The sequence below is a fragment of the Juglans microcarpa x Juglans regia genome, chromosome 8S (genome assembly GCF_004785595.1).
Source record: "Juglans microcarpa x Juglans regia isolate MS1-56 chromosome 8S, Jm3101_v1.0, whole genome shotgun sequence".
Lineage (NCBI taxonomy): Eukaryota > Viridiplantae > Streptophyta > Magnoliopsida > Fagales > Juglandaceae > Juglans > Juglans microcarpa x Juglans regia.
The window spans coordinates 10,430,698-10,502,786 of record NC_054609.1 but is presented as its reverse complement, the minus strand read 5'-3'; the positions used below and the strand labels follow the sequence as shown (position 1 = coordinate 10,502,786).

Genomic DNA, 72,089 nt, shown 5'->3' with positions numbered 1-72,089 from the left:
GAAAATATTGAATAAAAATATTATAAGATTAAAATATTGTTAGAATATAATATTTTAATATAATTTTTGTTTTGAAATTTTAAAAAGTTGTATTATTTTTTGTATTTTATTTAGAAGTTTAAAAAAATTGTAATGATTTGGTAATAATTAGATAAAAAAAATTAAAAATTTGAAATTAAAAAATATTTATGTTTGAATGATGTTTAGAAGACAATTATAAAAAATTTTGAGATGAGATGAGATAAAATCATATCTTTTTTTAAACAAGCCTTAGATGGTATTTATAAGAAATAAAAGTTCTAAGAAGAAATGAGATAAAAACTGCTACTTATGTTTGGTGGACAAAATAGCTACATTTAGCATGTTTTTAACTCTATTTTTTCTTCTATATAATCAGTAAATATTTTTTTTATCAATACTTTAATTGTACTTAAGAGTTTTTTTTATCAATACTTTAATTGTACTTAAGAGTTAAAAAAATTCAATAGTAAAGTTTTGGAATACAGGTTTGGCTCATGTTGTGAAGTTGAATATATATTGTGACGCCCTCAACCTCCACTTGGGATGGAAGGAGAGTTGGAGCGTTGGGACATGTAACATAAGGGTATATACTCCCGTTCATGATAGTTAATATGCAATGCATCCTATAAATGCATCTAACAGTATGCAATAACCGCAACTGAAAATGGGTGACTAAGAAGTACTTATGCCAGAATAAACTAAAACATCTCATTGTCATTCATAATCATCATAAATTCAAATTATGAGGTAGCATAATCTTAGTACAATTATTCTTGATAATACGTCTCCATGGCTAAATCAACTGCTTCATGCGTTCTAATGCTTCAGCTCCTCTTCAATCAATCGAATTCATTGGTCCATCTGGTCCATCCTTGTCGGGTCCCGACACTACTTTTAACTTTTATCATTTCGAGTGAAATAATAGTGGGTTAATAGGGAGTGAGATTTACTTGAAATCTTAGTAAGTTAGATACCAACGTACACAAAGATAAATTATGCATGATGAATGAAATGCGTGCGATGCAGAAAAATCAATATATGTCCCCCATCTAAATTCCTTAACATTTTTTAGAAAAATTGGGATACATTTTCTTATAGAGAACATTTTTCACTTTAACTGCTAAAAACATAACATTTCATCATTTATAGCAAGTCACATTTAATCATATCTTTTATTTATTTATTTATTATTATTATTTTTTTTTAAAGAGTCGAGATTCACCTGTCCACGAGTGACCCCTCCCCAGTTTAATAAAACCTCACTTTTGGCGGAGGAATACCTTATGTACAACTGAACTTTCCAAACAAATAAATAGTAAATTCGAAATCGCAAAAACCAAGGCCCTCAACTATATTTCTTAGACTTACGCAAATAAGGTAAGCCGCTACGATCAGTCCGAATAATACCCTTAAGCAACATTGGAATGTTTCCTTGTGACAACCATTCTTCTTTACATCCACTAATGCCCATTTTAGCCAAAAAATCTGTTGTCATATTTCCTTCCCTGAACACATGTTGGAACTAGAAATTAAGACTTGATAAAATCCCAAGAATTTCATCCCAAAAGTCCTCTAGATACCATAAGCTACACTTCCCATCTTTCAACCAATTGACCACCAATAAAGAATCAAGTTCCAAAATAATATTATCAACACCCAACTCCCGGCATTTACATAATCCTAGTAATAACGCCCGAAGCTTTGCATTTGTATTGGTTCTCCTGCCCAGTCAAGCAACAAATGCAAACTTCACATCGCCATATTCATCTCGCAATATTCCACCGGCTCCCAGCTCAACTGGATTGTTTAAACAACTTCCTTCAATATTTAATTTGACCCAACTAGGATCTGGTTTATGCCAAGAGACTGCGATAACTCTTTCCTTGCTACGTAACTTAAACGGCAATTGCAGCAACTTAAGCACTTCCACATCCCGTCGTCCCAAGTGAGAGCCATCCTTTAGTCTTAATCCAACCCAGTTAATCCAGAATTTGATAGACCTCCACAGCATGCCAACTGAATCCTTTCTTCCCTCCATTCTGGACGAACACCTCCAACACCCATAACCTCCACGTGACAATACTCGGAATTAACCCAAGTAAATTCCCCACCTGTGACGTTTTCTTTGTGCGTCTGAACCAAGCCTCAACCGTTGCTTTCCATGACTTGTTAACTATGTATGGTACCCCAAGAGCATGAGAGCAAATTTTTCAAATAGCCGTAGCCATCTCTCCCCCATATAGAACATGATTCAAGTCCTCCAACGCCCCCTGTCGACAACACTCACACACCATCAGAATTTCAATATTCCTTATACGTTCATCTATAGTGAGACTCTTGGACAAAGCTTTCCACATTAGTACTGAAATCTTTTTTGGTAAGGCCACATGCCAAATCCATTCTGACCACTATGAATTCGGAACCACCTCACGAACAAGGCTCCACGTATTTTTTGTTGTAAAACACCTATCCGATGTGCCCATCCAAACCAGTTTATCATTACCAACTCTTGTGCCAGGAACCGTTGAAACAATTAATTCATGTTTCTCTTGTCCTACCAAGTGCCGTAAAGTATCCACATCCCATCGAGTTCCCTCCATACAATCTTTCACTAGTAAATTTGGATCTGCCACAGCCCTCTGTTAATCATATAATGGCCTAGAATCAATCCATTTGTCTCACCAAAAGAAAATGTTGCCTTCTTTGACCAACCATTTAGAATTCTTCAACACAAACGGCACTTCACGCACCACCATCTTCCAAAAGTAGGTGCCCCTCGATTGAGAAACTAAAGAAATATGTTGCCCTTTCACATATTTGGCCTTAACATATCCTGTCCACAATGACTCTGAATTAATTAGATTCCATGCAAACCTCAAGTGCAACGACTTTTGTACATCATGTAAATTCCTCAATCCAAGGCCCCTCTCATCAACTGGTATGCAAATATTCTCCCATCTCACCCATTTCCTTTTCGGTTTACCATCAACTGAGCCCTAGAAAAAGGAACTAAACAGTCTATGTAGCGTTGCAATAATCATGTTCGGCACCTTAGTGACAGCCAACAAATGTACTAGTATACTAGATAGAACATTTCTCAACAAAATTAGCCGAGCTACCGAAGAAAGAAATTTCACTTTCCAACCTTCTATCCTCTACCGTATCCGTTGCACCAACTCCTCAAAATAAATTTCTTTCATCCGTCCTGTTATAATTGGCACCCCAAGGTACTTTGTCGGAAATTTTCCTTCCGAAAATCTCGTTATAGCCAACAATTCACGTTGCCTACAAACCGAAATTTTATTTGAGAAGAAAATTGATGACTTTGATTCATTCACCTTTTGTCCCGACCCCAAGGCATATAATCCAAGCATAGCTTTAATTTCTTGAACCGATTGTTTACTCCCATTTGCAAATATCACCGTATCATCTGCATAGAGTAAATGGGAAATAAAAGGCCCATTTCGTGGGTTTGTAAACCCACCAATCTTACCCCCAGCAAATCCTTTTTTCAGGAGCTGAGAAAAAACTTCCTCCACAAGAATGAATAAGTATGGAGAAAGATGATCCCCTTGACGTAGCCCTTTCCACTCTTAAAATATCCTTTAGCCGTCCCATTCATAACTATTGAGTACCATGGCGTAGTAACACACTGGAAAATCAATTGACAAACTTGAGTCGAAAAACCAAAAGCACTTAACACATGGAATAAGAACTTCCAATCAATCGTATCATAAGTCTTAGCAATATCAACTTTCATCAATATATTCCCCCCACGAACTGGCTTATTTAAATCATGCACCAACTCTTGAGTTAGACTTACGTTCTCAAAAATACTACACCCAGGAAGGAACGCATCTTGCTCCAAAGAAATAATATGACCCAACATTGGAGATAAGTGAGCCATTAATATTTTAGAACATATTTTGTACACCACCGAACAAAGGCTAATAGGCCTAAATTTTTCAAAGGAGGAAGGGTTTGAAACTTTTGGCACAAGAACAATAAATGAAGAAGTATAGAACCTGGGCAATAGAGACCCACGAAAAAAAATAAAAAACCGCCTCCCTCACGTCCAACTTCACCATCTCCTAGCAATGTTGATAAAAATCCATTCCAAACCCATCTAGCCTCGGACTACTATCTACCGGAATTGAAAATAAAGCACTCTTTATTTCTTCCTCTGAAGGAACTTTACATAAATTTTGATTTTGATTTTCCATCACCTCTGATTGAATAAGACCCGATAACTCAGGCAAGGCATTGCCCGGACGCTCTTTGAGGAACTCATCAAAATATAACACTGTAGCATCATGGATAGCTTCAGGAGAGTCCAACACATGCCCATCACTCAATTGCATCTCCCTCACCACATTAGCCTTTCAGACCTTCAAAGAGTTAAAAAACCCAGCATGCACTTCGCCTTGCTCCATCCACCCAGGTGGACTTTACTTGCTGTGCCAAACGTAACTCCTCCCTTTTCAACCAAGAAGAAAGCTCAAGTTATGATGCCAGTAAATCTGCTTCCGCCTCTTCCGAAAATCCTGTTTGCAACCGGGGCCTCTCCTTCTTCCACCTTGGCCTCCAAATGTTTTATATGAACACCAGTCCACCCAAAGACTTCCTTATTCCAGCTCCTAAGCACGACCTTAAGTCGTTTTAATTTGCTAGCAAGACGCCAAAGCCCCTTGCATTCTCTTGCCAAGAACTAGAAACTCATCTCCAAAAGTCATCATGAAGAGTCCACATTTGTTGGAATTTAAAAGATGAAGGGCCATATCTTTCACACGAATTTGACATGTCTAGCAACATAGGAGCATGATCCGACGTCCTATGGGGCAAATATTTCAACGACAACGATGGAAAAAGCTCCAAGCATCTAACATTGTAGAGTGCACGATCAAGCCTAGCCCAGCTTCTTGCCCTCCCCCCTGACTATTACACCAAGAGAAATTATTACCACTAAATGGTACCTCAATCAAACCCCCCTCATCAATAAATGTACATAATTCCTCCATAGCACCAGGCAGTCGTGGATGACCCCCCCCCCCGTCTCTCCCCATAATTTCAAATGAAAGTCACCAATTACAATACGTGGAAACGACAAAGAAGCAAACGTAAGAAGCTTTGCCCATAAAGTTTGATGATCCAAATATAAACATTTTGCATAAACCACCGAAACCACCATTGAAGAGTTTATTAGCAATGTAATCTGTTGACTAGATGCCTCCAGTATATTGATTTGATATTCCTCATTCCAGAACACCCAAACCTTGCCTAACTGAGCCGCATTTGAATAACATTCCTGAAACCGCAACATATTTTTCCAACGAGCTAAATGTCCCTCCTCCTGAAAAGGTTCTGCAACCACTAATACTTTTGGTTTATACATCTTCAGTAACGACCAAAGTCATTTTTTCGAGGTACCTAGCCCCCGAACATTGCAATATAGCAATTTACTAATCATAAATCCAACCTTGAGGGCCTGCTTGGACCCCTGGATGAACTACGCAAAACATGACTGCTAACCGCACCCTTCATCACCACTTTCGAATCCGATAAACCATCCCGATCCTTCCCTAAGTGAGGCAACCCCACCTCTCCATCGGACTTTGAGTCCACCAAATCCATAGATTCTTTAAACACAACCATCTGAAAACACTCCTCCACAAATTCACCCTCTTTATTCCGCAATACCTCACAATCCCCCGCCTGCCCCTGTTCTGCACCACACAATTCTAAAGCCACACCTGCTTCCTGCAGAACTGGTGGAATAGACACGGCATCCTCTTTCTCATACAACCCACTTGACTCCCCTCTCAACAAACACCCATCTGCAGTTGAAGGATTAGAAGTCAATAAAGTAGTAATCCCAAGCTCGTCCGTATTATCAACATTCTCCATATGACCTGATGCCATCATCCCCCCTCTATAAAAGAAGGTAACTCAGTCACCGAAGCCCTCTCACCCTTAACACTCAAAATTAAATGCTGCTTCTCAAGACCATCTCCCTCTTGACCCACAGGCTCCTTCTCAGAGTTGTCTTGACCAGTCGTAATTTTTGGAACCCAATCCTACTTAACCACATCATTTTTCTTCCCCTCCTTTACCACTTTTTTAGATGCCTTGCATGTAGACAGATTATGCCCTTGCACCTTACATTTAGAACAAAAGCAGGTAACGTCTCGTAAATTACCTCTTGTAAAAAACACGTGGGATTCTTTGAAGTGCCGATCCAAAAAGATTTTATAGGAACCTAAGATATATTCATCAAAACACAAAGTCTGGCCCCGTTCGTTCTCCTGGCGCAACGAGTAGCATTGTCTCTACGCAGGAATACACCAATCGGAGCCGAAATATTCTTCAAGAAATCCTCATGATAGAAATTAGGCGGCAGACTAGATAATGTAATCCATACTGGCACCAAGGCTGGTTTCGAATCCTCTTTAAAATCGATCGTCCACTGGAATGGCCTGTAACCAATACCCTCAATCTCACAACTCTCCCTAGACAACGCTTCTATAAAGTCCTCCTTATTAGAAAATCTCACAAAGACATGCCTAGCTTTCCTAATAGCAGACACGACTGGTTGATGCCCCAGCCCCCAACGACCGTGAATGAATGTTCGAATCTTATCCAATGATTGTCTTTGACGTAGAAACTTCAATACAATAGTAAACCTAAATGGAACCGCCGAACGTTCCAGTTCTTCCTTAGAGAACTGAACAAAAACTTCACCATCAACAATTCTCAGTTGACGAAACAGAACGCACACCTCAGGAAGGGCCTGAGGGGATTTTGAAACCAGATCTGCAAATGTCTGAGACCCCGCCGCAGACGTCCAAGGGCTCTGACGACCCTCGAAGGCAGCCATACACATAGCCATTCAAAAAACCCTAGCAGAGAAATTTTTTTTCCTATGCCACGTCGACACACACTTCTCTAATGGTGATATCTAAGTCACATTTAATCATATCGTTAACATCATAACGTATGGTATCGTCAGAGTTCTCCATATGCACTGTGAGTACCTGCTGGTGATCGTAGTACAACTCATGTTGAAACTACGTTGTCTGCAGACTTGTTCTCAATGCATTGGTAACATAATATAACATCATCTTAACATCATAACATGTACACCCACCAGCCTTAGGTGTCATAACATTTGACTTCGCTCTGACGTTCTTTAAAAAGAACTCATTCAAAACCCGTTAACTGTTATTCGTCAACCCAGGAGTTACCACTCTATTTTTACTCACTCTAGAGTGGATAGAGGAGTTCTATTAGAATAATTCCTCATCTGAGCCTTAAGGGTCGTGACAAAAACAATTTTCATGCTGTGCTTGAAAAATTAGTTTATGACATGTGTATATGTAGCAAGATTTCATGTGAAAATAACATATATATGCTATATGCTAAAATTGTAAAAATTGTAAAAATTTCACATGTCATGACCACTTGCATACATGATGTTTCATGCTCAAAATGACAATTATAATATGAATGTGGCATTTATCAATAAATCATAAATAACTTATCAAGGTGTAAGTTAGAGGCCGTATGCGTTAATCGTAGCGGTTGTAATCAAAATTATGTTGAGTTAGGGTCTTAACTACTCAAGGAAGATGCTCATAATTAAAAGGTTTAAAAAATGGGTATACAAAAGTACCCCTAAACTTTTGAAAATTACTACCAAGGCCCTAATTTCTCACTATTTACAAATGAACTCCAAATTCCACAAAAATTCACAAACTTCATATATTCTATGCTCTAAAATAATCTATGCCCTTAGAATTCCAAAAACCAAAGTGGAACTAGTCCAAATACACTCAACCTGCGGCATGCACTCTAATTGATGCCTAAGTGTACTTTTAACTATTGACTCTTATGAATGCATGCATATTCAATTTCTTTAACTGCAAATAATTACTATAACCCTTAATGACATGTTAAAAGCTTAATCTTAGGTGAATAAGTTCATCCCAACACTTAATCATGGCTAAAAACTTTAATTTTCATTAATCGTCAATTAATCAAACATGATGCTTCTAGCCTAAATCAGAAAGGCATGCTTCAAAATTCATCCAAATCATGTATTTTCATTCTTATCACAATCAAAAGATTTTTCTAAATGCATTTTATTCCAGCCTAGGTGACAAAATTAAGACTTCATGCCTTAATCACAAACTTAATCAAAACCCATGAATGCTTTGATGATCAATTCAAAATAGAATTAAAACATATCATGGCATGCTTCCAATCTCAAAATCAAACATTCAATGATCATTCTAAGACATTAATAAATCATATCAAAATATGCTAAGACATGCCACAATTAAAATTCCCACTTAAAACAATTTAAACCTTAATCCAACCTTAATGGACTCGGTTTTGATTTAAGTATGGTACCATTTTCTAAACTCAACCAAAAATCACTTCAACACTTAAAAGCAAAATATAACATGCAAACTAAGCTCTAGGGCAAGAAAACTTACAATTTTCGTGGCCCTCTAAAACTCCAAACACAAGAACACTCAAGAACTCCCAGGAACACTCAAGAACACACCTTTCGAATTCACTCTAGAATTTCTAAAGGAAAAAGGCTCTCAATGCTCAAGAGGAGGCTTGGATAAGTGGCGTGAAGGAAATGTGGAAGTGAGAAAGGTATTTATAGGAGGCTATGGGAGAAGGGATGTTGGCCTTGGTCCATGGTGATTGGGTGAAGTGGGCGGTGGAGAAGGAGGTTTGAATTCCAGCTTGGTTGCAACACCTTGTGTAGGTGAATAGTGATCCAAATCAAATGGTTTTCTTCACTTTTAGGTGTTACCATGCAAGAAGAGGGTGCAGGAGCTGCCATGGTGCATCATTAAAAGGAAAAAAATGAAAATAGTTTATGACAGCAAGCATAGTAGTCTTCGGGTTCAAGGTTGAGATTCTGGACAGTTTTGATCATTTCTTGACTCACCCTCTTGTCCTCTCTTCATGGATGATTTATGCGGGTCATGAGTCACTTTTGGAAGGCTTTTTCCAGGTGGTGGAAGGTGGGGAATTGGCTGCCAAGTGATGATGAAGTAGCAACTCAAAGGAAAGAGGTGAATGGAAGGGTGTTGTTGAGTGGTGGTGGTTTGATGCCATCGGTTTTGTGTTATTTTTTGTGGAAAAAAAAATTTAGTCAATTTTCCATAATGAATCTGAGGATCTCTAGGGATTGGATGGTGATGGAGGTGGTGTAAGGGTGTGGGTCATTTGAGAGTAGAAAATAAAACCAAATTGGAAGGCATTTGGTTTCCGTCCAACTAGTATTTAGGTGTAGTTGGTTTTTGGGTTTTTGGTTTGGTTCTTGGAACCAATTTCGTCCATCACTAAGTCTGCATTGAAATGGGTACTTTGAGGTGCTAAAAGACAATAATGACCATGAGAAAAAGGCACAAAAAGCTTGGGCTAGGGGCTATTCAGTCCAATGCACATAGTACACGTGTGACGATTAGTGTGGGTTTAGAATTTTGACATGTCATTACCCTTAATGACATGTGTGGAGATTTATTTAGGGTTCTGATATGATCTAAGAATGATGCAACTGAATAATAAAACAAGTAAACTTCATATCAAAATGGCTAAAAAGATTAAAAAGAAAATTAAGTTCAAAACATGGTTTAAAGTTCACTAATCATGGGTAAGTTGATTAATGTTCTTAACTCATGTTAGAAGTTTAATTATGGACAATTGGGAGTCCTAATGGGTGTGGCGTACTACTTGGGCTTAAGGGAAACCAATGGTATGGTGTATGTGGGCTTTAAATAGAAGTGTGAAAATGTAAGACAAGGCTTTGAGCCTTGTTGGGCTTAAAAAGGTCATGAGTGGGAGTTGCATGGTTTATGGGCTTTCGGTGTGGGTTGATGGAAGACCTTGGTTCCAAATTTTAAGAGGTCCACAAAGATGGGGCTTGAAAGGCTTGCCTTATCATAATGGGCCATGGGTCAAAGCTAACGCCAAGTTAGGCCCAAAAGGCCTTATGCCTTCCTCACACTTGGGCCAAATCTTTCTAAGGATATCCCATAAAGACTGCTGCGTTTGGATGTTAAACTGAGTTGAGTTGAGATGATAAAATATTGTTAGAATATTATTTTTTAATATTATTATTATTTTGGGATTTGAAAAAGTTAAATTGTTTATTATATTTTGTGTCGGGATTTGAAAAAGTTGTAATGATGAGTTGAAATGAGTTGAGATGAGTTTAGGTTCCAAACGTTTAAACTCTTATAAGGCTTAGTTCAAGTCTTCTAAGTCTTAGCCCATAACATTTTAAGGGTTTAAGAGCCTTAAGGTTGCGTTTGGATGTTAAACTGAGTTGAGTTAAGTTGAGTTGAGTTGAGATGATAAAATATTGTTAGAATATTATTTTTTAATATTATTGTTATTTTAGAATTTAAAAAAGTTGAATTGTTTATTATATTTTATGTTGGGATTTGAAAAAGTTATAATGATGAGTTGAGGTGGGTTTAGCTTTCAAACGAAGCCACATGTAGCACTAATGGGCTTGCTAACTAAACCACCCATACTTAACCCTTAAGCTTAACCACTAATGACGCTAAGCGCCATAGTTTAATGAGTAAAACAAATCTAACTAACCCCCTAAAGGGTAAAAATAAAATAAAATAATTATAATAATAAATATTATGCTAAAAAAAATATGAAGCTAAAAAATATAATATAGTATTACAAGTTCATTCTAAGGGAGATTAAGGGTTAATCCTAATAAATAATTAGGCAGAGTGTTACATATATTGTTTTGAAGTATAATTACTACATATGAGGGAGATTGGCATCATTCTTTGGGCTAGATTCTGAAGATGCAATAGGATGGACCATGAGGATGATGCATTGTTAGATGGTGCAGGACCTGATCTCAATGCATATGACATTCATGATATTTTTAGTGATTTAGAGACTCACTAAAACGGAAACAAATGGGTTAGTCCTATACTCCAATATAGGAAATTATTCCCAATGTACTAGAAAGGAGTACAATCACATGTAAGATTAGAGAAATGATGAACTTACCACTAAATAACAATTTGTATACAACTATATAATAAAATATTATTTTTTTAAATATTATTTTGATTTTTACTTTTGATTTGATGTGTTTAAATTTAATAAAAAATATTATTATATTTAAAATTATCTATAAATTGTGAATGGATTGTTAGCCTATACTACACCTAAGATTATTGATAAATCTATATGTACTACTGAAGGTATTATGGATATCACTCCGACAAACTACCGAGAATATCTACCGAATGTGTAAATTTTTTTTTCAAACCTTTTTTAAACCATTTAAAAAAAATTACTCGTTAAAAAATACTTTCTTAATCATTAAAAAAATATAATCCATACACTATTTCGATAGATATTTCTTGGTGGGAATATCATTTACCCATGGATATTGTTCAAAAGATTGCCAAGACTTTTATCATTATTATGATTGCTGATGAGGTACTCGAGATCACAAATATTAAGGGCCCAAAGTTTCAATCATTGAAGTGTTATCATAATGTAAATTAGGGATCATTCAGGTTGTTATTTATCTAATATTTTGTAATAGACTTTTTAAAAATGAGTAATGATATACACATAACACATTGCATAATACATTACACAATAATATTATAAAATAAGAATATTTTTATAAAATGATGTTACTTTTATAAGATGTTTTACAAAAGTACCTCTCATTAAAATATAGTTGTATAAAGTGTTATAAAAAATGTTGTATATAAATTATTTTCCTTTCAAATGATGTAAACAGCTGGAACTAGAGATTCTGGAGGGAGAACCCAAGCTACCAAAAAATTTGTTCACAGCTGGATAAACTAGAGTTTGTTTGGGAACATAATTGTTCTCAAATGTTATCATATATTCTCATATATTTCATTTCACTACTCAAACACAAAAACACTTTTCAATTTTGAATTTTTAACATTTTTATATAATCATTACCTAATTATTATAATTTTTCCAAATGCCCAAATAAAACACAAACCCCTATACAACTTTCCCAAACTTTCAAACAAAAATTATATTAAAAAATTATATTCAAACAATTTTTTAATTTTATAATATTTTTATTCAACTTTTTCTCTCATTTTCTAAAATTCAATCAAATATCTTAATTCAAAATATTTCAATCCTATTCACAAACTATTTCACTATTATTCACATATATTATAAAAGAGAGATGCTATACTCACCGTTGGGGGCTCTCGCTGGGAGCTCCTGTTGGTAATTTTTTATTCTTTTTTAGTTTTTTTTTTACTTCATGATTAAGTAAGTATTTTTTAATAATATTGTAAATTTTTTTATTTTTTAAAAAATATTTAAAGATGTTAAAAAATTCATATAAAACAAAAGTAAAACAATAAAAAAACATAAAATGTATTGGCGGGAGCTCCCAGCAGTGGGTGTAGACCCACCCATTATAAAATATTCTTAATTCAGTATGCTTGGCAAGTGTGATGAAATACAAAATTCTCATCTCATCTCATCTTATCATTACAATTTTTTCAAATTTCTATATAATATAATAAACAATTCAACTTTTTTAAATCTGAATTCAATTTTTTCAAATATCAAAACAATAATAATATTTTAAACTTTCATCGAAAATAAAAAATTCTCATCTCACTATCGAAACCTTTTTGGGTGAGTGTAGCTTGAGAGATCTCACCAACAAGACCATTTGGCCTTTTTTTTTGCGCTTTTTTTTAATCTACTTTTTAATTCTCTTAAACATTTTAAAAAAATTCACGTCATTAAAAAATACTTCAGTAAAAAAAAATATATAAAAATAAATAAAATAAAATGCTATTCGGTAAAAATCCTCGTGTTGCATCATTTTCCTTCACAGTAATACATGAGAACTTCGAACAAAAAAATAATCTGGCACTACCATCAATTCCGAGAAGAAAATTTGACCCAGAACTGAATTGTATTTTCAAATCTTAAAAGACGCCGATGGTTGCTCTATTCAAATCACTTGCTTTGAAAATGTTTCTGTTTCTTTTGGGGCCAATCCTGTTTTGCATGCAACCATATCTGAAACAATCTAGTACCGACATAAGGTATCACACATCTTTTCTTCCTGTTGAGTAATCGATCACTGCAGTTTTCCCTGGAAAGAGCTTCAGAAGTGTTGCAAATTGCTTGCTTTTCAAAGTGATTAATGCTGTCCTCCTTGGTAAACAAAGCAATGAAGAAGCCTTCTCCATCCTCAGCAGGGTCAGTTCGCAGTAAATGTTGTGCTGCATGACAAAAGAAATAAGGCGGTAATGGGAGATATTGGCGGTGTTGATTCTCCAAGTTCTAAAAATTGTTTTCTGGAAAATTCAGAGGGACTCTACATTAAAACTCATATAACTCTGGATTGGTATGAATTTGTAACAAATACAAGTTTTTCATTATCAAATTTCATGATTTCTATTGGTGTAAATCCAAATATCTCATTTTTTAATTTAAGTCAACAAATTGTGCGTTTGACAGAGTAGCACTTACAGCCTTGAAAAACTGGGAGACCACGGCGTTGCCACTGGGGGAAGGGAGTTGCTAGTTGAAAGCCATAGGAGGCAGCAAGGGGGAGAACAGATTCGATGACATCTTCATTTTCAATTTGGTGAATGGAACATGTGCTGTACACCACTCTTTCAGCTGCTGGAACTATTATCAGACCATATATTACCCTTAAAATAAATTCCAAGTGCTGTACAGTAAAACAACAACATTTTTATGGAGTATTATCCTCCAGGAAACAGGGAGAGAGAAGAAAAAGAAACCAACTGAATAGGCCGATATAGTCCGATGTTTTAAAATCCACGTTTCAATGGAAATTTGTCCCAAATAGGACTCTCCAATTATGTAAAAGTTCCACAAATCACAACAAAGATCAAGGTTTGGCGTTAACGTTTGTGATTGAACAATTTCTTAAAATAACAATGGACTGTCCAATACTTTCACATGGGAAAATAAATATATGAACCAACTACCAAACTTTGGGGAAAATTATAGCAAGGATGAATAGTCAGTAAACCATCCTAGCACAGAAACAAACTTACAAGATAATGCATGAGCAAGTGCTTTTTTCTGGAAAGCCGCAAGCTTGTTCAATCTTTCAGTGTCCTTAACATCAGCTGCAAAATCTATGAAAATTGAACACTGAAGGAGATACGATAAAAGGACAGAGTAGCTGTAACACCTCATTCCATTAAGGATAAAATGCAACATTGTTCAGGCCGTAGTGCAAATAACAGAAGTCTTGTATACCAAAAGCCTAAGCAGCCTTTATTGATAAACTTTAACATCGTACAATATTATTAAACTTAGTCTACAGTCTAAAAACGTCATACTATACATATACCCCTTATTGTTGTACAATCACAAACTAAAAACATTTTCAAGGTAAAGACTCCAATTCTATATTTGAAGGCTTGTAAACTTGTCCTCAACAGAATCTGGTTATATACTCACTAAAGAGGTACATCATACAATAAAAAGATAAAAACATTACAAAAATCATTTATCCTTGTAAAGCATTGACAAAAAAACAGTTTCCACTTAAATCAAGAGTTACTTGGCTCACAATGAAGGATCTTAATCAAAAAGATTTTTATTTATTGACCATCATCTGTCGGCGCAATTCCATTGAATTTCTAAAAACCACATATGGGGTTTGGCTGAATTCAAGAGAGGATATTGGGAATAATATATATGGTTGAGCACTTTTTTTTTTTTTTTATAAGTAAAATAAGTATTATTAACAAGAATGGACAACAACTGCCAGTTACAAAAAAGTATGCCCTATTTACGAAGGCACGTTAGAAACTAAGAAATCATGAAATTTCATGCCATTAAAGTCCACAGCAATGGCCCAAGTACAAAGAGTCCTAAAAAAGAAAACTTTTAGCTCTGCCATCGATTTCTCGTTGTCTTCAAACGTCCTCTCATTTCGCTCCTGCCACAAGCACCACATGATACAAATAGGAATCATCTTCCAAATCGCTTTGATCTGGTGCACACCTCGGATAGATGTCCAACATGCCAATATATCCACCACGGATTCCGGCATAACCCATGCTAGATCCATCCTTTTAAACACCTCATTCCAGAGCGTCTTGGCTACCTCACAATGTAAAAGTAAATGGTTCACCAACTCACCCCCTCCTTTACACATACAACACCAATCTGCAATGATTATCCTCCTCTTTCTCAAATTATCTGTAGTAAGAATCTTGCCTAATGCCGCTATCCACACAAAGAAAGAACCTTTGGGAGGGGCCTTGTGTTGCCAGAGCCGTCTCCAGGGAAACTGTGCCTCTGACACTTGTGCAAGGATCTTATAAAAGGAACGAACAGTGAAAACCCGTTTCCCTGCAGGGATCCGCCACAGACCATCTTCATGCTGGATATTTGGACGATAAGAATACAGAAAACTATAAAACTCTGCAAAAGTCTCCATCTCCCAATCCTATGCCGCCCGGTTGAAATTGATATTCCAGTGAAAACCCCTTCCTGAGATTCCCATAACCTCCGCCATTGTAGCATCTTTGGCACTTGCTAACAGGAATAGACTAGGAAACAACTCTTGGAGAGCACTGTTACCACACCAAGCATCCTTCCAAAATCTGATCCTGACACCTGTACCCACCTGAAATCGAGTGTGTCGATGAAATACCTCCCACCCTTTTCTAATGTGCTTCCATAGCCCCCTACCATGGGCCCCTCTCACTTCCCTAGTACACCAACCCTCCCCTAAACCACCATATTTATTTTCGATTATAATTCTCCATAGCGCTTCTGGTTCCTTGATATATCGCCATAGCCACTTACCAAGTAACGCTCGATTAAACAACCGCAAATTTCTAATGCCCAAACCGCCACTAGAAATAGGACGGCACACCTTCTCCCATTTGACAAGATGAAATTTAAATTCTTCTCCTAATCCACCCCACAGAAAATCTCTTTGTAACTTCTCGAGACGACCCGCCACACTTGCCGGAATAGGGAATAAGGATAAGAAGTAGGTGGGTAGATTAGAAAGTGTACTTTTAATCAGAGTAATCCGACCCCCTTTCGACAAGTACATTATCTTCCACCCTGCCAGTTTCCTTTCTATTTTTTCAATTATTGTGTCCCAAATCGAGCGTGCCCTCAAGGCTATACCCAAAGGTAATCCCAGGTACGTCATAGGAAAAGAAGCTATCTTACAACCCAACGTGTCCGCCAACTCCCTAATATTCTGCACCTCTCTAGTCGGCACCAACTCGGATTTATCATAGTTCACTTTTAGACCTGACACTGCTTCAAAACACAGTAGACATGCCTTCACAACCTGCAATTGGTCCCGATCAGCTTCACACATAATCAGCGTATCATCTACGAACAGCAAGTGAGAGATAGTAGTAATACCCCAGTTTGGAGAACCAATTTGGAAGCCACTAACAAAATCATTAGCCACCAAATCCGAGATCATCCTGCTTAGTGCCTCCATCACAATAACAAAAAGTAAAGGAGATAACGGATCCCCTTGCCTCAAGCCACGAGAACTCTGAAAGAAACCCTCAGGGCTGCCATTAATCAACACAGAGAACCGTACCGTAGAGATACACCATCTAATCCAAGACCTCCACCTTTCACCAAAACCACACCTACCCAATAGATATAGGAGGAAGTCCCAATTTACATGGTCATACGCATTTTCCATATCCAGTTTACAGATAATTCCTGGGTTTCTAGTCTTCAATCTGCTATCCAAACATTCATTGGCAATTAGAACCGCATCGAGGATCTGTCTTCCCTTAACAAAAGCATTTTGAGGCTTAGTCACAATCTTTCCCAAAACCTCACTTAAGCGATTGGCAAGCACTTTTGAGATAATCTTGTATACTCCATTCACTAAGCTGATAGGCTGAAAATCTGTGATCTCAATAGCCCCGGCCTTTTTAGGTATTAAGGCAAGGAAAGTGGAGTTAAGGCTTTTCTCAAATTTTCCAAACGAGAACAACTCCTGAAACACCTTCAAAAGATCTTCTTTAATCACCTCCCAGCATTCTTGGAAAAAGCCCATAGAGAAACCATCAGGTCCGGGAGCCTTGTCTTTTACCATCTTCCTTACTACATTAAATACCTCTTCCTCGTCAAAAGCCCTCTCCATCCTGGCAACATCCCCTGGTTCAAGAATGTTAAACACCAACCCATCAAGAGTGGGCCTCCACCCCTCCTGCTCAGTAAGGATCTTCTCAAAAAAATCAACCACATGATCTTTGATAACCTCTTCTTCTCTACACTCCACCCCCTCAATTTTCAACACCTCAATGTTATTGTTTCTTCTATGAGAATTTGCAATGCTATGGAAAAACTTCGTACTCCGATCCCCTTCCTTTAACCACAATGCTCTTGACTTTTGTCGCCAAGACATTTCCTCCTGCAAGATTATCCTTTCAAGATATGGTTGAGCACTTTAAACAGATATACTCCTCTACCAACCCCCAATAGCTTGGATGATCTACAAACAATTACGCCATATGTGTTAAGGGTTGGCGATATCAAGGATCCCGACTCCATTCCGTCATAATAGTGGAGTCACTCTAAGATATGAAAAAAAACCCAATAAACAGTGGTGCATTCAAGTGAGTCAATCACCATGGACCATACAAGACAGTTGCCTCTGCCTTCTACACTTTTGTACCATTGCCTAGTCATCCATTCATTAAGCAAAAACATTTAAAAACATGTGATTGACCCCACATCATCCATAGCCCACACATCATCTTTCTTTCTTTTCTTTCTTTTCGTTTTCATAAAATATTCATAACATAGCATATGCATATCATAAACATAGTAGAAACATGTGACTAAAAAATTTGAATGGACAATTTTTAAGGTAAAAAATAAAGTTTATGCATAGGCTCATAGCATTTGAATAATCTTTCATAACATTTTCTTTTGTTATGTGAAGAAAAATACACCGTTCACATATCATATAAGGTATGTAAAAAGGGACTTTCGAAGAAAGGCTAATAGCATATGTTCAACTTAAAACCATTTTTGATAAAATTATTTCATTTAGAAGTAGAAAAACTAAAGGGAATGATCATATCTACAATCTACTTGCCTAACTCCTTATCATCAAGAACTCAGTCAGCTTCGCTTAATAACCCAGTAGTCATATTTGTAAATAACGAATCTATGAGGTTATTTTCTACCATATAGCCTTCCTGAATACCTTGACACTACTCCCAATACGAAGGACGGATTTGACTTGGTCTCTTTTAAATTCTCAAAAGTTGCTTGTTATACTTTAAGACAACTACATCATTGAGTGATCATCCTAAGCATGCACTCTAACTTATTTCTCATGTATGATTTAGTGTAAGTCAGTGTTATGATACACTTTATTTGGAAATCTATCCTTGATCATTTTTTTCAAGTAAAAAATTATATTAGAAAGCACCAAAGGTGTAACCCTAGTAAACATGATGTATATACAATAAGAGATATCTACCTAGGAGAAAACAATACAAGAATATCATGAAATTTAAACCCATTGAAGTCCAAGTCCTTACTTGAACTTAGCCTTTGTACAATCATTAGGTCTTTATAAGATGATTTTTAAGTCATTAGTTTCAGCTTTGAAGTTCGCTGAGACATTGTTTATTGACAGCTTTTGAACTTAGTTTATTGGATTTTGAGGTCACTAATTTGAGGCCCCTTTCTGACTTTTCCTAGATTTTTAGGGCAGTTGATAGTCCTAACAAATCTCATCTTGGACTAATGAGGCCTCAATTTTATTCATATGGCATAGATGTACTTACTGAAAAGTGAGGAAGGCGTAAGTGAAGATTACTTGGATGTAATTCCTATATGTCTTATGAATGTTGGGGTTTTGAACCATTGGAAAGGCAAATCAACATAGGTCTAATCTATGGTCACATATTAGACAACACTAACAACCACCTACCTTGGTTATTGCAGTGCTGTAGAAAATACTTTTTTTTTTTTTTTTTTTTTACAAGTGATGTTGAAAATAACAGCCAACTCAACATAGGAGTTCTAAGATGCATGTAACATGGTTGCATTTGCAATGTGCAGAGAACTAGTAAACCCTTTGCTTTCTACAAAATCCCAGATTTGTTTTAAATGATTAATATGCATGCAACTCTTCAAAACGTTGCTTAAACATTAATGCATCATAAAATCAAGGAATTTTATCCAAGCCATGCTCTATTCGAAGGAGAAATCAGTCCAATCTGGTTGGTGGCAGATTTTTAAAAGGCTCTCTTAAACCATTCTTCTTCATTCGTTTTCTTTTCTAAACATTAACTCAACAATAACTGTCCAGGTACTAGGAGTGATCTTGCAGTAGAAACCTTCCAAGTGCTACCAATTCCCGAAGTTTAGCCTTTAGGTGCGCAGACTGATCAAATTTTATACCAAGCTTGCATGAAATTCGACCAAAGGACAACTCCGCATTAGATATGATACTATGCATGAATAGAAAACCAAAAAGATCATGCTGAATGCTGTATCAGACCCGAGTATCATGAAAGCAAACTTGTAGTTATGAAAAATTGTTGTCTCATCCATCATGTTGGCAAGGGTTGCTGTCAGCAACCCCAAACTGCCTCAAACAGTCTTTGAATCATGATTTTTGCATATTAGATGCGTCATGATACAAGAACATGCGTATATACACAGACACATCCATGGAATTCAAGTCAAATTTTTGTCACATGGTGCTGCCCCTTACAGCGCCATGAAGATCAGGAAAAAAAAGTTCATTAATGAAAAACTGCATACCCAAGAATCACCAGTGAATGATCAAACTTGCATGCTTTAGTTCTATAAAGTTTGAACCCTAAGGACAGCACATCACGAGATCAAATGCTCGAGGAAAGAATCTGCCCTTGCAACCGAGAAAAAGCCATAGTTTATTCCTCATAAAATGGTCTTGGTAACTGTTAAGGGACTGCTGCCAGCAACCCCAAACTTCCCTAGAACCAAAATTTCTTAACATGGTATGCATGATCATGACAAAAAAGCATTGACACACAAAGAGACGCGTGATAAACCCTTAGCAGAGCATGTAGTATACAAGAATTCATGCCATAAGCATGTTACAGAGAAGGGGGTGCTGACAGCAAGCCAAGACAGCTCTGAGAACTATATTTTCTCCACGGTTAAACACGTCCCACGCACAAGAGTGCACTCATATGACGTCACGGATATGTTGAAGACACACCCATAACTGAAAGCATGATTTAGCTTTAGAAAATCATGACAAAAGCTAAGCTATGCATAGTCCACTTGCTGTCAGCACTGGACAGAATTACATCCACCTCAATAAAGGGCTCCCAAAGCCTAATAACAATCAGATTCCTTGCAGGAGATTCCAGCAAGGTAACCCTCAAAGGAAATTGTCCTACGGGACAGATTTACAAACAAAGAATCCACCTTAGAACCTCCTACCAGCATGTATTTCCCAGTTTGAGAAGATAAAAGTTAGACTGAAATTGACATGGTGTATAGGTAGGTGATTGTTGACAAGACTGATTCTTTGCTTAATGCTAGAGGTATGTAACTGTGATCATACCCTTCTTGTTAATTTTGTAAACAAAAATGCTCGTTTTGCAAAGTTATACTAAATGTACATGTTTCAACAATATAGGATGTATAGATTGTGAATTGCTAGCCAATGTCACACGTACCCTATTTTTATAAACATGATGAATGAAATAAAATAGATTGTAAGCTTTTGCTTGCAATGTTATATATATAGTATCACCATATATTAAATGAATGAAAGATAAGGAAGGAAAGGAATATTGAAAAAAACAAGAAAAAGGAAATGGAAAAGGAAAGGAAAGAAAGGATAAAATGAGGGACAGATATAAGGTAAATGTTTTTAAAAAATGGGCCATGACAATGAAGATTTACGGTACCATAGGTAAAAGAGCAGATGTCAACATTGGGAATGGCTCATTGGTGGTACACCTAGGGATGCCTATCCCTAAGGAAGACTACATTCTCCCCAATAGTCCCGGAAAGAGCCGAGCTCACAAGGATTGGGAACCTTTACACTCGGGGGTAATAGTGCGTAGCCATCGACTGAAGGAAAAACGTATATGCATAAACGTAACTGAAAGTTGATTGAGAATCTCTTTATAACTGAAAAGTATCTTATTATATTGTTGACTGTATGATATAGTTGCTCACTGAGTATTTGTTTTTATGTGTTAACTGCCCAAGATGATGACCAATGTGAGGATGGAGCTGCTGAACAGGACATAGCTCAGGGAGAAGAGGCATAGGCTACGTTATTTATAATTTATGTTTTTTATTATAAATATGTGACTTTTTTTTTCATAGAACAAGACTGAACAATTTTTAATAAGTTCTACCTGAGTCTATTTTATTTAATAAAGTTGGAGTTTTTATTTTATTTTATGGGACTTTTTAATAAGTTCTACCTGAGAAGATAGATAACCACGCTTAGAAAGATTCTCATGATGGATAACTTAAAGAAGAGACATGTTCTCGTGATTGAGTGGTGTTACACGTGTAAGAGAAATGGAGAGAGTCCATTGATCATCACCTTCTTCAATGTGATATTGCAAGTGCACTGTGGAGTGGCTTCTTCAGGTGGGTCATACCAGGAAGAATTGAGGAGCTCTTTTATTCTTGGAGAAGACCAGGTGGCAGCTCACAAATTGCAGCAATATGAAAGATGGCCCCTATTTGCCTCATCTGATGCACCGATAAAAAAAAAATTGCCTCATCTGACGTAATTAGAATGAGAGAAATAATAGAACCTTCAAAGATAATGAGTGGACGATGGATGAGCACAAGAACTTCGTTATCAACATTCTTTGCCTTTGGACCGTATCTACATACTTTAATGGCCTAAACTTGCAAGAATTCTTAGTGTCTTTTTCACAGTCTAGATAGACACCTGGTGCCAATCAAAAAGGTCTCTCTTGTACTTGTCAATAAAGATCCATTACTTGTTTATATATATCTATATATACTAGGCAGGGCCTATGTGCAAGGCACCTATTCCCTGTTGAAAATGCTACTGCATTTTTATATGGTAATTATGAATTTTAAGATGCATATCAATTAAAACAAGTATGATAAATGTAAAGATAATTATAAATTTATGCAACACATTTTACAAATGAATATAATTATACTCGAAAAAAATGAAGGAAACATAAAATGTAAAATTATTGAACACATAACAAATCAAATATTTAGAACTCATTATATTGAAATCATAATAGGACATGCATTGCTCCACTCCTTATAAGACCAATTAGACATGTATATAATAATATTATTATTATTATTATTATTGTTTTCTTATAAATGAAAGAAATAAAATAATAAACTACATGGATATATTTGTTATTGGAATGACAAAATGTAAAAATAGACTATTAATTTGGAACTTAAAAAAGTATAATTTTTTTTTCAAATGAAAAAAATATTAGTTTAAAAATAATAAACTGAAAAAATAAAATAATATTATTTTTAATTATTTAAGAAAACTAAATGGATATGACAGTGAATATGATAAATTAAAGACCAATTATAAACTGATACATAAATTGGAACCTAAAAATAATAATTGCATTTTGTAAAATGAAAATATTATTAGTCCAATGACTATAATTTATTTTTATGAATTACTATGAAAAATAATACGAAGATAATTGTTATTTTTTTCAAATAATATTATATACGAAAAATACTATTTTTTTTAAATCTAAGAAGAAATATAAAAAAATATCCTAAGTTGTTAATTTGTTCCACAAAAGTTCAATAAACCAAAATCTTCAATTTAGATTATTTGTAAATTATTAATATTTCATTCTTATTATTATTATGGGGGCGGCTACTATGCCGCCCCATTTTGACCGCTAGGCGGTATGCCCAGCGTAAAATCTTTTTTTTTTTTTTTTCTTTTTTCTTTTCATATTTTTTTAACATATTTAAATATATTTAAAAAATAAAAAAAATACACCAATACACTTAAAATCACTTCCTTAATCACTAAGTAAAAAAAAAAAAAAAAAGAATTTTGATCAGCGGTCAAATGGAGGTGTCAAGTTGGGGAGGCAAAGTAGACTTTCTCTATTATTATATTCTCCTATCAAAAAATTATTATATTCTAATTAATATTAGAATAATAGAAAATTTAATTGTATTTTTAATGATGGATTAGAGGACAAAAACGTAATTGTGCAAATGAAGACAAAAACCTAAGTGTGAACTCAAACAAACGTTACTATTCATGAGGCCATAGCCTCTTTTATATATAGAATAGATATATAAACAGAACACCAAGAATGACCAGGTATGAATCTCAATGATTTTGGTGTAAAAAAAGATTGAGACAATATAACTTTCAAATGACATAGAAATCCATTAGAAGGTTATTAATAAGTAAACTTGAATCTTGAAAAAAATAACCCTGAAAAACTTGCAAAAACCCCACTTAATTGATCAAAGACAAACTTGCAGCCATGGTTTATATGGGGGAAGGATAAGGGCTACGAGTTTTGTAAGATCATAAGGGGTTCAATTTTGTGAGAATTTTGAGTTTTGGGCTAAAAGGGACCAGCAAAAAGGGTTAATTATGGCTGAGTTGAGATAATGAGATTTATGTTATGTTTGGTTATGGAGAATTTTGAGAATATTTGAGGGTGTTTTTAGATCTATTGTTTATTGGGTTTTGCAAAAGGAAAGAAAATAATATGATTTTTTTTTTTAAACACAAGTTTCATATTGGGGTTTGTGAAAGTGGATAGGTAAGAGTTGAAAAGATATTTGAATATAATTTATTAAGAGTAGTTTTTGTTTTTGTATTTGTAAAAGTTGTTCGATTTTTGTGTTGAGGCAATGATTGGATGGAAAGTTAAAAAGTTGAAATAGTGTATTCTTTTAGATTTGAAGATGTTTGGTTTGAAATTTTCAAATATATTGAAAACTTTTGAAAAATTTTCAGTTACCAAACAATGTTTGGTCTAGCATCCTTTTATAAGAAAAGTAAAGGTTTTCTAGGGCAACATAAAGAGTGACAAAATTTGGGTTTTTGAACTCATTATAGGAGTTGGTTTTCTTAGGCTTGGTTTGATTTCACAAACTTTTCAAATCATCTCATCCCCTCTAAACATCCAAACACTATTCAAACACAAATATTTTTCAATTTCAAATTTTCAACTTTTCAACTTTTTCATCTAATCATGACAATTTTCCCAAACTTCCAAACAAAACACAAAAAACAATTCAACCTTTTCAAATCCCAAAACAAAAATTATATTAAAAAATTATATTCTAACCCTCTTTTAATTTTATAATTTTTTTACTCAACTTTTTCTCTCTCCTTCCCTAAAATCCCATAAAACATCTTAACTCAAACCATTTCACTACTATTCACTAATTTTCTCACTACTATTAACAGATTTCTCATCTCATCTGTGTAACCAAACGAGGCCTTAAAGAAAACATTTGATATGCTCCTAAAATCTGACAGCAAGATTAAAAGAAAAGAAGTTCTAAATTCTAGTGTCCATCCCTAAGAAAATAGGGCTGACAACAGAATATGAATCTACAATTACTATTATTTCTTAATTGAAGGACGCATAGTTTCAGGGCAAAACTAGATTTATTCAATAAAAAAGTGGGAGCTGCATTGGCAATTCAAAATCCTATGTGCTATTAGTGGAGGGTGAAAAAAAACCAGACAGAATCCTGGCAAGTCGAATATCATAGACCAAGGCCCTAGAGCGATAGTTCCTCTCTCTCTTTCCAAAGAAGCTATCAAGGAGGGGCAGCACTTACTGTTGTTGAAGTGTTTGAGTCGGAGGGAGAAGGCGTGGTTGGAAAGGGTCTTTGAGGGTGATGGAGGCAAGGAAGTTAATGTGTAAAGTGGGATATGTTGGGTGGGAAAGGGCGGTTGATCTCCACTTGACGGTAGAGGGCATAATGAACAATGAAGTTGCTAGTCAGGAAGATTTTGTGTTGAGGTTCATTGGGTTGGCCAGACCATAGCAGCAGTCCCCAATGGTGGCTCACGGAAACAGTTCACACAGTACTCTGCAAATCTGGGGCTGACAAAGTGTACGCCTGTACTCTCCGCCATAGCCTTCCCTTTGTCTTAGGTCACCATGTCATGAGGTACAGGATTGCATAAGAAGAATGAAGTTAGAGGGTATCGAACTTATTTGATTCCATCAGATACAGGGATTTTGGTATAGAAGCAATAAATCCTATATCTAAATCAGTTATGTAGGATTCAAACCCTAATACAAATGGAAATCATATTTGCTAAAAGAACATACAATCGGTTTGGCAATGTCAACAAACAACCCACACCAATTAACGATCATTTGATTTAGACTGAAAAAATAGGAAGTGTATTTAATATTATACCATAGTAGAATAAATTTTCTAATAGTGAAAACTTCTAGCACCTTACAGAAAACATATGAAGTCATAACTATAAGTCAGTAAAGGTTAACACATCACTAATTAAAAAAATCCAAAGAGATTAAAAAATTACCTGCAGCATAAGATGGGAGCAGATTGTCCAATCTCACAGAGACTGTCCCAGAGCCAGAGCATGAAGGATCTAAAAGAATGGCACGGATCTGCAATGTTAAATTTGCATTTAATATATCTCATGTTGAAATGAGATGACAAATTAAACAACTAAACATGAATACTGGTGTTAAAACTGACAATTCAGATATCTAAATGCCATAATTGTGAGGATACAGTGCATTATGCTTTACCGTCGAGACTGATGGATCCTTTGGGTTGATGTTCAAGAAATCTCCATTCAGAACTTTTATATCTAGGATCCAGGTTAAGCTTAAATATTGTTTTGTGACAAACTTAACATAGACAAGTTAAAAGAGATGAGAAACTGTCCCACAATTTTATCATTAAAATGCACAGCAATCATTAGGGTATGTTAGGGTTGCGTTAGGAATTGTAAAAAGTACTTAAATAGTCTCAAAAGCTCTTTAATGATAAAATTAGATTGTTTGGTTGTTACATATTAAAGTACTTTTTAATAAAAAAAAAAAAAACTAAAAAGTATGTTTCAGGATTTTGATGCTTTCCTCAAACATGCTTTTCCAAATAATGCGAAACGTAGTTCCAAGTTTAAAGAAGACTATCCATGGGTGAAAATACCCATACAACTTTAAAATAATTACATATTTGCCCTTTCATCTTATTAGTGGGCAAAATGCTATGAATATTGAGCGTAATTGTATTACTATTTCACTTATGCATCATTGAAGGTTTTTTTTTTTTCATTTTGCTTATTGAAATCCTATTAAACTATTTTCGTTGTTATTTGATTATAAAATTTGATTTCTATCAAGGACATGTTCATAATCTTTAAAAAATCAAATGACATTTTGTCTTTTCTACCTCAAAAAACACTTTTTCATATTGTTTTCAAACAAATGTAACATCTTTCAAATTGCTTTAGACATTGTTACCACTATGTAAAAGAATTTACAAGGCACGTATTCCCTGTCGAAAGTGCTACAACATTTTTTATATGGTAAATATAAATTTAAAAATGCATATCATTTAGAACAAGTATGGTAAATGTAAAGATAAGCATAAGTCTATTCACCAAATTTTACAAATGATTATAATTAATTATACTTTAAAAAAATGAAGGAAACAGAAACTGTAAAAATTTTATTTTTTGATAAGTGAAAAAAAAATGTAAGATTATTGAACACATAACAAACAAAATGTTTAGAATTCATTATATTGAAATCATAATAGGACATGCATTGCTCCACTCATTATGAGACCAATTAGACATGTACAGAATAATAATAATTATATTATTATTATTATTGTTCTTATAAATGAAAAAAATAAAATAATATTATTTTTAATTGTTTTAGAAAACTACTGGATACAATTATTATCAGAATGATAAAATGAAAAAGATAGACTATTCATTTGAAATTAAAAAAAGTATATTTTTTTTTCAAATGAAAATAATATTAGTTTAAAAAGTGTCATTTAGTATGATTCATTATTATGAAAAATAATATGAAGACAATATTATTTTTTTGAAATGATATCCTAAAGTAATAAAATATTATTTTTTAAATTTAAAGACAATATTTTCATTTTTGAACTTAAATATAATATTACTAGTCTTTTCGAATTTGGAATTGCAATATCGATTTTAGAAAATAAAAGCATGTTCTTAGAGCATTGGCCATTGCCAAGTCCAAATCTAAATTTTAACCTTTTCTGAGATAAAATCCCTGCATTGGAATAGCCAAAGCGATATTTTCCTAATTTGAGCTACAGTAAATCTCTCTCCCTAGCCATAGTTGGCGAGTTCCTGTAGAAGGATCAAAGGTATATTTTATTGTTTCCGTCTAACTATCCCTCTCTCTTTCCCTCGTATTTTCCTTTCTTCAGAAAGGCTACCCTCGCTCGTCTCTCCCTCTTCTCTCCGTTTGCCATTTGTTTTTTTTGAAACTCCTCTGCCTCTTCTCTCCCTCTTCTCTTTTCCTCAATCGATTGTCTCTCCATTCCTGGGTCGATCTTCCACAGTTGTGCAATTTCCTCTCTCTCTCTCTCTCGGTTTGGCTCAAGCATGCAGCACTCTCTCTCGGTTTGGGTTGGTAAAACTACCGAAACTTTATTTGGGTAAGCTTTGTATTGAGTATTTTGAGTATGAATTTGTGAATTTGTGAAATGGGTATGAATTTGTTTGGGTAAGCTGGTTATTATCGTTGCTGATTTTTCTACAGTTGGTGTTGCTGATTTTTCTACAGTTGGTTATTATCGCGTCCAGCCAAACCTCTTCGTAGAGTCTCAGAGCTGAGCCCTCATATTTTTTTTATTTTTTGTTTTCGGTAACTACAATCCGCTATTTCTGCTTTCATTTTTTTGGATTTGTTTGCTTTTCGTGCATGGCTATTTTCTCTTGTCTCACTCTATTGTTTTACTAGTCATTTTGGTTATCGATTGGTTTTGTGTTCGCTATTGGTTACTTTGTTTTGTATTGTTGCTGCTGCTGTTGTTTTGTATTAATTCAGGGTTTTGATTTGAGCTTGTACTCAACATGAAAAGATAATGTTAGGATTTTTTTGTTTACTAGTTTATATGCTTTCATGTAGAGCCTCTTAATTTCTTTTCCTTTTCTTGAAAATGTCCCAGATTTTTCCTAATTTAAGCTCTCCTTTCATGTAAGCATGCTTTAGGGTGTATTTATGTGTGTATGTAGTAGTATATGTATGTGGGTATGTATGCATTTCTTTATGTGCAGAAGCTAAATCCTATTATTTAAGATCTATAACATGATTTGCTACGATAAAGGGTTTGTGAGCATGCCTATTATTGTTTAGATAATATTGATTTAGGTTGATTAGAACATTAACATTGACATTGATTAAGATAAAGTTTTAGACAAAATTTAATTAATATGTCACTTTTTAGGTTTTGATTACTCATTCTAGGAACAAAATCTGTTGGACAATCTAGGAACAAAATTAGTCTTTGTTGGGCCTGAAATGATAATATCAGAAAGCGGAAAAATTACATCCTTCCCATCCCTTTATAGCAGAAAGCTTACATCCTTCCCATCCCTTTAAAAAATCCCATAGAATAGACATTTGCATTATGAGAAACAGTTGTTGAGCCATCAACTCTGTGAAGGTGTTAGTGCCAACCCCAAAATGGAGAGAAAAGCCAAAAATAAAGGAATACCAATACTTACATTACTCTTGCTGCAGTAACACTTTGAAGCTAAAGGAATACCACAAATCTTAACGTCTCTATGGACTGGCACAGCATCAACACATCCAACCAAAAACAGAGATTTTTTTAGGAACTAATGGATTCCATAGAACTTTTGCCAAATGAAAATCTGGGTGTGCCAATTGTATAATCTGCCATGCAAATTTCACATAAAAAGTCCCATCTGTAGTGTTTCCAAATTCTCTGACCAATGCCAGGCCTTGAAGATGACTGAAAATTTGGAAATTTCTTTCGCTAAAGCTCGAATGAATTTAATAACCCCAGTTTATCTTTGCATACCAGATCAAGTATAAAATGTCTTTGCTGTTTACATAAAAGTCCCAACAAGTTTATTTCTTTGCTGTTTTTCTGCATATTTCTTTGCTCTTTTTCTTTGCTGTTTTTCTACATATTTTTTTGCATACCAGATCAGCAAATGACTTTTATTTTTGACTCTGATTTTCTACATATTTGTGGACTGTTTGCATGTCAGTTTGTTAAATTTGCGGTAACATGATTTGCTGCTTTGTGGGACTTGAAAATTTTTAGACTTTTCTGACTCCTTGAAAATGTAATATTTTTCGAGGATGGACACATAAATTGATGATGACCCTTTCTTCACCACTCTATTACAAAGTGGAGGAGAGGGTTGTAATAGCACCCCAACGCAACATTCTAACGTGTCTTCTGAGACACCAAAAATTTTGTACAAAGAGATGGAGAAGAGTAACTTCACAATGGAGCACTGTCTAAGACACCAACCAAAATGGCAGCAACAGATCTCCACCCTTGGGATGAGGAGAAGGCCACAAGAAAAACCGCACGATGAAGTTGCTATTGAAACGGTGGAGGAGAACATGAAGGTTTTTGCTAAGAGACCTCTAGGCAAAAAAGCTGAAAAAGAAAGGGAGAGAAAGCGGAAATCGATGGAAGGCAAAGAGTATAAGATCAACATTTCCTTAGCTAAAATGACCGAGGATAGAGCCACGAGCATGGAAGAGCGGAGAAATGCTACGTTGAAGGCATACCAAAAAAGCGAGAAAGTATTTGCACTAAAGAAGAAGAAGTTTGAACTAGAGAAAAAAAAATTTGAACGCAAAATGATGATGCTAGATCTACGTGGCATGAATGCCATGCAACAAAAATATTTCTGTAATATTCAACTAGCAATTTTTGAGGAATCGAAGTCGCATTCCAGAGGTAGATCTACCTCTCTCCTTCAACACCTTATTATGTAGATGTCTAACTTCTAATATTGATAGAACTAAATTTGTTGAGAATTTAGTGGCTGCCCAGCCACATGTGGGCTAGATAAATATGTGGTTGGGTAGCAACTAAATGCGTGGACTATGGATATTATCTTTGTACTGGAAACTGAACTCTGTTGGTAATTTGTAGACTGTTTTGGTAACTTTCTGACTCTTTTGGTATATAAAGAGGTATTTATATGGACTGTTGGTGCTGTGTGTTGCAGGACTTGAATTTGGAATCTTTTATTCCTATGGTGTTGCCATGTCTTGCTAATTAAGTTGGTGGATCTTGTGCTATTTTTGTGTTCCATTGTGATTTGTGTGTTTAGATTACTTTTTATGTATATTATGCAACTAAACAGAGCAAGAACTTCATTGCACTAACTCTTAGAAAATTAATTTGTTCCACTATGGCTCTTATTTGATTGTTTAATGAGCTAATGTTGTTAATCCTATGCTATTTTTTACTTTTTATTATGGTGTTAGGACACTTTTTTTATAACTTGAGTCATAAATGACTATTCTAATGTGAAGTGTTGTGCTTTTAAAGGAATATTCTCACGAGTCTTTAGGTGGATTGATATCATGCAGATGACTTTTTCTATTCACAGTTTTGGTTTATCGTGTTTGTGAGAAAAGGCAAAGAAAAAAATACAAAGAAAGTATTTGGTGAACATTTATTTGGTTTAGTAATAAATGCCAACCTTATGAAGTTTCAAGCCACTGGGCTAGTTTTACATGTGGTTTTACATGTCAATTTGAGGCAGGCAGATATAACATCTATATATTGGCAACAGTTTGCTGCTTTGTTCGACTTTAAGATGTTGATGATACTAATGTTGGACTGTGGACTGTGTTGGTGCCTGAAAGGAATGTGTTGGTATTTATTTGTGGACTGTGTTGCTCAATACAGCTAATTCATTTTATATATGTTGGACTATGGACTGTGTTTAGGATACTAATGTTGAGAATACTAATGTTTATTAACAAATAAATATTTATTTGTTAATGTTTATTCAATACTAATGACAGAATTTTTTATTTATTCTACTTATTTATGAAGTGTATTTGCAAAATATAAAAAAAAAAATTGTCAAATATTATTAAAATATATAATATTATATTATTATTTTCACTTTAAGATGGCTAGTCTAATGTGAACTCACCTAGCTAAAAGTTGATGATATAGTCAAAAGTTAAAATTCAAGCCAAACTTTAGGCTTCGTTTGGATCCATAACTCATCTCAACTCATCATTACAACTTTTTCAAATTCCAACACAAAATATAATAAACAATTCAACTTTTTCAAATTTTAAAATAATAATAATATTAAAAAATAATATTCTAACAATATTTTATCATCTCAACTCAACTCAACTCAACTCACTTCAACATCCAAACGTAACCTTAGACTTGGCAATGGCTAGGCCAATGCCAATGCTCTTACCAAAATAATTTTCTAAATGATAAAAAGTGTTATCAATTATTTTAATAATAATTTATAAATGCATTACAAATATATTAATATGAAATGTGTTACCACAAGAAATAAAATAGTGAATATGATAAATTTTAAAGACCAATTATAGACTAAGGCATAAATTGGAACCTAAAAATAATAATTGCATTTTGTAAAATGAAAAAGATTATTAATCCAATGACTATGATTTATTTTTAATATTTCCTATGAATAATATGAAGATAATTGTTATTTTTCAAATAATATTATATACGAAACAATACTATTATTTTTAAATCTAAGAAATATAAAAAAATCTTAAGTTGTTAGTTTGTTCCACAAAAGTTCAATAAACCAAAATCTTCAATTTAGATTATTTGTATGTTCATTAATATTAATAATAATATTATTATTATATTCTAATTAATATTAGAATAATAGAAAATTTTAATGATGAATTAGAGGACAAAAATGTAATTGTGCAAATGCGGGCAAAATAGTAATTGCTCAATGTGAAATCAAAGAAAATCCACCATTCATGAGGCTGTAGCCTATTTTTTATTGTAGAATAAAAACATTAAATAGCTTTTTAATAGTAGAGCTTATTAATTAAACTCTACAACTAAAACCCCTAAAACTAAAAGTTATATTACCCACAGCAATCCCAAACATGCACTTAGTAGCATAGCAACAGGTAGGTAGTTGTAACATTCAACAATTGTGAAACAGTATAGACGTACTAAATAACTAGACCAAAATGATATGAAATGGAACTTGAAAGAAATAAAGTTATAGAAAGGATACTAGAGGCACCAGAAAGTTTGATAGTCTCTTTTAGACGTTTAACCCTCTCCTTATTCAGCTCACATGCTATAATCTTCCCCTTTCCTCGCATAAGAGCAGCAAGGTGGGCGGTTTTGTTTCCTGGGGCTGAGCATGCATCGAGAACCTTCAAAGAAGAAATAAATTGAGCAATAACTAAACCAATACAAAAGTAATCAATCCAGAATAAATCTGATAGATCTCAACCCCATGGCTAAAGCAAACGCAAAAGATGTATAGCAGTGCAGATAACAGAGCCAATGGTCAAACTTCATCACAGTTCATGCCGTTATTTACTACAGTTTTTCACAAGCACCTTCCCACTTATAATGCAATTTCTCATATATCAAATTAAAACCACAAGAGGGAAACAAACAACTCAAGTCCAGCTGCATTATGAGTAAAAATAAAAAAATAAAACAATCCTGGAGTTTTACATGTTTTATCTTTTCGCTCTTTGGCTACTTTTGTGTTTTGCTTGCTAGGTTGGACAATTATGTCAATCCTGACGTGGCTTGCCACTTCTAATAGAAAAATATAAAAAATATAGTTTTTTTTATTGGCACCGGGTGTCTAGGAACAGCATCCCGACTAATCCTGTGGGTGCACAGGCCCTCAGAAAGGAATTTCTTGCAAGTGTACATCAGGTAATTCAAGGGAAGAATCCCTTAGTCCGATAGCACTCAAGAGATAAAAATATATATATATATATATATAGTTAAAAACATTAAAATGGCATAATAAGCAAAAAGTCATTCAAAAAAAGCCAACAAATTTTCCAAAAAGAGCATAAATAAGAAACCAATCAAATCACACAAAAGCCAAAGAAAAAGCCCAAATATATTTAAAAAGAACCAAAAAAATATCTAGAATATAAAACAAAAAAAGAACACTAGAAAAGCCAAAAAACAAAAAAACAAAAAAATGCATCAAAGTCTAAAAAACGAAAAGAAAAAATAGGAAGAGGAGGGTAATCAATTCACAAGGTTTTTCAAAGCCACCATTGAGAATCGAGATACACACGAAATAATCATCATTAGGACCCTCAAAATTGCCAACCATCGATTAACAGATCGAATTAACCAACCAAAGAGAGCCTAATCCTTTGGGATGCGGTAAAACCTCTAAGAAATTAGAAAAATCCTTTTTGCAAGCCGGTGTGGATACATCTTCCACACTATTGGTATGGCATGATTTGATTTACTAGAAAAATTTAAAAGCATGAATCTTGCAAATTAAATCTTGCCATGCCACAGTGGTGCTGATAATATATCCTCCACACCAGGTTACATATAGGACTCAAATAACAGTGCCTAATCCCACCCTTCCCTTCTTTGAGTTTTAGAATTTAGCTAGAAAAATTATTTGGTTTGGTTCATTCTTTGACTGCTTTGCTCCCCCCCCCCCCCCCCCACCAAAAAAAAAAAAAACCATAAAAAAAGACTTATTCTCGCTCTTCTAATTCAAGAAGACGAGAATCACCCGTTGGGTAGGTCTAAATTACAAGTCAAACAGATTTCAGGCTCCTACTCAGTAGAAGGCCACTTTTTAAGCTTATCTGTTTTACAATGGGTCAACCTTTGGGATTCCTATCATCCTAGCCCTTATTACGGCAAGGCAAAAATAGAGGAATTCCTCAGTCATCTCTGGCTTCTTCCTGTGGATTCTCTACCCAAAGGGAAAGGGTACGGGACATAGGGACTAAAGCCATCGCCTTTTTTCCTTTCTATCGTGCCGTCAAGCATTCTCAATAGGCCCATGGAGCAATTCTTAGATAGCAAGCACCAACTCCCGATGTGACTTCATTAAAAGGAATCAAACATAAGATCAAAGAGAATGAAGCACACATAGACTCATACCTTCATTCTCTTTGCACTATTTCGGATATGAAAATAATGAGAGAAAATGGATTCAATTGTCAACTACTATCAGAAATAGGATCGACTACGGATTCTAGCCTTCATCTCGGCCAATCCCCTATAGTCCTTTTCGAACTGTGTTGGACATCTACCCTCCACCACCACTAGTGAATGGGAGGCCTCCCACACTCTCCTTGTGGCGCCCTTGGTAGTTCTCTGACGAGGAACCACAATGCATGGGATTTGAGTTGGTTGGTTGTATCCCTTATTGTACAAATAAGAGTTGTGCACCCATGTGTCGAGCACACGTGGATAATGAAAATCGCAGCACATATGGTAAAGAGGATTAGTCGGAGACAAATCCAGTAGTGCCAGAGAAGTATAAGAATACTCCTTAATAATAATAATATCCAAATGTCACTATCACTTCATCCCAAATTTAATTACACACCATTATAATATCATCACTTACATCTAAATATAGCGACCCACAAAGTACTCGTCGCCCAACTACAATGAACATCTTAAATTTCAGAATATAAAACTAAATGAAGATAGGCCTCCTTGGTTACTCTTCATGTTGGGCAGGTCTTTCTCCCTTGGGGTAATTCTCCTGGGCTACATCTGCATCAAGGTCTATGGCTCCAAAGAACGAATTCACTAGTGGGACCACCACAGTGAGATTTCGATAAAACCTCAATAAGTTAAAACCCATGACAGTACTAAAAATGGAAGACAGTGATAATGAATATGCATGCATCATTTCACATAAATAAGATTAAGAACATACATACTGTAAGCATGGCAAGGAACCACCATCTGAGCGCAAACACAAGTATTCCTATGCATGACAAGGAATAACCCTCTGAGCAAAACATATACATTCATAAATATCATCAAGTGTGGAGAATCATTCCACCCATTCGACGTGAGGATCTCTCTACACGACCAATACATGAACACATTCACCAAACCAACGGGGAATCACTCCACCTGTTCGACAAAAGGAATCTCTCTACTTGCTCAACACGTGGAAAACCTCCACCAAAACATCACAAGGACACTCCACCTGATCAACGCGAGGACTATCAGTACCCACAATATCATGTGAAGCCAATACGGAAATGCCCCACCCTGATCACCACAGAAAATCCCTCTACTAGTATGAAACTCGTGGCAACGTGCCGCTCAGTAATGGCACAGAGAATCCTCAACACGATCCATGAGTACATAGCACATTGAAATCACATCACTTTAAATCACATCGTCTTTAAATCATTTTAACAAAGTAATCAATAAATATAGTGAGAAAAGTATGCACTTTCATGAGAGGAGATAAGAAGTGGAACACGCAAATCCTAAACATACCCATAAGCATTTATCCTTTTTTTTCTAGTATGATCGTAGGAGTGAACCTACCTGGATAGTATTCCGAATACTAATGGTTGCATTGGAGTGAAAATCCTTAGATTGACGAAGATTTTGAGCTCTCGGCATCCTTGAAGCCTTTGAATAGAAAGAAGAAAAGTGTTGAAGTCCTTTACAATCTCTAAAGTGGGATGTTGACTATCGTCCATTGCCTTTTGGCAGGGCTGCCAGTTACAGTCGTGACAAAACTTGACGTTTCCTCTGACTGTCTTGCTTGAATGAGAGACTGAGTGACTGATGGGACAAGGCGCATTTGTCTCTACAACCTGCCTTGGAACTAAACCCACTGTCCTTCCCCTTATGAGAGTCTCCAACGTGGTGTTAGGCCACATACTTCTAAGGCAAAAGATATGGCCTGTAGGAACATATTCCTTCCAAGGTGCGCTCTTGTTGTGCCGTCTGATGGAGCATGGGCCTTGGGTACAACACTTGTTGTCTCTTGAGCCCTTCCGTGTTTTCTTCAAGTGCTCCCAGCTTTGCATTGGGCTTGTCCTCACCCGTTGCTCACCCTTCATACAATCAACACATGCTTTGCTCGCTTGGTGTCGGGCGAACCTTCCTCCATCACCTTGTGCTGTCTCGCATCTGTCAAGCTCTCTACAACGTGCTACTCACCTTATACCTTGGCTGCACATTGCTTCCCCAGCTGCCTCCTTGCCGCTAGCATTTTGCCTACGTGAGGGGATTCCTTCTCACATTTCGGCGTAGTCCCCACACTCCTCACGTAAATGCTACCTTGGTCGACAGGAGTGGAACGTCTGTCCCCCTCCCTCAACCTAGGTGCAATCATTATGGGCAACCCAAGCCATGCCTAAGGGCTTGTTTGGAAATAATCTCATCCCAAAATTCCCAATCTCATCTCATCGCATCTCATTCCCAAACATAATTTAAATACAAAATTTTCAAACTAATCATCACAACTTTTTCAAACTAATCATTACAACTTTCTCAAACTTTCAAACAAAAAATAAAAAACAATTCAACTTTTTCAAATCTTCAAACAAAATAATATTATATAACTATATTCTAACAATATTTAACTTTATAATATTTTTTATTCAACTTTTTCTGTCTCCTTTCCCATAACTCAAAAAATACTCAACTCAAACTATCTCACTACTATTCATAAACTATCTTACTACTATTTACAAAATTCTCATCTCATTTCACTTTCCAAATGAGCCATAAGCTGGCCTAGGTGGGAGAGGACGCCCACCTCTCCTCAACCTTTTATTTTGATAAGTAAGAAAGAATTTTATTCATCGAATGAAATAGGTGCAGCCCATGCATACAAGAAGTATACAAAAGAAAACACCTAATTACATTCTATAAAGAAGAAAATGAAAACAGAAAATCATGAGCTAAAACTCCATTAAGCACTATAGCTGAAAACCATTGAAATAAAGAAAACACAAAGAATTTCCAGATTTCCTCCATAGTGCACTCATTATTTAAACATCTCTCATTCCTTTCCCACCAAATACACCACAGGAGACACAAAGGAACTATCTTCCACACAGCAATCACTTAAGGAGAACGTTGCAATCCAATCCAACACGCAAGTAAATCCACTACTTTCATAGGCATCACCCAAGCCATCCCAACTCTGCTGAAAACACCATCCCACAGTGCCTTTGCCGCCTTGCAATGCAGAAGTAAATGATTCACAAATTCTCCATGTTACTTACACATGAAACACCACTCCATAACAACAAGACCGCGCTTTCTCAAGTTATCAATCGTCAAAATATTGCCGAGTGATGCTGTCCATAAGAAAAAAGCGACTTTGGAAGGCACATGTGACCTCCAAATACTCTTCTAAGGAAAAGGAGAATGTCGAACACTCAACGCCTTATAGTAAGACCATACCGAAAACTTTTTACTGCCCATATGCTTCCATATCATTCTACCCCTCTCATTACCACCCACAACCTAGGAGTTGTTTGGCTTAGCAACCTAAAGCACCTAGTGAGTGATTGATCATAGCATTTGAAAATACATCTTGATGGCATTATTTCTTGACCATTTTGTGACTATCCAGAATTTACTGAAGTCCAAGAGACCAAACTACGTTGGGGCATTACATCAAATAACTCCCTAGCAACCTTCGATGACCAATACTTCCCATAGATTGAGAATATGATAATGAAGAATAGCGTCTGGCCCGTAGTTGGATGTCAAATATGACCAAACTACGTTGTTGCCATGTTCAATAGATCTTATGTAAGAGAAGGCAGAAATTTTTTTTTATCAGTAAATAAGAATTTTATTGAAAATAGGTGAAGCCAAGTACACGGGACATATACAAAAGCCACACCTAGGCATGACTATCTGAAGATACAAGAAAATCATGTATATTCATGCCATTAAAATCTATTACAATCGACCAATGGAATAAAGTGTAAAGAAAAGAAAATTCTAAGCTTGTCCATTGTCCGTTCACGATCCTCAAAACTCCAACCGTTCCTCTCCATCCATATGCACCACCATAGGCAGGTCGGTATCATCTTCCACATAGCTGCAATTTGAGAGTTACCCCGAACGCCTTGCCAGCTGGCCAAAAAGTCAACAACCCTTCTTGGTATTACCCAAAAGAGTTCCACTCCTGCAAAGATATCGTTCCATAAGCTCTTGGCTACATCACAATGCAATAATAGGTGATCCACAAACTCACCACTTTTCTTACACATGTAATATCAATCCAATATATATGTAAATGTGTCAATTTCCCAATCTTGGGCAGCTCTAAGGAAATTAATATTCCATTGGGGAGAGCCACTAGAGATATTCATAAGCTCTGCTACTGTAGCCGCCTTTCTTTGTGCAATGCTGTATAGTATTGGGTATGCTTCTTTGAGGATTCGATCTCCACACCATAAGTCATTCCAGAATTTAATTCTAAAGCCATCCCCAACTACAAACCGTGTTGATCGATGGAGATCGGTCCAGCCTTTTCTTATGTGTTTCCAAAGCCCCACCCCATGTGGTCCACTCACCTCATTCGAGCACCATCCTCCTCACAATCCACCATATTTTAAATCTATCATCACCCTCCACAAAGCTCCCCTCTTCGTGATATCTCCATAACCATTTGCCGAATAAAGCCTTGTTGAAAACCAACAAATTCCGAATTCCCAACCCACCTTCACGTATACGGGTACAAACCGTAGCCCAATTCACCAAATGAAACTTGAATTCTTTTTTTGGATTTATGTTTTTGAATTTTCTATTTTCTATTTTTCATATCTCTAGATATTTGGAGTTTTTACAAATATATTGTCTTGTTTATCTCATATTGTCTCATACTGTCTCATATCGTCTTGTTTTAATCTATCTGGTTTGTATTTATGCCTTTAAAAAAAATGACTTTTTGTATGATTTTGGGCTTTTTATACGATGAGATTTTTTTCTATTTTATTTTTATTTTTGTAATATATGGTTGCATGCCACGTTTCCGTCGTTATCCATGTGGAATGCCCCTTCAGAATTTTCATTAGATTAGTTAACGAAAATCTGTCAAAAGTACCTAAATGACAAAATTATCATACCCAAGGAGAAAAAAATAGAAACAGGTAAAATTCAAGGACTATTTTAGTACTTAACCTACACAATTCAAAATTCTCCAATAAGATAGTCTCCACTTAAAAAACTTTCTTGAAGAAACTTTCAAGCAAAAAAATATCAACCACTCGATCACCCATCAGGGTGCAACCTATATGAAACCAAGACACTTTTTCATTTAAGTAGTTGAAACCAAGATGGTAAAACAAGGAGCATGAAAAAATAAGATAAGTTAGTCACATCCCTCCAGTAAGGAAAAAGAAAACAACTCAGCACCAATATAAACGAGGCAGTCATTACTCACCTCCCATCCTGGTTTAGGATCAAGAGCTGTGGCCACCATGGAACTTGCCTTCCCCTGTGTGCAGAAAGAAGATTACAATATCTCTCAGATTGAAGAAACAATTTCAAACTATTACCACTGCAAAGTCATTGTAATTTGTTCGAGGTCAAAGAAATATTATGATTATTTTTATTATGTGAAATCTTACCAAGTCAGGGCTTTACTTATACAAAAAAAAACAACAACAAAGGAAGGGTTTTTGGACCCAACCCTAAGGAGTATGACCTGTATACAGAAACCCACCAACCAGAACTGTGTGCCAAGTAATTCAGGAGAAGTCTTGATACAGAATTAAACCTAGGATGTCTGAGTCATAAATATTATGCTTATTTTACATGAAATAAGAAGCCGGGTCATATTAAGGTGCTTTTAATGCCATTGAAAGGAAATATGCAAGACTTGGAATAAACTCTTACTTGTAAAAAGACACTTCCGTTCATGACCAGAGGATGATTATGCAAGTCAGTAGCTGGTGGGAGTATCAACAAGTCAGGAACCACATCATCCTTTTGAACCTATTCAACACACAAAATAGGCATGATCAAAAGGAAAAAAAAAAGCACGGTGTACTTTAAAAATATGATGCAAGATACACTCGCTCTCAATTTTCACAAGAGAATATGATGCATTGTGCCATTTCCTCGTAGTCTGCTTCTTCTTTGAATGTCATCAATTTGGGAATTTCAGTAGACTTGAGTTGATTCCCATATACTCTCTAATGTTTAATTCACTCTCTCCTCACTTACGAACACAACAATGGAAAAGATCAAAATTTCAATCTTTTTTTCTTTAGTGGTATACCAAACACTGCATGACATGAAAAAGAAAAAATCTAAAAAATTGAGAACAAAATTAATGTTTGGGACCTACTCTAAGTATTATTGCCTCAACAACAAGATGAGAACAAGCAGCAACAAGCAAATTATACATGGTTAGTTTCAGATATTTTTGCAGCAGATGGTTCCCATGTTTTCTTCACATCACTGTAAGATATCAGTAGTGCGGAAGATATTCTAAATTATGCTCCAACAAAGTTTTAAAATATTGAGAAAAGTACCATGTTTTGTCGCCCTAATTCGAGTAAGGCAGAATCAACATCAATTTTCAGAGTATTTACGCGAACATAACGAGGTTTTGAAACTTCTGCAGAATAAATTAGCAAATGGGGTCAGACGTTGTTTTTACAAGTAGGGAAATAATTAACTGATGTTCAGGGCCTAATATTTAAGTTGTCTAACTGATTCAGTTGCATAATATTTTAGTATGAAGAATGGCATTAAATCAGCAAGGAAACACATCTTTGGATTTCTCTCCCATCTTCAGAAGGGAGAAAAACACAAATGGTGAAGCCCAATAATTTGTGTATCCATTACTTCAAGCTAAACAAAGGCAAGGACAAAAAAAACTATATAAGCTACACACACAAATCCACAAATACAAACCGGGAATTTGATAAAGATTCACCAAGTCTTCAACGGTCTTCACGTTTTCCTTAACTAACAGCCGTGCTAGAGCTAACTGTAGATCATCTTTCCATTGCATCAGAAACTTCTCGGCATCCCCAACTAGTGAAACTGCCTGGTGTCAAGCATCCATCTCAAGAATTACCTCAAATATTCAAATCAGAGACTAAAGGCACAAATGTGTCTTTTTTTTTTTTTTTATATATATATACTAGGGGTGGGGTGTTTTGAACCCAGGTTTTCCATTTGAAGAACCAGGTTATATGTAATCAGACCATCAGGCTGTTGGCCACAAATGTGTTTTTATAAGTAAAGTAAAGGCGCAAATGTTAGATGACATTATGTACTCCTCGGTAAGAATCCGTCATTCTTAATAACCATAACCATTCCAACACCCTGCACAGTCCATGCATTACATTTCACTGACTGGGTCTTTTAAAAAAAATCCAGCATTAAATGCCAGAATGTGTCTAGTAGCGAGTTCTCTAAAAGGCCAAGAAGTTTATTTGGTCCGAAAAATAGAAAGAGGATGATAAGAGGAATTCACCTGGCCAAAAAGAATGTCATATGTGATAATGTAAATCAATTCCGCTTGCCTCTGCAGCCATACCATAGATTTTTGTGTCGCTTAATTGTCAAAGTGGCTAACAAAACAACATAGAGAAGAGAGTGTGCTTGTTTATACCTTCCACTTGCCTTTCAGAATGCTAGAAGCCTCCAAGACATCCTTTATAATAGGAAGGTCTGAAAACAAAGCGTGCAAGTTTACCACTGGAACAATATTTATAGCTAAATAGATGTAGTCGAGGGAGGTTTTGGTTTGGTTTTTGGTTAGAACTTACGCTTGAGCGTTTGACAGACCAGAGCAAACGTGCCCTTCTTGTTCCTGACAGATGGCCGGAAAACTAGCGATTTGATGGAGCCGACGGCTCGGCGACGGGCATCGCCTTCCAGAACGCTCCGTAACACCTTCGCTGCCTCTCTCCTTGAGAAGTAAGCCGACCGCTCCGCGTTGCTCAAACGCTTGCTTTCCAGTTTATCCGCCGGTCCCAAAGTCGATGTTGCTCTTACAGGTTTCATCTTCTTAGCACGCGCCATGGCTTTTAACCCGAGTTCTATACTCCGCACATATGCATCCAAAATCTCTCAATATTTGCAGCCCGCCCAAATTAAAATCCCTACACTTTTGTTTACTTCGTTTTGGAAAATTTCGATACTCTTGTATATTTACCCAGAGCGTAGATCAATCAAATTCAAGCCAACAATATCACTAAAAAAACATTCAACCCAAAATGGGGGGTTAAGATCTGTTCACTCGACTTATTTTTAGTTTATTATCGAGTTATTTTTTATGTTAGCGGACAGTATATTTAGGCTGTTTGGATGTTGAGTTGAGTTGAATTTTTTATAAATAGTAGTGAGTTGAGATGATGAAATGAGTTTTGTGGAGCCTACCAAATATGAGTTTAGATGTATTATGTAAAGTTGAAAAAGGTTGTAAGTCTCGCATGTAAAGAGATATTGAGTTAAAAATGGTTGTAAGTTTCATTTGTAAAGAGATTTTGAGTAGAGTGATATTTAGTGATTTGAGAATAAGATATTTGGATGTTAGACTCAGTTTAAAATTAGATTGAACTGAATTGATATTAGTACGTTCCAACATCCAAATGAGACCTTAATATTCGAATGTGTCTAAATTTGTTAATGAGCTATTTGACTTTAATAAAATAAAATAATTACATTTTATATCATAATTTTATACATCATTCTAACTAATAAATTTTGAGCTTTTTGTGAATATATTTATATATCAATAGCTATATTCATAAAAAAAAAAATTATTCATCATCTATTTTCTCTATTCAAGAAAAAATCTATTCAAGCAATATGTCTCTTACATTTTTAAATATTTAAGTCTTAGATTTTTATTAAAGCATAATTTCAATCATAATAAGCAATGGATTACATATGGGGAATGATACCACCTCGACTGTCCACCAGGGCTGCACAAAACATTGTTAACCAACCCAAATCGCTCTACTCAAATTAACCGACCCGAGAACATCGGATTGGAATTAGGAACGCATCGTATAGATTCTGAAAATTCTTGGGTCAGATTTATATTTCTTTTCGAACCACCTTATTAACATTAGGGGTGAAAACTGAAGGTGTCGGTGCAGTTTTGGTTCAAAATTGAAACGACACCGACTTGCTGAAACTGGGATCATCTCGACCGAAATCAGCCGGTGACGAGGAAGAAAATCGAGACGTCTTCTGGTCGGTTCACCGGCGTCGTCGGTGGCAATAAGGAAGAGAAAAACACAGTGATTCACAACAAAAAACTAGAAATCTTACAACAAATATCATTGATCTTACAACAAATATCATTGATTCACAACAAAATCAACAAAATACAAAACAATAGGTGAATCCGAGAGAGAAAGAGAGAGAGGGAGAGAGAACGACACCATTTGCTGGAATTGGAAATGGTGGATAGGGATGGCTGGAGGCTGGGCTCGCTGCAGCTGGAGGCTGGACTTGGAGAGCTCGAAAATGTGCCACTGCCATCGTAGAGAGTCTCTGAGAGAGAGAGAGAGAGAGAGAGAGAGAATAAGAGAAGGTGCGGGGGATTAAACCTAAGTCTGACACGACATCGTTTCAGACTTATGTTTAATCTTTTTCTACACAGTTTTTATGAAACGACGTCGTTTTACTTAAATATATATATAATTATATCAATCGGTTTACCGGTTTGAACCAGGTTCAAACCAGGACCGAAACAAACCAGTGTCAGTTTCTTCAAATTCCAATAGCATTTCGACCGGTTCTCCACTGTTTTGGCCAGTTCTTGACTTCGGCAGCCGATTTCAGGCAGTGCTGACCGGTTCTACCGGTTCTTATTCACCCCTAATTAATATTGACTAAACGGCTTCGTTTATTGTTGACATCACTCAATTCTTGATTCACCCAAATTAGTTCCTCTTCCAATTCTTAAACCCTAACCTCTTCTTCATACTCATGCAATTGGGGCTTTTGTGCAACCTTAATTTTAGCTTTTTAACTGTTTTAGATTGCGTTTGGATGTTGAGCTGAGTTGAGTTTTTTATGAATAGTAGTGAGTTGAGATGATGGAGTGAGTTTTGTGAGGTCCACCTGAGATGAGTTTAAATATGTTTATATATCAATATGAGTTTAGATATATTTATAGGAAGTTGAAAAAGGTTGTGGGTCCCACGTATAAAAAGGTTTTGAGTTAAGATGAGTTTAGTAATTTGAGAGTTAAGTGTTTGGGTGTTAGACTCACCTTAAAATTAGACTGAACTGAGTTTATCTCAGTTGAGTCTATCAACCAAATGGGGCCTTAGGCTCTCCACCTCTCTATCTGAGATAGAGAGCGAGAGACTTTCTCTCGCTCTCTATCTCAGATTCTCAAAGCCAGTGTTGCATTGACTCCTCTCGTACGATGAGGAATGAGCATCGACTCTCTCTCTCTCTCTCACACACACACACATCTCTTGATATTGTGCTTTGCTGAGTTGGTTGTGGGGCGGGTCATTTGCAAAGACAGCTAGCTTTGTTGTGCGTGGTTCTAGCATTGTTGTGAAGCTTGAGGCCAGTTTAGTCACCACCCCACTTCATAGATGACTTGGACCACCATAGAAACCGCCCATCTAGTGAGTCCTTCCCTTCCCCACATTGTGTTTCCACTGCCTTGGACCACTACCAGTAGCTCACGGACCATCAGTCAATGCTCCACATTGGAAAACTCTCAGTCAAGTCTCCACCATCGTCCATGGTCTCTCGGGTAACAAACTTTGTTATGAAAGTGTCTTAAAACCAAACATTTCAACATAAAACATGTAAACTTAAGTCTTTCAAATTATGAATATGCCCTACCTCTAGTGATTGCTGTCATAGACAACATTATGGTCCCGTTTGCATATAAAAACGATTTCGTCTTGTCTCATCTTATCTCATCTCATCATTAAACTTTTATAAATTTCCACACAAAATATAATAAACAATTCAACTTTTTTAAATCCCAAAACAATAATATATTAAAAAATAATATTCTAACAATATTTTATTCAACTTTTAACTTTCATCTAAAACTATTTTATCTCATCTCACTATCCAAATGGGGCCTATCGGGTAATGCTTTTGTAGACGATTGTTTGGATTAGTGAGTTCTTAGTTCATGCGCCAAACATATGTTACGAGTTAATAATTTTTTTATAAGTATGTTACGAGTTAATCATATGACGTAGTTGAATTGGACATTACAAGTTAATGTGAGCTCAGGTCCATGGAAGGATAGACTATTTTGAGGTTAAGTATAGAGAATAACTTCTCACCGGGGTATCCTATAAGTGTAGAACAACGAAAACCAATAGATGAAAGCCACGTAAGGGCTACATCTTTAAACCTGGTGCGTCGCGCTACAGGGGAACCCACTCTATCGAGACCCCCTCCCCAACCCCCTCTCTCTCACCGAAAACCCCCCTAAACCCTCTCTCTCTCCTTCCCTCTCCTTCACGAACTTGCTATGCAATGTAAGCAAGCCGACGATGCTGCTATGATTTTTTACTTAGTAACCAAAGAAATACTACAATAATGATCGAGTTTAGAAAAATGCAGTGAAAGCATTAACAATTACAGCAATAAATCCAATCAAACTGATTTAAAAAGTAAAAGTTAAAATTATTTTTGTTTTAAAATAAAAAATAAAGTAAAATAAACACTACCGTTGTCGAGTGATAAAGGAAAATCGTTTCAAAGCTTAGGGCACGCCGAAATCTCACACACAAAATCAACAACTTCATCGGCGATCCCAGGCACACCATCATCAATATGATCATCATCGTACTTTCCCGAAGCTTGGAATTGCCCCATACTTGTTATTGTGCAACAGTGTGCAGAGCTTGGTTTGATAATTTGGAGTGTAAAGGAATGGTGAAGTTTTGCTAAATGCTACCTCTTCTTTACTTTTAGAGTTTATGCGAGATCAAATAAACCATTCCCGATTTTTACTCTTCATTTTTGTTCTTTAGGATGTTGTTTTAACAGGTAAATTATACACTTGCCTAATTACCTATGAGTTGTACTCTTGCCATTGGATATATGTCTAAAGTCTATGGAAAGCGTGCTTGCAAAAGGGAAGTACAGGTTTGGATTGATCGTGAAGGAGAGGGAAGGAGACAGGGGGAGATTTGTAAAGGGGAGATGGGCTAAGGTTCAATTCGAGAGAGGGGGGAGGGGGGTTCGTGAAGGGAGAGAGAGGTTAGGGTGGCACTACTCCATTGGTCTCCTTTGTTCTACACTTATAGGATGCACCGAGAAGCGTTTCTGTTAATTATATTATGGGATGTTGGGAAATCAAAGTGGGGTTTGTGAACACTAGGTTTTAAAGTTATATTGTGGGGAATCAATAAAATTTGTTGTTTGCCCATGTTAAGATTTTTAAGGTTTAGTTGTAGAATAAATTGGAGAAATTACGTGGATATAAGATTTATTTCAGAAAAATAATATTTTAGTGTCATGAGGATTATAGGTTTTGAGAAAATATACGACATTTAGGTGCTTTGGACTTTTAACTAGGCAGCACGTGTTTAATTAGAGATTTATATGTGATTAGAAATTGGCGCAAGTTACATACGTATTTTATAGGTAATCGATTATGCATAAAAAATTTTGAATTAGTGCTACAAAGTAAATATCATAATCATACATTTACTTAGTTCGTACGGTAAACAACATGTTCTTCTAAAAGTATTATGTATGTATGACCCCTTATTTGACGCACATTCTTATGTACCCAAGCCAGGATGAAAACTATTTGGAATGTCATTAAAAATCATAACTGCCATGCATATATTCCATCTAAAATCAATGCATTGTGCATGCATCACAATGTTTGATGGCAAATCATGGTTTTATGTGATTCCCATGCATTATGATATTTTATGAGAAGTCATGATTTTATGTAATTCCTATGCATCATGATATGGATTAATAACTCGTGGCTCCGGGCAAGTCAAAATCTTCAAGATTCGCTAATCCTAACTCACGAGATCAACGATGGGTACCAACCAATAAGGAATGTGAAAACAATTTAAGGCATTTTTCACATAGTTCATGTTTATTTATGAGTTTATGAGTATGCAACCTTTTCAAGAAAAATCCTATATTTGCATTATATTTATTGCATGATATGTTGCTTATTGAGTATTCGATTAATTTCTGTATATTTTTATATTTTAACCATCCCAAGTGAGGATCATTATGAGGATAGAGTTGCAGGACGAAACTTGGCTTAGGGAGGTGAGACAGAGGCTTAGACAATCATGAGTTTATGTTTTTAGTTATTAACTTATTTTGTTAAACGCATGAAATTTGAATGATTTTAAACGAGTGCTTTTGCAAACTCTCTTTGGAAAATTAAAAAACAAGCTTCAACTCCAATTGGGGAACAATATTAATACTTGTGACCATCTAACCTTTTAATATTGATCGTGAAAAAACTCAATTCCCTATTTTTGCTACACATTCTCCAACTAGTAGGGACTCTAATAGGAATCAACTCATTCTTAGCATTTCTGATTACAATGATGACATATTTCTTAGGGACAACTTGAGTGGGACTTACCCATTTACTATTAGAGATTGGGTAAATAATACCTGCATCTAGTAACTTGAAGCCTTTAGCACTAATCACTCTTTTGAAGGCTTTGGGTAACTAACTAAGATGGGGACGAAGGGTTGTCCTGCAGGAGGTAGTGGAGAAGAGTCAGGACTACTTTTCGCAGGCTCCTCAGCCCAAGGTTTCTTCCCTTTCCCCTCGGGCGGCGCTTGCGATCTTGGCAACATGTTGGATTGCATCGGGATCGAACGACCATCGAGTGAGTATGCGCTGGGGGGGGGGGGGGCAAGTAACGCCTTATGTTGGCTTCATCTAGCAAAGCCTTAGAGTGAACATCATCCGGGTGCGCTTTGCCCCAAGCCCGAACAATCTCCAATTGGGTCGCCTCCTCGAGGGTAACCTTCGGTCTAACGTCCTTGTCCACGGGCATGACCCCCATATGGCCAGCACCAGGAACTCCTTCCAGACAGTTTGCCCAATGGGGAACTCCCACCCCTTGCCAGACAAGAAAAAGAACTGCTGGTTCCAATCTTTGACCTAGTTGTACTAAGGCTCTAAACGGACCACCACCTGCTTGGGGTGCGAACGAAAGCTACAAATGTTCCTTTCGTGTTTTAGGATGTTATGGGCTAAGAGGAACTCCCAGGCGGTGAGGCCTAGATGCTCAGGGTCGACCTCTTTCAACGCCGTACACCAAACAATGCAGCAAGACACCAAGATTCTTCATGCATTGGGGTGAAGCTACAGGGGAGCCAGGCAAAGAAAGTCAAGAACCTCACGAACTGGCCTACAGAAAGGTAGTCGCAACCCACTGGTAAACATACCAGGGTATGGCGCCACCTTCGAAGAGAAACCCTCTGAGTCCACAACCCTGAAGGTGAGTCCAAAACCCTAGGAACCTCCAGGACGACGGAGTCCGGCAACCCATAAGAGGCCTTCAACGATCATAGAGTCGTGGAGGTGACCTCTGACCTCCAGTTGAAACCCTCAAAAGACTGAGACACCTCATGAGCTAGGGACAGGTCATCGTCACCAAGGCGTTGGACCACGGGGTGAGAAGTGTTCTTAGTAGCCATAAGGGCAAGGAAGCGGGATTGGTTAGTGGTTAGGGGCACAAGAGAAGGAAGGAAGTGGATAAGAAAGGGAGCAAGAGAAAGAGTTCATGTCACGACCCCGTCCCAGGAAGGACGAAATCCTGACTTACATGCCTTTTCTTTCTTTTTCTAATAACATGCGATCGACATGGACATGACACTCGTGCATTCTAAATTTTTCATTTAATAAAAGGAAACACTTAATGGACATTCTATTTGAACATTCATCCATAAGGGACTCTCAGAGTCTATCCCAAAATATACATAACATAACCTATCATTCGTAACATAAATGTCCTTGTTAGGGAAGGTCCTAAGCATCTGCCTCTCCCTCTGCAGTAATGCCTTGCTCCCCAGCCTTTTCATCATTACTTGGACGTTTAAAACATTTAACACAAAATGAGTCGAATACTCAGTAAGTAGTACACCATGCAGTGAACATACTAGGCATCTATTCTTTTCTTTTGAAACATGCATACATAAACATTTTCGCTATTCTTGACAATGCTTTCATGCATAACAGTTTAAGGAATAAGCCATACTTTCATGCATAAACATTCTTGGGAAGTAAACCATACTTTCATGCATAAACATGCTTTTCATCTTTTCACTTTCATAGGCCATTGCACACTGTTATGCCCCGCGTGCTAGGGTTAGCGGCCCTGTGGCCACGGGTTGGAATCCCATTCCGTTAGGGTGCAGCACTGGGTGCACTACCAGTACTACTGCCCGTCATTGCAATCTGCCCATTCATTCATTGGGTACCCATTTTCATTCATTTATGTGGCCGTTACGTATTTTCATACAATAAAACGTTCATTCATTCAGTCCTTTCTTTCTTTCTTTCTTTCATGTCAGTCCTTTCAGTCCATTTCATCATTTAACATTTCATTCATGGAAAATGTAATTTAAAAGCATGAACTTAACATCATCTTTTCATTTAACAGTGCATTCATGAAGGAACATCATTTTCAAAACATGAGTTTAAACATCATTATCCATGGCATCCATAAAGCATCAGTTCATAGGGACAATTTAACATCAGTTCGTAGGGACATCTTAAAATGCTTTTCTTCGCATTATTTAAAACATGAGTTCATATGGGCATTTTAAAACACTTTCTTCGCGTCATTAAAAGCATCAGTTCATAGGGGTATTTTCAAACTCATTTAAAGCATCATATGAAGCATAAGGCATGAAACATTCAAAACATTCTCATCATCTTTCTTACTTTGATGCAGATGCATTTTCATGAAAAGATACATTTTCATGCTATACTACATATAGGGATAATCAATAAGTTTATTGAGAGCATGAATGGAAACCTCATGACTTAGAACCTACGTGCATGCATTACCTTATACACATACACACAATTATAATCGATAGGGTGCTTAATAGGGGCTATCAAGAAAGGGCTTGTTGTAACCCCCGCTCCTTTCTTCTTACGTAAGCTTCTCTCTTTCTTACGTAAGGCTCCTTCTTTTTGACGTAAGCAAATTCCGATGACGGAATTATGCAACAGTCTGCCATTCTTTCTGGCGACTGCGAGCATCGTCATGTGTACCGAACCATGACGACGTGCCTGTCGAGATATTAGGTGACTTCTAAGGTACATCCAATGTTTTAAATGTACTGAAAATATTTATATGAGGTATTTCCAGTATCGTTGAGTTAAACTTATTTTTAAATGAGACAATTATAATATTTTGAAGAGCTCCAAAATATTATAATTGTCGGAGATCATTTTAATATTAATTATTAAAATGATTCCAATTATTTTAAATATTAAGGGATTTAAATTATGTTGAAAGCTTTAATTAATTTAATGGTTTTATTCTCTTAAAGATATTAAATAAGACTTCATCATTTTATTAATGATGAAGAAATATTATTTTATAAACTAAAGTTAGTTTAAAATAATATTTACCTTAATTCCTCTGAGTGCTTTTAATTAAGTTAACATTTACGCATTTTCAAATTAGTATTTTAATATCTCAACGTTAGATCGTTTTGAGGATCCCAAGACGAAGGACTGGATTAAGTACCCAGACCCCCTCTCTTTTCCCCTCACTTTTCCCCAGCCCTCTCTCTCTCTCCTCCCTCTCCCGAGCGTACGCGATATGTGGTTCCCCCCTACGCCCGAACTACTCCACGCCTCAGCCCGGCGCCGCCATGCGTCGGTAGCCCTCACCGCCGTCACCACCAGCTCCCTCTTCCTCCGGCGAGCCTCTCCGTAGCAACCTCTCCTTCTCACGCTCTCTCTTCCTCTCCGTTGGAAGCATAATGCCCGAATGGGCTTGCTTTCCTTAGCGCCGCCGTGCACCGTCCTTCGGCGCCACCACTTCCACGGCAGCTTCCTCTGCCACCGGCCACCACCCTCCAGCAATCTCATCTCCTCCCATGCAGCCACCTTCCCCCTCCATCGCATACACGCAAGCACGAGGAGACCCACGCAAGGCTTCACCGTGCACGGCACCCACGGCCACTAGTCGCCACCATGGACCTCCCTCTACCTCCCCCTTCCTCCTCCACGTGAACCATGGCCAGTAGCTTCTCTATCACCCACGGCTTCCTCTCCCTCAAGCGCACGACCTTGCACTCCTCCACCGCCACCCACGGTGGGTAACCACCCTTTCCGGCACCCTCAGGCCACCACCAAGTCAACCCAACCACCCATAGCCCCGATTTGCCACCCATGCATGCACACTCTCTCTCACTCTCTCACGGCCTTTCCTCCATCGTGCGGCCAGATCCGCCACCGTGAGCCACCGTGGCGCCACCTCTATGCCACCACGTGATCCACCGCATTTCCCTTAGCCGAACCATAAGTCCAAACCACTACTTTACGTGGTGGGTAATCACTGCATGTGATAGACAGTCACTGCATGTGACTGACCGCCACTGTACACGGTTAGGTACGCTGTGTACCGCTCTTCATAGCCATCAACACAGGGCCTTCACGAGCCCTTCCAAGACCACACTTAGCTATCTAAACGCCCAAACAGTCAACGTAAGTGGATTAGCAGCCATGTACGACCTCTCTAACGTCCTTAGTTGTGACAATCAACGGGTAACGCACGGATTATCCCGTCGATGGTATAACTCTCTATTCCTCGTTAATTATGTTAGATATTGATTAGTTGATTAGATTGTAGACCGTGCTGTTAGTATTAGGGGAATGACTGGGTTGTATTGAGATGCGCTATGTAGTGCGCTGTGAAGTGTTGGGCATATCTGTGTAGTGTGGTGACGTGAAGTGCTGTGTATGTGAAGTGTTAGGCATATCTGTGTAGTGTGGTAATGTGATGTGCCGTGTATGTGAAGTGTTGGGCGTATTTGTGAAGTGTTGTGGACTGTACTGGGTAATGTAGTTGTGGAGGTTGTGTTGTAATGATGGCATGGTTGTGTTGTGCAGTGTAGTTGTGGGGCATATGTTGTATTGGTGACGTGGCATATGTGGAGTGGGAACAGTACACGCTAAGTATACTTTGTGTGTGGCGTAGTGTGGGATAAGGAGAGTATATGTAGAATATACTCTCCTGGCGTATGTGGAGTGGGAATAGTACACGCTGAGTGTACTCTGTGTGTGGTGTAAGGTGAAATAAGGAGAGTATATGTAAAATATACCCTCCTGGCGTATTGTGGAACGGGATGAGTACGCATGGAGTGTACTCCATGTAATGGAGTGACGCACTATAGGGCGGGTATGTCGTAGTGGTGATGTAGCGTAACGTAGGAAAAATGGAGTACAAGCGGAATGTACTCCATATGGTGGAGTAATGCACCATGTGAAAGGAGTATGTGAAGGGAGTTGTACTCCATGTGGTAGAGTGATGCACCATATGGCGAGTATGTCATAAGGGTGATGTGGCGTAGTGCATGTAAATGGAGTATGTGAAGGGAGTTGTACTCCACATGGTAGAGTGATGCACCATAAGGCGGGTATGCCATGATGGTGATGTGGCATAGCGTGTATGGAGTATACGCGGAGTGTACTCCATGTAATGGAGTGATGCACCATACGACGGGTATGCCGTAATGGTGATGTGGCGTAACGTGTATGGAGTATACGCGGAGTGTACTCTTTATGGTAGAGTGATGCATCGTATGGCGAGTATGCCATATTGATGATAGGTTGTAGCGTGTGGAAAGGGAGTATGCGTGGAGTGTACTCCATGGGATAGCGACACTCCGTGTGATGTGTCGCAGAGATAAAGACGGTTGTGCAGTTGATGGGCGTAGAACGTAGTGAATAGTGTCGAGAATTGTGGAATAATGTCCCGAAGTAATTATGGTGCAGCATGTAGTCTGAGGTGACAAGTGTCACTGTGATGGACTTATGGCTAGGAGTATGTGTGAAGTAGCAGAACAAGTGTAAGAGTACGTAGCGAAAGCATGACTGGGCAACGTCATGAAGTGACGTGGTTATTGACAGTCGTGCTTGTGATGGATGAGACGTTGGCGTAGAACGTGGTGAGTTGTGTCAGGAATTGTGGAACAGTGTCCTGAAGTAGTTGTGACGCGGCCTGTAGTCTGAGGTGACAAATGTCACTGTAATTGACTGCGGCTGGAAGTATGGGTGTAGTAACAGAATAAGTGTAAGAGTGCGCAGCGGAAGCATGATTGGGCAACGTCACGAAGTGACGTGATTAGGGACAGTCATGCTTATGATGGGTGAAGAGTTAGTGTGGAAATGGCGTAATGGGAACGTGACGAGATGTCACGATGTGACAGGAGTACGTGAGGAACCGTACTCGTGATGAGTTAGGAGTTGGCGTAGAAGTGACGTAACAGGACGTCGGGTGACGTGACAAGGTCACGGTGTAGCTTGGGAGTAGTCTTGAGCTATATGACGTGACATAAGGCGTAATGGTGATTGGAGCCTTGTCGCACTAAGTGTTGGGATGAACGGTAAGAAGGGACGGATAGCATGAAGAGTCATGCTAGCCGGGTCAAGAGAATGTTGGTATCGGAGTATGACCCTTGTCCCTCCGGGCAGGTGATCAACGTGTCATATGTTGATCTTAGGTGATAAAGGGGTAAGGTACATGTGTAATCTGGTGAGACACGTGTACCAGACGGATTCACCATATGTAATGGGTAGTCTGTCCTGAGCACAGTTACACAGTGCTTAAGCCTCGGAGTTGGCTTAGAGCCGTGTGACTTGTATGGATGGGAATGAGGATTAGTATGGGCTAGGATGTATGGAGGTAGTGACGGGTGTATTGTTTAGGATTGAGATGCATGACTTAGTTGGTCTGAGTCATGCATCAAGATGAGTTCAATAAGGAGAATAAGACGAATGTCTTAGTGTCTTAATCCTAAGGTGAATCATGGGTTCACTTTAGTGGATGAGCACTCGAGGCAAGACGTTGAGTTGGAAGATGTGGTGACCGTAAGTGGTCTCCGAAAGGTTTTAACGTAGTGAAGGGCACGTAAGTGCACGTGATAGAAGGAGAGTGTTTCAAGTATAGCGTAGTTCTATTTATAGTTTAAGTTGCTTATGCATTAGATAGAGAATGACGTTAAGGTTATGTATGCATGTAGGTTGCCAGCTGACACGCGCATGAATGGACTGCATGGTAAGAAAGTAGCTTGGAGTCCAGATAAGTATTACGTTCATGCCCTTCTGGAGTTTTCTAGAAATTATGAAAAGAAAAAGAAAAGCTCTCTCTTTAAGAAAATGGTTATGAAAGAAGATGCCATGTTTTCAAACGTATATGTACGTATGGCCCCTCCAGGAAAGCCCCTTTTTATGCACCCAAAGTTATTAATTGTACGCATGCGAATGGATGACTATAAGATGTATCTATTGTACGTATTTTCAAAGAAACGAATTGATGTAAATGCACGAAAGACGAGCTTGAGCCGACGCCTTTGTGGATCCGACGGACTGACGCTGTCGCGAGCGCCTCGAGGTGATGCTCGCCGACGCCGCGAAGGCCGACGTTCAAGGTAATGTTTGCGGATCCACGAAAGGCGAAGTTTGAGCCCGTGCTTTATGTTTTATGGACGGTACGAACCGACACTTTCGTGAACGCCGAGAGGTGATGCTCGTGGACGACATGAAGGAAGACGTTCAAGCCCATGCTCACGAAATGATGTTTTCTCATGAAAAGAAATGTTTTTTCATGAAATGAATGTTAAACGAAAGAAAGAACATGAATGAACGAAAGCTCCAGCTCTTCGGAGCTGCCATGAATGAACGAAAGACTGGAATGAAAGCATGAAATGTATGAAGATACGTAACGGCCACATGAATGAATGAAAAGGGGTACCCAATAAATGAATGGGCAGATTGCAATGCCGGGCAATAGTACTGGTAGTGCACCTAGTGCTGCACCCTAACGGAATGAGATTCCAACCCGTGGCCACGGGCGAATCCATTGGCCATAGGGTTGCTAACCCTAACACACGGGGCGTAATAGTGTGTACCGGCCTATGAAAGTGAAAAGAAAGAATATATGTACGTATGTATGCACGCACGCACGAACGAATGCACTTTAAGAAATGAAGGCACTGCACTCTTGCAGAAATGAAGGCACTGATGGGTGAAACGTTTTACAAAAAGAAAGGAAAACCCCGTCCAATGACGTTTTCAAATGAATGCACGTATGCACGCATGCATGTATGTATAGTATGTACAAATGATGAATGCATGAATGAAAACCTACGTTGTTATATTTTAATTGCATGAAGTAATGCTTACGAGTCTTTGACTCATTTTAGTTTTTATGCATGTCCCTCCTCCCCCACAGGGAAGGAAATGAAGTACGCGTCGGGACGGACACGGCCCATGGGAAGAGCACGGAAGTCTAGGCACGATGTTCAAATGTAAGAGAGGCCTTTTATTATTAAAAATGATGTTTTCCGCTGTAAACCTCTCTTATTGCAAAAGTACTTTTTATTTTATAAACGTAGAGTCATGCACCCTGGGAAGAAGCAAAAAGTTTTAAATCGGACAGTAATTCCCGTCGTCCATTATCAAAATATTTTACAAAATGACCCACCACAAGGACGGGCGTTACACTTGTACATACTATATTCATTTACTCTTTTCTTTAGAAGAACATTTACAATAAGAGAGAGAGACATTTTTTCATAAAGAGAGCTTTGTGTAAGAGGCATGGTCATAGCTACTTACCTGGGAGCTTTACTAATGAGTTCCTTTGAACTTGAAAATAAACTCATATTCAATGAAATGGAATAAATACATCAATATTCATTTCACTTTAAGCTTTCTAACCGACACCCATACGCGCTCACTAAACTTCCCAAGTTGGAATTAAAACGTTTCCTTTAACCCATTTTAGCTACATACATGGCACTAAGTCAACTCTTAGTATCCTCCTTCCAATATTTAAAGAACCCATGAAAGCATGAAGCTTACTTATTGTCCCTCTTTAAAGACTACCATTTTCTATACAAGGGATAGGTAGGAATCATGAGTTAAAATGTATAGGATGGTGGGATTTATTTAAGCATAGTAGGGAACAAGGAAGTACCACCCAAATCTAGAAATTTTATCAAAAGGGTACTTTGACAGCTTTGTAACATCATGTGGAAGTAAATCTAACAAAAGGCCAATGCCCACAAGAGGGTTGGTTTTTGTCACTTATTCTTCAATGGTTTTTCATACTAAAGTTTATCTTTGGTTAAATAAAAAGGGATGAAGTTGAGCAAGGATAAAGTGGGTTGGTTTAGGCTTCCAAAACAGAATATATTTTCAAAGTTTCCGTAGTACATGGACAGCTAGCAAATCTCAGTGCATTCATGGTCTCAAACATCCTTTGTTTAACCAAATCTCAATCATACAATTTAATATCTCAAGAGTAGTAGAAACTCAAGAAAAACTTATATGTATAAATATATATATATATATATATATATATATTCTGAAAACAGTATCAATAAAGAGATACAACTCTTGGCAAATTTAAGAATTCTTGAGGTAAGGTTACTAATTTAATTTAAAAGTCTTAGTGGCTTACTTAGGCCATATACTTGAGGAAAGAAATATTTAAAATTGTAAACTTTAACTTCATTAATTTAACAAATAAAAGCATAACTAAAAACATGGCTTAACTCAAGGTAACACAAGAAAATGACTACAAGATTTGCCTTGCAAACACACGGCTGCGACAGCCAAAACAGAACACACACACACATGGTTTCTTCATACATCTACATGTACACATCAAAAATCAACCAATCATCACTTGAGGCTAACCAAGTTAAATAGGAAATATACCATTTTCGAAGGGTAGAAGAATACACGGCACAACAGTTTCAATATGCTCGATTTTGCCAAAAGAATAGAGCATTGATGTTTGTCAACATATAGACAACAACTAGAAATTAAGATTCAAGCTAAAGCAACTCAATGGGTTTCCCAAAATAACAAAACCGAGTGGGTCGAGTTTAGGCTTTTTACCTTTGGTGAAATCCTTCCAAAGTACGAAAATGAGGAAGATGGAGATAGATTCGGCTTAGGGAAACAGAGGGAACACGAAACAGCTGGAAGTCCAAAACCGAACATCAATAATCAATCAAGAGAAACCCACTTAATTAAACCATAGCTAAGTTTTGAAGCTTGGCTTGAGATTGGAGGAGAAATGGAATGGGAGAGGAGGGTTTGTCGCATGGTGAGGGCTGGAAGTATTTCCTTCATTTCCTTGTTCTAGCTATCGATGGGTGCAAGAGGAAGAAGGGAAATTGTTTTCTTGTCCCTTGGAACCGACGTGTAAGAGAAGAAAGAGAATTTAATTTGGCTTATGGAGGAAGCTACGGTAAAAGCTACGATAAAGGAGATTTATTTGGCTTCTTGAGAAAGCTTTGGTTTCAAGGGGAAAGAAAAGTCAAAGGGATTTAATCAAATTTGTCCAAAAAGGTAGAGAATGAATAGTGGAGATCAATCTACCTCAAGAATGCTTTTTACCTACCAATCCAATGGTAGAGTGTAATTGGGTCATTTCTTAAATAAATAAAAATAAAAGGGCTTGGGGGAAAATATTTCAAAGTCTTAAAAATAATTCCCTTGATTTATTTTAATAAACCATACTCATCTTAAAATAAAACATACTCATCTTAAAATAAAATAATTGGAAGTAATAAAAATATCTTTATCTCAAAATATTTAACTTAAAGAATTAATAAAAATGACGTAAGGACCTACGTAGTAGGACTCGGGTATTACAGTTCAAAAGTGCAAAAAGGGCATGAAGGCAAGAAGATAAAAAATGGGGAGGGGAGAGGCTTTAAATAAGCTAGCCGCGTCTGTTGAGCTGCTAGGTAACGGGCTAAATACACGTTGAACGAAGCGACAGGGGAGGGGAACTGTCAGTCGTTTAGCCCACGCAAAGGGATCCAGACAGACGCACTCAAGAGCACGTCAGTCTGTTAGAAGCTTGCCTCCCAAGCGACTCGTAAAATGAGGAAATTCCCACAGAACCTGTTCAGTGAGAATTGGCAGGATAACTGGAAGGGTAATTTCCCACACAACCCATGTTAGCCAAGCTTGGGCCGGATATTGAGGCCCATCTTGACCCAAGCCTTCCCCTACAACAACCTTGGAGTCGTCCGAAGGGTCTAGCCCCTTAAGTTGTATCGAATCAAGAAAGTGTTCAGTACAAGAAACCAAGCTAAGGGGGACAAATGGGATGTGCCAACTCTGACATTCCCTATTACACCTAGTGTTGAAGGACTTAAGTTAGTAGGCAAATGGAGGACACGAGTGACCCTCCATCCTCTGACGAAGGGGACCAGAAGTAACCGTGCCGTTCACCTACCATTGGGACATGCCCTGGAAGCCACACCACATTAAATGTTTCGCTGGACCCTCCCTGGAAGCCACACTACATTAAATGCGCCGCCTCAAGAGTTGTGTTGCATTAAAAGCTCTGCCTATGAACACTGCGTCATATGAAATTTCTTGATTAAAATAGATGAGGGTGGGATAGCCTGACCTTGACACGAAGGATAGGATGTTCCCTCAGAACTTCGTATAAAAGTTACATCTCATGTACAAAAAAAAACTCTCTTTGGACTCTACCATTAAGAAAGACAAGACTCTAAGCACGCGAGACTAACTTAGGTATCATAGGTTTCCCAGACCACCCAGAGCCCACCTTCTCCCTTGTGTTTGTAGGTGAAGACCCATGACTGAATTGCTAGGACCTTGTCCAGGCATACAAAACACGACGTTAACAGTTATTATATCTCATTTGACTAGAAAAAATAAATAAAATACTTCAAATATTAGATGCAAATTATATTTCGGGAAGTAAAAGAAAACCACAGTTTGTATATAGTTTTTCAACCATTTTAAGGATTTTGATTATTTTAGAAGAATAAAAATGTTTTTAGAAGAATAAATAGCTCACATAGAGATACACAGGAATAAAACATTGGAATTTTTATATTCTCAAAATCCTATCATATTTATATTCTTTCCTAAACCTGAGTTAAATAACTTTATAGAAATTTATCTAGCTAAACATTACATTTATTTATATACATAAAATAAGTCTCAAATGTCTTATAAAGCCGTAAAAAAGGGTAAAAAAAAAAAAAAAAAAATCCATTGCCAAAACAATCTTTGATAACCATTTACCCAACAGTTCTTCTAAGTACAGTCGTGGATGGTAACTGCAGGAGAGTCGTCTTTGCCACGTCAGCCTGTCAATTAAAAAAAATGAAAATATATGAAAATATAAAGGCATTCATAGCTGCATCTAGAGCTCTTCGTCTTCGTGGGTCTCTCATCTTCATGGGTAGATGAACTGCATTCAGAGCTCTTCGTAGATCTTTGGTCGTCTTCTTCTTTGTGTGGGTCTCTCGTCTTCGTCTTCGTCTTCATCTTCGTGTGGGTCGTTTTCATGGGTAAATGAACTGTTGAGAGTAGATCTCTTCATAGATCTTTGGTGCAAACTGGTCATAGAAATTTAGGGAAGACGACTTATCGGATCTTTGGTGCAAACTGGTAAGATCTTAGTGTGGGTCATCTTCGTGGGTAGCTTCGTGCAAACTGTAGACATTGGTAACATTTTTGCTTTTCTTTTCGAAAAAAGCTAAATTTAGTCACCCACCGCGATTAGATCTTTGTGTGTTACCCACCGCGAATTTAAGACAGTAATACATAGGTTTCAGGTTATTGGCTTTTGGTCATTGGCTATGGTTACTGGCTTTTGGTCATTGCATTAAAAAGGATGGTGGGTTGTAAAGATGTCCTCTTTACGAGTGATGGGCACGAGCATTGCAATATTATTGAAAGAAATTGTACCTAGAAGAACGAATTTCAATATCTTTGAAAGAAACTCTATATTTGAATTCAGAATTTAATAACATGTCAGAAAAATTGCTTGATTTAGTAGAACTGAAATTATTCTACTACACAGGAATTACAACATCACCAACTTCAAATATCTTGAAATTATAACTTAAATAAAATAAAATTATTTTACTGCTGGAAATAAAATCTACCAGAAAGTATTTCTAACCTAAAATCTCTTCAAATTCTTAACTTGTCTGGATGCTTACAACTAGTCTAAATAACTTCTAACACTAGTCCAAAATATATCAAACAACATCACCAACATATATCAAACAACTAGTCTAAATAACTTCTAATACTTAAACTACACATTCCGACTAAACTATAACATCAAACAACTACCAAGTAACATGAAACAAACTGCAAAAGCCCAATACATTTGGAGTAGTGTGCGTGAACACCTTATTTCAGCTTGTTGCTTGTTGTACTAAAAATATATCTGCAAGTGCACATAATCGTAACAAGTAGTAAAATATTTTAAAGAAAATGGATGTTGAACCCATAGAGAATAATTATGCTATTGAGTATTGAAATTAACTAAATTAATTACTATTTGGAAAACTGAAATTGGAAGAAAGATTATCTAAATTAAATTGAAGAAAATAGTATTAAAATTAAGATTTTAGAGATAATAATAATAGATCTAGAGCGTTTGATTTCACCTAACAAATCTCACATAATTTATTCTTCCTTATTATAAATTCTCAATTATCCCAAGTTGATGATAAAAATTCTTTAACTATTTAATATTTTCTCTCGAACAATACCAAAAATATCTCCAACTAATAACTCTATATCTCTATGTGAATTTAACTAATTAGAGACTCATTAAGTTCTTTGGATCTTTCTTGAAAATCAAACTAATCGCCGTAAAGTATCTATACTTTCGTTGAACTAATAGTGCTTAATTAGAGTTTTAATCACAAATCACCTTTTGGACTCATTGTGATTTAATAGATCAAACAATAATTTGTTAGAAAATTGCAAACATTAAGAACAAGGAATAAATATTCAATCATGGAAATATTGAAATAAAATAACTTAGAATATAAATTGTGTGTTCAATGCTAGACTACATCAAAGCTCTAAAACATAGAATTAGTTCATCATGAAACTGAAAAGAAAATCAATAAAACTTGTGTTCTTCGTTGGAATCAGTTGATGAAGCATGCAGCTCTCACTTTCGCTCCCCAGATTCGCCTCCTCGAAAGAAACTTAAATAATAACTCTGGAATAATTTTACTCTCAAACTCAGACTTTTGAAAACTAAACTCAAAACTAACTCCTATTCATCCCATAAGATGGGATTAAATAGATGTCAAAATTTAAATTCAAAAACAAGATAAATGTAGCTACAATCTAGCGTAAAGATCTGGAAAAATAGTTTATAAAGATAAATGTTAACATAAAATAAATTATCTCAAGAATATTGGAATTATCAAAAAAGGGAGATTCAGTAATAGGCGGCTTGATTTATGGAGTTCGTGAGGATTTGGTGGTCAGCAGATTGGTTTTGAAACTTGGAAGGGTCCCATCGAGTAGATGTCGTGTGCGCTCAATATAACTGGTCTCCTCGCCTACCGAGATGAAAGACTCCCGATAGGGATGAAAGACTCCTCTCGCCAACCGAGAGGAAAGACTCTCAACTAGGATGAAAGACTCCTCTCGCCAACCTACTAAGCGGTAAGACTGCTTGCCTTTGCTAGTTATTGTCCACAATGTCGTTTAGGTTGGTTGCTTAACTTGGTTGTTTAGACTGGTCGCCCAATCTAGTCGCCCGGAGCCTTGTGCCAAGTTTTCACGCCAAGCCTTCGTGCCTAGGAGGTAAAATATCTCGATTATCGCTTAACTCTTGTCGCCCATTCTGGTCGCGAATTCTGGTCGTGCCTTTTGGTCGCCATTGGGTCTCCTCGCCTAAATCTCCTCATCTCTCTTCAGATCTCGTGGCCTCTCGTCGGTCTGGATCTGTAATCTCTTCTTTTGTTCTAAAATGCTTTCCTTTCACACTAAATCTTCTCATTTATTCAAATCTAAGAAAATAAAAAAAAATATAGAAAAAAAATAAAATCAATAGAATTAAAGAGAAACTAGTATTTTTCATAAATAAAAGAGTGATAAAAATCATATAAAAATAACACTTATCAAAAACCCCCAAACTTAAGCTTTGCTTGCCTTCGAGCAAAGAAAAAAAGAAAGACAATTAAAACAAGCATTGGTTTGATTCATAAAATTTATTGTTTCAAAGATTTTCTAAAGTCTATATAATCCAAAGGAATCATTTAAGATCAGTCAAGTCCAAAAGTTAATTCAAAACTCAATTTCACCGCATTATCCATCCCCACATTCATGCATTCCCATAATTCTCACTTCATCATTAGCTCTCTGGATAGTTTTATACAAACAAGTAAATAAATAATGGATCTCTAAAAACTCCATAGGCTTGCCAAGTCACTCTCCATTAATATAGAACAGAAACTATCATTATGAATCAATAGGTCTTTATTAAGCTTGTAATGTAAGGCTAGGGTGAAGGTTACAAAGAAAAGGTAGGATTCAAACAAAGCAAGAGAACTTAAGTTTGAACACCAACAGACAAATAGAGCATTCTCCCTTCTAACACAAGCATATCTTCTCAATCCTTGTGAATATTTCAACATACCTCTCTTTATTGTGTTTTCAAATATCTCTCTCTTCACCCCTTTATTTGGCAGGTCGGACATTTTTTTTATTGAATTATGGAAATATTCCATACCTTTTCGACTGCCTTTGTGTATGACTCTTGTCGTCCTTTTCTTGTTGGCCACACAGTAGACGAGTTGACTTTTCACACCCCAAAACTTATGACTTGATGATATTCTATAATTAACTTTACTTGTATACCTTCTACCTCTCTTTCCTTTTATGCTATTGTGAATCTGTGACTTTGTGTAAACTTAGTTTTCTTGAAAGGTAAGGAAATAAGTGTTTAAGCTTAAATAGGGCAGGGAATATGAGATTTACAAGAAAGAAAAATATAAGGCCAAAATATAATTCAATAAAGCTCAAATGGGTGGTTAGGGATAAAGATAATAAATAGGCAAGTTTGAAAGGCTCAATTGGTCCAAAGAATGCCTTAATCATCTCCCTAGTAATATTCTGTCTAGGATTTCGTCTCGAGTGTAATCAAACAAGTTCTAGAGTAAGTTGAGACCATACAAATTCACAAAATTCACATAAGATTTTTCTAGGTACTCAAAACGATTAATGATCAACACTCATTGAACATAGAAAATATCAAATTAAGTAAGATCAAGTAAAGAATTAATAACTAGACTTAAGCAATGAGAATTTTTCCTAAAAATTATAATCAATTTCAATCATATTCTTATCATAGGCTTTTTATTCATTAAACCATACTGTTTTTTATCATTATTATTATTATTATTATTATTTAAATAAAATAATATTCTTTCCCCCAAACTTAAATATCACATTTTCCTCAATGGGAAAAATGAAGAAAAATTAAAACAAAGAATGAGAGAGGGTAAGAGATGCTCCCCTGATTTTGTCCAGTTCTGCCAATTGAATATTCTCCTTGAAGGTACAGCCGTGTACTCCTTGGAGATCTCCTCACCTCTTCATTCCTGCAAGATGAAAGCAAAAGACTAATATTAAGCAAAAATAAAACTAAAAAAAATTAATAAAATAAAATAAAAAACTTGGGTTGCCTCCCAAAAGCATTTTATTTAAAGTCTCTATAGCTAGACATTATTATTTCATTATTTATTACAGGCGAGATCGATGGAACACTTTTCTTAGTTAAAGTCTCCATCCACATAGGGTTTTAATCTTTGTCCATTTACTTTAAATGTGCCTTTTGTCTCATGATGAACTTCAACCGCCCCATAGGTAAAGACACGAGTCACCACAAATGGTCCTGACCATCGAGAGTGCAGCTTTCCTGGGAAGAGTCAAAGTCTTGAGTTAAATAATAGAACTTTATGCTCGACTTTGAATTCCCTTATCAGAATATGCTTATCATGCCATCTTTTAGTTTTATCTTTGTAAATCAAAGCATTCTCATAAGCATCATTGCGGAACTCATCCATCTTGTTGATTTGCAATATTCTCTTCTCGCTAGCCGCTTGTAAATCAAAGTTCAATGTTCTCATCACCTAATAGGCTCTGTGTTCTAGCTCTACGGGTAGATGAAAGGCTTTTCCATAAACGAGCCGATAAGGCGACATCCTGATCGATGTTTTGAATGCTGTCAAATGAGCCCATAGCGCGTCATCTAAGCTTCTCGCCCAATCTGTTCAAGAGACGCTCACGATCTTCTCCAGTATGCGCTTCAGCTCCTGATTAGACATCTCGACTTGGCCACTCGTTTGAGGATGGTATGGTGTCGCCAAGTGATGGGTAACTCCATACTTAAACAGTAGTACTTCAAATTGGCGATTGCAAAAATGTTTTCCGCCATCACTGATTATGTCCCTCAGAGTGTCGAATCGGGAGAAGATGTTCTTCCACAGAAAATTCACTATGACCCTCGCATCATTGGTGGCAAGGCGACCGCTTCCACCCATTTGGAGACATAATCTACAGCAACCAACATAAATTTATTAGAATATGAGGATGGAAAAGGACTCATGAAATCTATACCCCCAAACATCAAATAATTCAATCACTAAAACATTGCTTAAAGGCATCTCATATTTCCTAGAAATGTTGCCAACCCTTTGACAATGATCACATAAATTAACAAAATTAAAAGAGTCTTTAAAAATAGTCGGCCAATAAAAGCCGCATTGTAAAACTTTCGCTGTTGTTTTTGCTCCACCAAAGTGGCCGCCCGTTTCCAATGAGTGGCAATGTCTGAGTATACTCTCCATCTCCTCCTCGGGCACACATCTCCTAATTATCTGGTCCGCGCAATGCCAGTATAGAAAAGGTTCCCCCAAAAATAATATTTCAAGTTTGAGAAGAGCCTCTTCTTTTGTTGATATGTCATTTCGGCCGGTAGAATTCTGGACACCGAATAATTTACCATGTCGGCATACCATGGAACAACTTGCATAGCCTTTAATTGCTCGTCCAAGAAGGTCTCATTAATTGGGAATTTCTCCTCGCCAGCCGCCTCTTTAAGCTCAAGACAAGATAAGTGGTTAGCTACTACATTCTTGATACCTTTCTTATCTTTTATTTCCAAGTCAAATTCTTGTAATAGCAAAATCCATCTCAAAAGTCTTGATTTGGCATCCCTTTTCGACAGCAAATATTTAAGAGCTGAGTGATCGGTATAGATGACCACCTTCGAACCTATCAAATAAGAATGAAATTTGTCAAAGGCAAACACAACTGCCAACAATTCTTTTTCAGTAGTAGGATAATTAAGTTGGGCTTCTATAAGGTTTGACTTGCATAATAAATAACATGGAAAATTTTATCTTTTCTCTACCCCCAAAACAGCCCATATAGCATAATCGCTAGCATCACATATTAATTCAAAAGGTAAATTCCAATCCGGTAATACAATGATAGGTGCTGAAATTAATTTCTTTTTCAATGTTTCAAAAGCATACACACATTCATCAGAAAGTTCAAACGGAGTTTCTTTAATCAACAGATTGCAGAGAGATTTAGTAATTTGGAAAAAATATTTGATAAGTAGACGATAGAACCCGGCGTGACCCAAGAAGCTCCTCACACCCTTCACATTGGTCGGTGGTGGGAGTTTGTCAATAACTTCTATATTTGCTCGGTTGACCTCAATTCCCTTGAAGGAAATGCGGTGGCCGAGCACTATTCCCTCCTCGACCATGAAGTGGCATTTTTCCCAATTTAAAACAAGATTTGTCTCCTTGCATCTTTGCAAAACCAAAGATAAATTAGATAAGCAATTATCAAAAGAGTGACAAAAAACTGAGAAGTCATCCATAAAGACTTCTAAAAATTTTTCCACCATGTCCGAAAAGATGGACATCATGCATCTTTGGAAAGTGTCTCGCACATTGCAAAGACCAAAAGGCATGCGTCTATATGCAAAAGTGCCATAAGGATAGGTGAAAATGGTCTTCTCTTGATCCTCGGGTGCAATGGCTATTTGATTGTAACCGGAATATCCATCTAGAAAACAATAGTAAGCGTGGCCGGCAAGTCTTTCTAGCATTTGATCAATAAAAAGTAAGGAAAAATGGTCTTTTCGAGTTGCATCATTCAATTTTCAATAGTCTATGCAAACTCACCATCTTGTGACCGTCCTCGTCGGTATGAGTTCATTGTTGTCATTCTTGATCATGGCTATTCCCTCCTTTCTTTGGGACGACTTGCAATGGACTTACCCATGCACTATCTGAGATTGGATAAATGATCCTGGCATCTAAAAGCTTTAATACCTCTTTATGCTCCCTAAAATCTTGTGTATGCAAATTGAAGGATTAATTCCTTTGATGTTCGAGATGGTCCAACCCAAGGCCATCTTGTGTTCTCACAAGACTCTTAGTAACTTTTCTTCCTCTACATCACTTAAGGAACTGTTAATAATAACTGAAAAAGTATAGTCCTGACCTAAGAAAGTGTACGTTAAATTTGATGACGATTTACGTTCAGGCTTGGGTGGTTCCTTATTTGGAGATGTCGGCTGAGATGAGTTTAGCTCTTCCACTTTCGGTTTTATTGAATGAGTAAAGGATGGTGTAGCCTCCAAATATCTCTCACACTCCCTAGCCTTTTCATCTTCGGATTCAATATATGTAGAGTGAGTAAGACATACCTCAAGTGGTAGCTTTGGAAATTCAGCTCCATAAGTCTCATCGATCATGACTACATCTCAGTCGCTTATTTGAAAACAAGAATGTACCTTGGAAGGGAATTTCATAGATTTAAATACGTCAAAAGTGACCTGCTCCTCGCCGACCCTCAAAATGAGTTTCCTTTGCTGGACATCAATTAAAGTTGTTCTCGTCGCAAGGAAAGGTCGACCCAGTATTAAAGGAATCTTCCACGTCCTCCTCTATATCGAGTACAACAAAGTCAGCATGGAAGATGAACTTATCAACTTTCACCAGTACGTTCTCAATGAGTCCTCTCGGGTATTTAATAGATCTGTCCGCCAACTGTAGAGAGACGGTGGTCAGCTTTTCTTCTCTAAGACCTAGTTTCCTGAAAACAGATAGAGACATTAGATTAATACTCTCCCCTAAGTCACATAAATTTTTATCAAAATATGAATTTCCTATAGTGCAAGAGATCGTGAAACTCACCGGATCTTTCAACTTAGGCGACAACTTCTTTTGTAAAATTGTACTGCTTTCCTCGGCTAGCATTACAGTCTCATGCTCCTCCAACTTCAGCTTGTTTGATAATCTATCCTTACATATTTAGGTATTTGCTCTAGAACTTCAACGAGAGGAATATTAATATGCAGTTGCTTAAATATACTCAGAAATTTAGAGAATTGATTATCAATCTTATTTTTTCTTAATCTTTGCAGAAAAGGAATTGGTGGATCATGAATTGAAGGAGAATAAGTTTCAGAAATAAACTCACTGGGATTCTTTGGTTTTACAACCCCTTTATTCTCCTTAGTCATTTTAGCTTGCTAGTCGGTTGCATCCCGCTTTGCTTCTTTCACCTCGTACTCGGTTTCCTTCTTCTCGGATTTCATATTTTCAGCAACTTCTGCATCTCGTTCGGTATTTACTATCTGTGGCTGGTCAAATATCCTCCCACTTCTCAATGTTATGGCTTTGACATGTTCTTTCGGATTGGTCATAGTATTACTCGGTAAAGTCCCTGTTGTCCTTTCGGTAAGCATATTTGAGCGCTGACCGATTTAGGCCTCAAGCTTGCAGATTGAAGCCGAGTTGTTTTGGATCACCATATCATTCTTTTGCATGTACTGCATGAACATATCTTCAAGTGTCGGCTTCTTCTCTTGCTGTGGAAACTGTTAAGGTGGTCTAACCGGCACTTGGTTATTGCTCCATGACAAGTTAGGGTGATTCCTCCATCCGCGATTGAACGTGTTTGAATAAGGATTATTTTGACGTTGGAAATTGGATGCATAATGGGCAGGCTTGTTCATAACTCGGTTGGGCAAACAGATTCCCCACTTGACAATCTACACTTAAATGATTTTCTGCGCAATGATCACAAACAACATTAGTTTGAATTGCATTAACGTTCATTTTACCTAGTTGTTTGGATAGATTTGCCAACTGGACCACAATTGTGGACATAAAGTCAAGCTCAACGGCGCTGGTTGCCTTCTTTGGCATTGCTCTCTTTGCGACTCACTGATAGTTGTTAGACGCCAACTCTTCTAGAAGTTCATATGTGGCTTCAGCGGTCTTACTCATTAATGCTCCTTCTGCGGCTGCATTAACTATAGATCGATTTGTGGGTCTCAAACCATTGTAAAATGTCTGTACTTGAAGTCAGGCCGGGGGGTCATGATGTAGACACTTGCGCAATACATCCTTGTATCTCTCCCATGCCTCATATAATGATTCACCCTCAAATTGGGTAGAGGTAGTGGTATCATTCCTTAACTTCGTTGTCTTGGCCGGAGGAAAATATTTTGCTAAGAATTTTTTGCCAACTCCTTCCAAGTGGTGATGATGCTAGGTGGCAAAGAGTTCAACTAAGCTTTTGCTTTTTCCCTAAGTAAAAAAGGAAAAAGTCACAATCAAATTGCATCATCTGTTACTCCGTTGTGTTTAAAAATATCACAAATTTTTAAGAAATTTACAATATGGATATTAGGATCCTCTTGTGACAGCCCCCCAAACTGGATGGTCTGTTGAATCATTTGAATGATGGCCGACTTGTATAGCTAGCCGCTGCCTTATACTAGATGTCGCCCCATTAACAAATGGAATAGCATAGTCTTTTAACGCCTTGTGCTCCTGGTCGGCCATATCAACTTTGGAGGCGGTGACCTATTTCTTCTTCTCTTTATTGATCCGACATAACGTTCTTTCAATCTCGGGACCGAAAAGTGTATGCTCTAATGATTTAGATCAGGGCATGCACTTCTAATTCCTGAAAAGAAAAACCAAACAGAGATCTAATTTAAACCAATAAAATAAAATCCAAAGTAGTAAAAATCTAGCTAGTTTCAATATCAATAACAAAGAATTATTCCCGGGCAAAGGCACCAAAAACTTCTTGTGCTAAAAATATATCTGCAAGTGCACATAATCGTAACAAGTAGTAAAATGTTTTAAAGAAAACAGATGTCGAACCCACATGGAATAGTTATACTATTGAGTATTGAAGTTCACTAAATTAATTACTATTTGGAAAACCGAAATTTGAAAAATAGTTTATCTAAATTAAACTGAAGAAAATAGTATTCAAATTAAGATTTTAAAGATAATAAGAATAGATTTAGAGCGTTTGATTTCACCTAGCAAATCCCACACAATTTATTCTTCCTTGTTATAGAATCCCAATTATCCCAAGTTGATGATAAAAATTCCTTAACTATTCAATATTTTCTCTCGAACAATACCAAAAATATCTCCAACTAATAACTCTATATCTTTATGTGAATTTAACTAATTAGAGACTCATTAAACTCTTTGGATCTTTCTTGAAAATCACACTAATTGCGGTAAAGTATCTATACTTTCGCTGAACTAATGGTGCTTAATTCTAGAGCTTTAATCATAAATCACCTCTTGGTCTCATTGCAATTCAATAGATCAAACAATAATTAGCCAAAAAATTATAAACATTAAGAACAAGGAATAAACACTCAATCATGGAAATATCGAAATAAAATAACTTAGAATATAAATTGTGTGTTCAATGCTAGACTACATCAAAACTCTAGAAAATAGAATTAGTTCATAATGAAACTAAAAAGAAAAACAATAAAACTAGTGTTCTTTGTTGGAGTTAGTTGATGGAGCATGCAGCTCTCACTTCTGTTCCCCAGACCCGCCTCCTCGAAAGAAACTTAAATAACAACTCTGGAATATTTTTACTCTCAAACTCAGACTCTCAAAAACTAAACTCAAAACTAACTCCTATTCATCCCACAAGACGAGATTAAATAAATGTCAAAATTCAAATTCAGAAACAAGATAAATGAGGCTACAATCTAGCCTAAATATTTGAAAAAATAGTTTCTAAGGATAAATGTTAACATAAAAGAAATTATTCCAAGAATATCGGAATTATAAAAAATGGAAGATTTAGTAATAGACGGCTTGATTTATAGAGTTCAGGAGGATTTGGTGGTCAGCAGAATGATTTCGAAACTTGGATGGGTCCCACCAGGTAGATGCCGTGTGCGCTGAATATAACTGGTGTCCTCGCCTTCCAAGAGGAAAGACTCCCGATTGGGATAAAAGACTCCTCTCGCCAACCTACTGAGCGGTAAGGCTACTCGCCTTTGCTAGTTGTTGCCCATGATGTCATTTAGGTTGGTTGCTTAAGTTGGTAGTTTAGACTAGTTGCCCAATCTAGTCGCCCGGAGCCTTGCGCCAAGTCTTCACTTCCATGAGGTAAAATATCTCACTTATCGTCTAACTCTGGTCTTGAATTCTGGTCGCGCCTTCTAATTGCTCTTTCTTGTTGCCATTGGGTCTCCTCACCTAAATCTCATCGACTCTCTTAAGATCTCGTCGCCTCTAGTCGGTCTGGATCCGTAGTCTCTTCTTTTTTTATACCAAAATGTTTTCATTTCGCACTAAATCTTCTCATTCCTTCAAATTCAAGAAAATAAAGAAAATATATAGAAATAAAATAAAATCAATAGAATTAAAGGAAAACTGACACTTTTCATAAATAAAAGAGTGATAAAAATTACATAAAAATAACACTTATCATTGCTCAAGAAGCACCAACTCCTACTTCAAAACCTCCTCATTTCTATTGGATAGCATCATCTCTCTCTTCTCTATCTCATCCACTCTCTTACAGAGCTTAATCTTTCTCTTTTCGATATCATCGAGTATCTTCTCGATCTCATTATCCTTCCTTAACAATTCATTTTTTCTTTCTCGAAGTTCCAGCTCATTGATTACTTTCCACCCACTTGAATACTTGCAGTATGGTAATCTCTGATTACTTTATACATATATAAAAAATGTTAGATGGCTTACTATATTAATCATTGTATTAAATGTTTTACGTTTCAAATGATGTAATTATCTCTGTGTTGTACTTTGGACACCCTAAGAAGGGTCATCCTTGATTTCTTGCAGTGTTTGAGTATCTCAGTGTGGCTTCAACCTCACAGAAGCAGAATGGTTGAGCCAAAGTACATTTAGGAAAGGATGAAGAAGACATTGATGATGAAGACATTCTAACATGAATTAGAAATATTATGGTTATTCATTTTTTATAAGTAATAGTTTGTTACAGTTTGTTTGCTGCAATCAATGATGTGCAATAGTGCAAACATGATAGTTTAATTTTTTTTTTTGAAGTATGCAAATAGAAATATGCATACTTAAAATATGAACCAATAATAGTTTGTCACAGTTTGTTTGCTACAATCAATGATGTGCAAACAAGATAGTTTATTTTTTTTAAAAAAAAGAAATATGCATACTTAAAATATGAACCAATAATAGTTTGTCACAGTTTGTTAACTACAATTAATTATGTGCAAACAATTTAGTTTATTTTTTTTAAGTATGCAAACATAAATATGCATACTTAAAACAAATGTGGACAGTGGACAAAAACCTTTTGTTCTTTTGATGTCCGTTTCTAAACATAAAAAATTGAGATAGATACCAAGATTGAATTTTCTAAAAAATTTCTATTAGTACAACAAAAATTGAGATAGATACCAGCTAAAGTTGAGATGGATACCAGCAAAAATTGAGATTGTTTGCGCCATTACTAAACATTTTCTATTAGTGCAGCAAAAATTGAGATAGATACTAGCAAAAATTGAGATTGTCTACACTAGTTTCTAAACATTTTCTATTAGTGCAAATTGAGATAGATACCAGGAGTGAAT

At 36.7% G+C, this 72,089-nt stretch overlaps 1 protein-coding gene, 2 long non-coding RNA genes and 1 other non-coding gene across 5 annotated transcripts; 2 read left to right on the top strand and 2 right to left on the bottom strand.

Moving 5' to 3' along the window:
- Positions 1-12,854: 12,854 nt before the first annotated feature.
- On the bottom strand, positions 12,855-42,224 carry LOC121244399 (25S rRNA (cytosine-C(5))-methyltransferase NSUN5). Its single transcript, XM_041142464.1, has 13 exons — positions 41,898-42,224; positions 41,741-41,799; positions 41,603-41,653; positions 41,035-41,170; positions 40,650-40,735; positions 40,009-40,107; positions 39,554-39,607; positions 32,384-32,528; positions 25,872-25,933; positions 25,640-25,727; positions 14,133-14,207; positions 13,576-13,737; positions 12,855-13,325 (listed from the first exon to the last, which is right to left on the bottom strand). Exons 1-13 carry the CDS (start codon positions 42,151-42,153, stop codon positions 13,057-13,059), a joined length of 1,542 nt encoding a protein of 513 aa, XP_040998398.1. The 5' UTR covers positions 42,154-42,224; the 3' UTR covers positions 12,855-13,056.
- On the top strand, positions 13,312-13,980 carry LOC121244402. The gene is made up of 2 exons (XR_005936413.1): positions 13,312-13,450; positions 13,564-13,980. It is a non-coding gene; the product is annotated as an uncharacterized LOC121244402 (long non-coding RNA).
- A 6,630-nt stretch (positions 42,225-48,854) lies between the features above and the next one.
- On the bottom strand, positions 48,855-60,535 carry LOC121244403. 2 transcript variants are annotated; one of them, XR_005936415.1, is made up of 3 exons: positions 60,524-60,535; positions 58,807-58,808; positions 48,855-49,160 (listed from the first exon to the last, which is right to left on the bottom strand). It is a non-coding gene; the product is annotated as an uncharacterized LOC121244403 (long non-coding RNA). The 2 variants fall into 2 exon arrangements; XR_005936414.1 differs by lacking the exons at positions 58,807-58,808; positions 60,524-60,535 and adding exons at positions 52,420-52,423; positions 56,869-56,878.
- Positions 60,536-68,551: 8,016 nt separating this feature from the next.
- LOC121245136 lies at positions 68,552-68,658 on the top strand. Its single transcript, XR_005936549.1, has one exon. It is a non-coding gene; the product is annotated as a small nucleolar RNA R71 (small nucleolar RNA).
- Positions 68,659-72,089: the final 3,431 nt, after the last annotated feature.

What these genes read in the sequence shown, in the direction of transcription:
- LOC121244399 (XM_041142464.1), bottom strand. Translation starts at nt 42,153, where the DNA reads ATGGCGCGTGCTAAGAAGATGAAACCTGTAAGAGCAACATCGACTTTG. An exon ending in ATCCTAAACCAGGATGGGAG is followed by an intron (nt 32,529 to 39,553) that starts GTGAGTAATGAC and finishes TCTTCTTTGAAG; the next exon opens with GTTCTCGATGCATGCTCAGC. An exon ending in ACTTGCTCATGCATTATCTT is followed by an intron (nt 13,738 to 14,132) that starts GTAAGTTTGTTT and finishes GTCTGATAATAG; the next exon opens with TTCCAGCAGCTGAAAGAGTG.